We start from the raw sequence: 72,089 nt of genomic DNA, 5'->3' as shown, positions 1-72,089 counted from the left end.
ACACTATTCATAATGTTTCTATTGTGTTCTGCAAAAGTAAGCAAGTCATGCAGGTTTTTATTTTTTAAGTAACCTAGAGAGATCCCATAATATATGCTAGTAAACTGGTTTCAATTGGCTGTTGTGGACACCAAGCATCTGTCTGTGACCCTGGTCTGATTTATAGTAGCAGTTTATGGGTGGTTTTCAAATGAGTCTCTAATTAATTGTTATTTGTATTGATTGGTTTATCGATCTTCTTTCTGTCCTCAAGCAGCTGTCAGTCTCTCTCAGGATTGGTGCAGTAAAATGTTTGTGGATACTTAATGATTTCTTGTCTGGTCTGATGTGTGTCTCATTGAATGAATCTACCATGACCTTCCTCCATCAAAAGACTCAAGGTGAAGAAGATCCATTTAACCATTTTTTTTTTTTGTATGGAACAGTTTTTGTGACATGGTCGATTAAAAAAAAAAAACCTTTTATTCTTTTGTATTCAGGAGAAAGTCATACAGATTTAAAACAACTTGAGGGTAAATAATAACAGAATTTATATCCCTTTAAAGGGATAGTTGACCCAAAAATGAAAATTTGATGTGTATCTGCTTACCCCCTGGGCATTCAAGATGTAGGTGACTTTGTTTCTTCAGTAGAACACAAACAAAGATTTTTAACTCAAACCGTTGCAGTCTGTCAGTCATATAATGGCAGTCAATGGTTAGCAAATCTTTTAGAGTAAAAAAACATACAGACAAAACCAAATTAAACCCGTTAATTTAGCCATTATAACACTGACAAACTGCAACGGTTTGAGTTAAAAATCTTTGTTTGTGTTCTACTGAAGAAACAAAGTCACCTACATCTTAGATACCCTGGGGGTAAGCAGATAAACATCAAATTTTCATTTTTGGATCAACTATCCCTTTAAGGTTAAATATACTATAAATAATCATATGCAAAATTTAAAAACCAGCCTTACTGCAATGCCTTTGAATTTCATTCCAATTTTGTTTCAATTTCATCTTGCTTCCCTAAATTAAATCCAAAGTTGCTACCTAATATGCATTCTCAATTCAATTCTCAATGGCGCATGACCCTGATCTTAAAGGATTAGTTAGCTTCCAGAATAAAAATTTCCTGATAATTTACTTGCCCTTATGTCATCTAAGATGTTCACGTCTTTCTTCAGTTGCAAAGAAATTAAGGTTTTTGAGGAAAATATTCCAGGATTTTTCTCCATATAGTAGACTTCAATAGTGCCCAACGGGTTGAAGGTCAATGCAGCTTCAAAGGGCTCTACACAATCCCAGCCCAGGAATAAGGGTCTTTTCTAACGAAACGATCAGTCATTTTCTAAAAAAAAAATGGTTAGTTAGTTCTTCTTCTGTGTACTTTGATTAAAAAAAATGTAGGGCATGGAGAAAAACTCTTCCTTTTCCTATCTTATTTTCTCCTCCGACTTCAAATCATCCAACATTGTTATTTTACCCTTTTATTATGACTTACTTGCGTTTAACTTTCTTTGCATGTTTGCTTTGTTAACACTGGATCGGTCCGCCTACATCACACGTGCACGATTACATAATGCATGAGGTCAAGCTAGTGCAAGATGAGCATTTGTGGTTAGAAAGTATATACATTATTTTTTTTAGACAATGACTGATTGTTTCGTTAGTTAGTTAGTTAAGATCCATATTCCTTGGCTGGGAGGCCTTCAAAACTGTATAGAAACTGCAGTTTGGACCTTCAACCCATTGGCCATTATTGAAGTCCACTATATGGAGAAAAATCCTAAAATATTTTCCTCAAAAACCTTGATTTAGGGGTGAGTAACTTATAAGGACATTTTTATTCTGGAAGTGAACTAATCCTTTAACTGACCCACGTTTATAAGTATTAAAATGCACATCTCATACCTGGCACTCCAACACACAACAGAGTACTGTAGTAGACGACAGGGATGTAAGCCAGCACACACTCTGACCTCTCCTGAGCGCTTCTCTCATCCTCCTGCTGGCCGGACGCTGTGCCATTGCGCCAGTCAATCATGGCCTCTGAGATCCTCTTGTGAAAGGAAAGAGAACAGGAAGGAAACCTTAAAACTTCAATATCAGAATATGACCTCAAACATTTGCCCAACAACTGACATCAATGTGAAATAAACCTTATTGTGTTTATATCACATGGATGAAGAGGTAATGCATTTCAGAATGGAATTTTACTATGCTCTGGTGCCCTCTTATCAGGTCACTGGGTTAATGACAAAGGCAGCTTGCCCTCACAGGTTAAAAACAGTCAATTAGAGACAGATGGAACGAGTGCACAACACTCTCGCTCATTTACTCATCTTATCTTTCCACTTTCTACCTTTCCTTCTGTGTTTAACTTTGATTACTCCCATAACTGCTCCCTCCTGAGAGGATGAGCTGATCAGCTCTGTGCCAAACATGTTTATTTGCTTTCAGACCCAGTGCAGAGAGTGGAAATGATTGCTTTGCTCTGTATATTTCCTTTTACCTCATGACATCATTGGGTTTTACAAACAACTTCTGTGTTAATGAGCTTTTCTTATGCTCATTTCTTTTTATGTCATTGGAATTCAACTGTGGTATATTCAAAAGCCATTCATTCTTTCCTCCGGGCAAAAAGACAATATGAAAGAGGGTTTATGTTGTGGAACACGATTGCCTGCTATGATCGGGCTGATTCATCAACTGTCCTGCTTAGGTGGGCAAATTCATGCTGAGAACTGGACAAGGCAGGAATGATTGGTCTTCTGTCACCTTATAATTACTTCATCTGTCTTTGCCTTACTGGGGATTTATGTTAGTACCACAAAGTCTTTCTCACTGCTTTAGCAATTTGGACTGGAGCTGTTCTTTCCCACTTCGTGTGCACTTATATTACAGTTAGGAAAAGCAGCAAAATCTATTTTGTTTCTATGGGGAATTTGTTACTCTGCTATTGGAACACATTTTATACCCTCAAAAGTATACAAAACTGGTATAACCCATTATTGAATACATAAATTACAAATTTCAATGAATGTGATACAAGAAATGAGTGAAACAACTCTAAAAAACAAATGCTGCTATTTTCTAGTGATAACATGAAATCAATGGCTATCAAGAAAAGGGTTAGTTTGGAACCAAATCCTTGTTATTGGTAAAATATATGTGACCCTGGACCACAAAACCAGTCATAAGGTTAAATTTTGCGAAACTGAGATGTATACATCATATAAATAAGCTTTCTATTGATGTATGATTTGTTATGATAGGACAATATTTGGCCGAGATACATCTATTTGAAAATCTGGAATCTGAGGGTGCAAAAAAATCAAAATACTGAGAAAATCACCTTTAAAGTTCTCCAAAATAAGTTCTTAATGCATATTACTAATCAAAAATTACATTTTGATATATTTACAGTAGGAATTTTACAAAAAAATCTTCATGAAACATGATCTTTGCTTAATTTCCTAATGATTTTTGGCATAAAAGAAAAATCAATAATTTTGACCCATACAATGTATTTTTGGCTATTGCTACAAATATACCCCAGTGACTTAAGACTGGTTTTGTGGTCCAGGGTCACATATATAAATATTTTTGAAAAGAAAACATGGTTTAATCCTTGAGCTTGACAAATGCAGACATTATATGTGTGCAAAGATCAGGAAAAAATGCTTTCACAATGCACTTCTGAATTAATAGTGAGCCACAAATATGTTTTAAATAAGTTCATTTGTATCGTCTCAATGGAAGTACTCAAAAAGCATCTTATCAAAGACAGTGACATCATATGTTGCAATGAGATTTTATGGCTCTTTGTGGCTATAGTTGTTTTGATACAGAAGCTGATAAATGATAAATCTTTAACTACAGCTGAGCGTGTGCTAGGCTACAGAAGAGAGGGTTTTCCCTGAAAGGCTTTAAGTACTTCTCTACTGATGTTCTCCCTTCTGAAAACATCTTTACAAACAAATCATCGCTCATTTATGAGATTCACAATGAATGACGATTAGCGCGTGCAAGTGTGTTTATATGATATGCTGCTCACTCTGTGAGCTCTATTTAGTGGCAGCATCAAATACAACACTTTTTTAAGAAAGCGTGTAAGGAAAGATAAACTGAGTTAACTGGACAATAGTTGATCAATCCTAAGTGATTATGATTACAAAGCTGTTCAAATACTCATTGCCTCTCTCCCCCAATATGAAGGGGCTGATTTTGGATTCAAGAATGTATGTGTATCATATATGTGTATCACACTTCATAAATGATTCGGAAAAAATATTTTCTCACAAGGTTTAGATTTCATGGAGAGAAAACTTGTTCTTATGCATTAGACATGCCTGTTAGAGAAAGACTTTAATATACCCACATTTCCTAGGCTAAATCTTTGGATATTATACTATTTCCCCTTGCCAATTACCATTTGATTTTCTAAAGTACAATTTTATAGACTAGGCGATATAACTAAACACATATCTCAATATATTTCAGCATTGTGGCCATATACAGTTGAAGTCAAAGGCTTACATACACCTTGCAGAATCTGCAAAATGTTAATTATTTTAACAAAATATAAGGGATGATACAAAATGCATGTTATTTTTTATTTAGCACCGACCTGAATAAGATATTTCACATAAAAATATAGTCCACAAGAGAAAGTAATAGTAGAATTTATAAAAATGACCCCGTTCAAAAGTTTGCATACACTTGATTCTAAATACTGTGTTTTTGCCTGAATGATCCACAGCTGTTTTTTTTTTGTTTTTTTTTGGTTTAGTGATAGTTTATGAGTCCCTTGTATGTCCTGAACAGTTAAACTGTCCGCTGTTCTTCAGAAAAATCATTCAGGTCCCACAAATTCTATGTTTTTTCAGCATTGCAGCATTTCTGTGTATTTGAATCCTTTCCAACAATCACTGTATGAATTTGAGATCCATCTTTTCACACTGAGGACAACTGGGGACTCATATGCAACTATTACAGAAGGTTCAAACACTCACTGATGCTTCAGAAGGAAACACGATGCATTAAGAGCAGGGGGTAAAAACTTTTGACTTTGAAGAACAGGTTAAATGTAACTTTTTATTATTTTGTCTTCTAGGAAACATCTTCTGTAGCTTCTGATGGACAGTACTAAATGAAAAGAAATATGATATTTAGGCAAATCAAGAAAAATGTACACATCTTCATTCTGTTCAAAAGTTTACACCCTCTGCTCTTAATGCATCGTTTTGCCTTCTGGAGCATCAGTGAGCTTTTTAAACTTGTGTAATAGTTTAATATTTTCGTAAATAATTAATTTGCAGATTCTACAAGGTGTATGAAATTGGACTTCAACTGTATATAACGTAGGCCCTTTATCTTGATATTAATGCGTTTGCACATTTGCTCTTAAATGGTTTATAAGAGACCTTCTGTCACCATAACCATAATTTCAATCAAACATTATTTCTCTATGTGTCCTGATATAGATGTTATTGTTATTCCATCAAGCTCATAACTTTTGTCTCAGGTGAAGCCAGTAATGTAAGAAGTAAAATAAAGCATGTTTTTTTCACGGTTTGTCATTAAATGAACAAAACAAAAAATGTAAATGCATTTAAATGCAGCAATATCACAATACAAAATAAACAACCTTCAATACTTACATATATTTTTTACTAATATACAAAATAATTAAAAAACAAGTAAAAAAGGGACTGGAAATGAACATTTAAGTACATAAATTCATTTACATAAATGACTCACTTTTGCTAGTTTAAATCACAGACACTATTAAACCATCTTTGTCTAATGTTCTCATATTCAAGAGCCAGGATCAAGAAATTAGTCATACTTGTTAAGAAAACTATTTTCTCTTATGCACGAGGTCGACCAGGCATTTCCAAAGTTCCCATCCAAAGGCTTCCGTCTAGAATCAGGGTCTCAAAAGATTCATATGAAATAACTCGTACAAACTGTTTAAGCTGAAAGAATGACATTGCAGCTAATAGCACAGCCTTAGCAATATTTTCCATTACTGCACTAGTTAGTACCCATGCAAGCATCTATATCTGTTCAAACAGTAGACAATAATCAAAAAACATGTTTTCACCAAATAATGAATTGTGGCTCTATTTACACAGTCTCAAGGGTAATCACCTCATTTTGTAAAAGTATAAATGGCCACTGTTTTCTATTCTGGGATGTACAGGGAGTCAATGTGTAAGGTTTCAGATCTCTCTCCATGGACTTTTTGCTCCAATGAACACGCTCAATTATTCATATTCGGGCGGTATACCTGAGACAACAGTTATGAGCTCAAGGACGATGGTATAGCAATACCATCCATATCAGGACACACAAGGAAAAGAGTGTAAGTTTCATTGTTTTCTAAAAAGGAAGAGAGAAGATGAAAGGGACACTGAAATGGAGGTCTTGAAATTCATAGACTCTTGATTACATAAGGTGCTCACAAACAATGCCACACATTTTTAAAGCGATCTTTATGACTTCCAGAGCTGACCTCTGGATATCCTGCAGGTCTTGGAGAAAATATTAAGATGACAAAACATAGAGGACACAACATGTCAAATAACTGATTTATGTTCAGAACAAACCAGTAAAGACTTGTTTTTAAAAAGCTGTTTGGTAAGAGGATGTACAGTGGAAAGTGCACGTTTTAAGGTTTAATATAAATATTATTATTTAATATTACTGCTTTGTTGTGAGCCTTTGGATGTTTTGGAGTCCTCCTATTTTTAAATACTTTTTTTAATAATTTTTTTTATAAACATTTTTTATACATAAAAATTTAATTAATAAATAAAATATCAAGTTAAAGTTTAATATATAAAAACCTCAAATGATATATTTTGATCTATTTGTAATTTAACTTTTTATTAAAATGTTCGAAAAAAAATGTGAATAAATATACACACACGAACACAAAGTTTATATTATTTATGTTTTATAGTATTTATACACTTTTAAAAATGGCATAGTTTTAAAATATGACAACAGAAATATTATTATAACTGAAAATACCATGTATTTGTCAATATATTAGCATTGTGGCAATATATAATGTGTATTTAAATAGTTATTCATTTTCTTATATTGTTCTCCATAATTATAACCAAACAGCCATTAAAACATAATTTCTCATGTGTACTGATATGGATGATATTGTTAATAATTTTTATTTAAATGCACTAATATCACAATACATAATAAACAACCTTCAGTCTTAATTTCCTTAATATATATATTAAAATAAAATATATTATATATTAATCTATTTAACCCTTGAGACTGTGATATGTGGAAAAAAAATAATTATTTTAAGTATTTTTATTTTAAAAATGCTTTAAAATATAGGAAATTGTATACATTTTGTGTTTTATGGATTAAATATTTAGATTGTATATATTACATATTTTCATGTTTTATAGTATTTAAATACTTTTAAATACTTTTTATAAAATTGGTGTAGTTTTCAAATTTGATTGCAAATGCTTAGCTCTTGACACGTTCATACCATTTTAAATAGCTAAAAATATCTACACTACAATATAAAGACATATTCAAAAACATGCCCCACTTTACTTGTATTAACTCTATTTAAGACAACAATAACTGTAACTGAAACTGATGCTCAATTTAGTCAATTCACTTAACACTCTCTTAAATAAAAATTAAGTGACCCATCATATATAAAAACTGATAGCTCATTAACAAAGAGGTTTTCTTACCCTCACAAATCGTTGCAGTTCCCCATCCGTGGACTCTATAGCAGGAGTCCTAACTGCCGATGCCCAGCCAGGCAGCCCTTGAGGAGGACGGGGAGGGAGGATAGGGGTCTTTGAATAACAGACACATCACTGCAACCACAGAGCGAGTTCAGGAGGTGGTTATGGAAGGAGCTAGAGAGACACAGAGACAGAGAGAGAGAGAGAGAGAGAGAGAGAGAGAGAGAGAGAGAGAGAGAGAGAGAGAGAGAGAGAGAGAGAGAGAGAGAGGGAGGGGTTAAGCAGGGAGGATTTTGGTAAATGGGTGAAGCATTGAGACCAAAATCAAGTCAGATATATAGAGGTCTGTCTTTCACAGAGAGGTCAATATAGCGCAGACACATGAGGAGAAGGTGTATAGTTTCACACAGCGATGCCTCCAGACCCATGGGAGCTCTTATCTGTTGTGTGCTTGTCTTAGGACCCTTTATAGGATTCGTCTAGCTTGTGAAGAGATTTGGCTTTAAATTTGCCTTAAACCCAGGTATAGCTTGAATCAATAACTAGATGTATACAGTATTTGAAGAGTTCAGATGCAAAACCCTCTAAAAGCCACCTCGGTCAAAAATGAGATGATGATACTGAGTGAATGCTCTTGACACATATAGTAAATGTTCATCAAGCACTTTTACTTTAAACTCGGTAAATCCCAGCCTCAGCCCAATCAGAATTTCCGGCACTTAGGTAGAAACCTATACATAGGAGCCTGATAAAAATGCCCATTTTAAACAAAAACGTCAGATGGATGTTAGAGGCTTTTGCATCTGAACTCTTCATTTACTGAAGAAAATGTTAATGGTGCTTGGATGTGGAAATCTCCTCACCATAATGGGGTGATTCTGGGGTCTTCAGGTTGGTTGCCAGGGTATTGTGGTTGCTAAGTTGTTCTGAGTGGTCCTTAGCACTTTTGTATGCGGTCGCTAGGTGGTTGCTGGGATGCTGTGGTGTGCTGGATGCCTGCTTACAGGGAAAGTCAAAAGAGTCCAGTATTCTGGTTTGTAATATGCAAATATGTAAATAAATCCTTTAGTGTTTATGGGATTTTCATTACCATTCATTTAATTATGCACCAGAACAAAATTTTAAGTTTGATCACTTGGAACAGCTCAAAATACAGTATTTTTGTATTATTTTTATACTGTTATAGCATTTCAAAAAATGTTTGCAGTTTTCATTCTAATTTTGGTTTAAGTTTTAAGGTCACTGCACACTGAGTCTGAAAATTTCATATGCTTGCTACGGATGTGAAAACAGAAAATCGAACCTGATCTGAACTTTTTTAGGATGGACGAAAGTTTTGTAAGGCAGTGTGTAAACGTGATTGACAAAATGTCAGACTCGGTGTGCAATGACCTTTAGTCTTTTTTGTTTTTAATAATTGAGTAATTTTAACTAATTTTACTCAAGTTTTAGTCATAACATGCTTTTGTCATGTTATGTTTTTTTTTTTTTTTTTTTTTTTATCTCCATTTAGCTTTCATTTTTATCTATTTCAGTTTTAGGTTTAGTAATTTAGCACTTTAACTTATTTGACTCTTTCTTTTATGTTCTCTAATATTTGTATTTTATTTCCACATTTTTTCAATAACCAAAAATGTTATTTTAATAGTTTGTTTGAGTTAAAATTAACAACACTGCTCAAAATGTTGTCAAACGGGGCATTTTAAAATTTAAAATGTTACTTTTTGTTTTTTGGTACATGTACTATGGTATAACAATGGTATTCTTGAAAGTTTTTTGGCAAAGCATGTAAACACCAATCAAAGTACAATCAATATCAGAGTCTCATGGTATTACCATCTGACACTTGTCACACAGTAATTTTACAGTACATTTTGTTAATTTAAAGCTAAAAATGTGCAAGATGTACAATTTTCAGCCAAGTCAATAAAGGTATTACATAGTTTCTAGAAGAATCAACTTCTCTCAGTGGCCAGAAACATTCTGTCACATTTTACATTTACATTTATTCATTTAGCAGACGCTTTTATCCAAAGCGACTTACAAATTGGGAATGCAACAAGTGATTCATCCTAAGGAGGCAGATCAACATAGGAAGTGCTCAAAAATACCATATATTAGGCGTTGTTAGATGAGTAGAGGCTAGAAAGGGAAGATCAAGAAAGAGAGGAGAACATAGCCAGTGCAGGGATATAAAGAGAGGTGTGACATGGGCCTTTTTGGGCTCATTGAAGACCAGACGTGCTGCTGCATTCTGAATCATTTGTAGAGGTCTGATTGTACATGCTGGAAGACCGGCTAAAAGAGCATTTCAGTAGTCCAGCCTGGAAATGACCAGGGCCTGGACGAGGAGTTGTGCAGCATGCTCTGTTAGGAAGGGCCTAATCTTTCTGATGTTGTGCAATGCAAACCTGCAAGATCGAGCAGTTTTAGCTATGTGGTCTTTAAAAGTCAATTGGTTGTCAAAGATTACACCCAGATTTCTGGCTGAAGTCGATGGGGTAATTGTTGATGAACCTAACTGGATGGAGAAGTCATGCTGTAGAGTTGGAGTGGCAGGAAAGACAAGGAGCTCAGTCTTTGCTAGATTGAGCTGTAGATGGTGTTCCTTCATCCATGCAGAGATATCCGTCAGGCAGCCTGAGATCCGTGCAGCTACTGATGTATCATCTGGTTTGAATGAAAGATAGAGCTGTGTGTCATCAGCATAGCAATGGTAGGAGAAGCCATGCGCCTGTATGATGGGGCCCAGAGATGTAGTGTATATGGAGAAGAGGAGGGTTCCAAGAACTGATCCCTGAGGAACCCCAGTGACCAGTTGATGAGTTTTAGATACCTCCCCTCCCCAGGCCACTCTGAAAGACCTACCAGAGAGGTAGGATTTGAACCAGTGAAGTGAAGTCCCTGTGATGCCCAACGATGAGAGGGTAGACAGGAGGATCTGGTGATTCACAGTGTCAAAAGCTGCAGATAGGTCCCGCAAGATGAGTACTGATAATTTGGAATCAGCTTTTGTAGTCCGCAAGGCTTCAGTGACAGACTGTAGCGCAGTCTCAGTTGAATGGCCACTCCTGAAACCTGACTGGTTAGCATCCAGTAGATTGTTCTGTGAGAGGAATAAAGATAGCTGGTTGAAAACAGCTCGTTCCAGTGTTTTTGCTATGAATGGAAGGAGAGAGACAGGTCTGTAGTTGTCAATGAGTGAAGTGTTAAGTGTAGGTTTTTAGAGCAGTGGGGTTACCCGGGCCTGCTTAAATGTAGTGGGGAAAGTGCCTGTGAGAAGAGATGTGTTGATGATGCGTGTGATCGCCGGTAGGATTGTTGGAGAAATTGCTTGGAGAAGGTGTGAGGGGATAGGATCTAAAGGACATGTCGTTGGATGGCTGGAGAGGAGAAGTTTGGTTACTTCTGCCTCAGAGTAAGGACAGAAGGAGAAGAGGGGAGTTCCAGCCATGAGTGTGGTCAATTTTAGTTCTTGTATGTGTGGAGCTGAGAAGTTATTACTGATAGATGTAGTTTTGTCTGTAAAGAAAGTGGCGAAATCATCAGCTGTTATAGAAGTGGTGGGAGGTGGTGGAGGGGGACAAAGCAGTGAATTAAAAGTTTTGAAAAGGTTGCGTGCGTCCGGTGCATTGTTGATCTTGTTGTGGAAGTATGAAGATTTGGCAGTATGTACTTGGGTAGAGTAGATGGATGGAACAAAAACTACATGTACACCAAGTGACTATCAGGATGCATGGATGCTCTCTCTCTGTCTAGTGAATCATCTCTGTGTGTCTTGATGAATAGTCTGTGAACTGGCCTTGTACTGTAGCACAGGACTGGCCAGGCAGAAAATGAGCTGTGTAAACTCTGTCATTGGTTGTGGTTTCAGTGTAGGCTTTTGTGATTGTAAATATATTAATATCATGTAGGCGTGATAATAGGAAACTATGCTATAAATATCTGAATTTCTCAATTGAGATAAGGTCGATCACCACTGACTGTCTATTTGACTTACCCTGATAACATACACTTCTGCAAACAAAAAAAAACCTTTTTATATTACCAGATCATAGAAAAGTATGAAAAAAAATTATAGGATTAGTTCACTTCCAGAATAAAAAATTTCTGGATAATTTACTGGTCATTTTTTTTTTTTTAAATACAAATTTACAAACTTTTTAAACACACATGCTCAATTTGCACTAGTTTTGCGATACAGATGTGCATCTTCACGCATTACATCATCACTTTACGTGGAAAAGTCACACGCAGTTAGTTCTTCACCTGTGTACAGTCGTGGCCAAAAGTTTTGAGAATTACATAAATATTGGAAATTGGAAAAGTTGCTGCTTAAGTTTTTATAATAGCAATTTGCATATACTCCAGAATGTTATGAAGAGTGATCAGATGAATTGCATAGTCCTTCTTTGCCATGAAAATTAACTTAATCCCGAAAAACTTTCCACTGCATTGTTAAAAAGGCTTCAGGGCGTCCAAGAAAGTCCAGCAAGCGCCAGGATCGTCTCCTAAAGAGGATTCAGCTGCGGGATCGGAGTGCCAGAAGTGCAGAGCTTGCTCAGGAATGGCAGCAGGCAGGTGTGAGCGCATCTGCACGCACAGTGAGGCCAAGACTTTTGGAAGATGGCCTGGTGTCAACAAGGGCAGCAAAGAAGCCACTTCTCTCCAAAAAAAAATCAGGGACAGATTGATCTTCTGCAAAAAGTATGGTGAATGGACTGCTGAGGACTGGGGCAAAGTCATATTCTCTGATGAAGCCTCTTTCCGATTGTTTGGGGCATCTGGAAAAAGGCTTGTCCGGAGAAGAAAACCATTCATGTGTGGGGTTGCTTCTCATCCAAGGGAGTGGGCTCACTCACAATTTTGCCCAAAAACACAGCCATGAATAAAGAATGGTACCAAAACACCCTCCAACAGCAACTTCTTCCAACAATCCAACAACAGTTTGGTGAAGAACAATGCATTTTCCAGCACGATGGAGCACCGTGCCATAAGGCAAAAGTGATAACTAAGTGGCTCGGGGACCAAAACGTTGACATTTTGGGTCCATGGCCTGGAAACTCCCCAGATCTTAAAACTTGTGGTCAATCCTCAAGAGGCGGGTGGACAAACAAAAACACACTAATTCTGACAAACTCCAAGAAGTGATTATGAAAGAATGGGTTGCTATCAGTCAGGATTTGGCCCAGAAGTTGATTGAGAACATGCCCAGTCGAATTGCAGAGGTCCTGAAAAAGAAGGGCCAACACTGCAAATACTGACTCTTTGCATAAACGTCATGTAATTGTCGATAAAAGCCTTTGAAACGTATGAAGTGCTTGTAATTATATTTCAGTACATCACAGAAACAACTGAAACAAAGATCTAAAAGCAGCTGAGCAGCAAACTTTGTGAAAACTAATATTTGTGTCATTCTCAAAACTTTTGGCCACGACTGTACATTGGTCCAAAAAGGTAGAGTAGGGTATCTCATTTTCTCCTCTAACTTCAAAATCATCCAACAATGTTGTTTTACTTTTTTTTTTTTGTAAAGGGCATTTGATTGTCTTTGCACATTTGCTTTGTAAACACTGGGTTGGTACTTTTGGTGCATGATTATGCAATGCATGAGGTCGAGCTTGTGCAGGAGAAGCATTTGTGGTTAAAGAAAATGACAGATTGTTTCACTAGATGAGAACCTTATTCCTCGACTAGGATTGTGTAGAGCCCTTTGAAGCTGCATTGAAACTGCAGTTTGGACCTCTAACCCATTGGTCCCCGTTGAAATCCACTATATGGAGAAAAATCCTGGAATGTTTTTCTCAAAAATCTTAAATTCTTTTCGACTGAAGTAATGAAGACATGAACATCTTGAATGACATAGAGCTAAATTATCAGGAAATCTTTATTCTGGAAGTGAACTAATCCTCTAATCCTCTAAATTTTGTCATTGTTTATTCACCTTCAAGTTCTTTCTAAACCTTTATGAGTTTATTTTTTCTGTTGAGCACAAAAGATGATGTTTTAAAGAACGTTGGTAACAAAACATTTGGCGGTAGCCTTTAACTTCCATAATATGGCGAAAATGCAATGGAAGTCAACTGTTTGGTTATCGAAAGTTTTCAAAATGTCTTCATTTGTGCTCAACAGACAAAAGAAAAACAAAAAAGGACAGAAAATGATGACATAATGTTCATTTTTGGGTTAAGCATTGCATTAAGAAACTGTTTCTTCACCTAATATGATTTGTTAAAATACAAAATAGAAGTACAGTACAATCTATTCAAATAATATAAAATAATGCACAAAAATGCCCACAAACTAAAAATGCATTTCAGTAATTTTCCATTGACACAGTCACAACATTCCCTAATGCAAGATCAATTTATGTATTTATAAGTTATACATCAAACTGCTCAACTATCAGCCTAATGTTGTCACTCTAGCCATATATCATGACAGGTTTCGATGGCAGAGACACCAATAAAACATTTCTCTTAAAAGAAAGTCAAGCGACTTTGTTTAGTCTGAACTTGAGATCCATGTTTTCATAGTGTTGCAGTGAGGGCCAAACTCAGCAGAAGAGAAAGTTGATTTAATATGTTCTGTCATCCAGAACAGCATTCATCATCTCATATATTCCTGCTCTATGACACATCAACAGGTTTGGTCTGAACCATGGCGGCAGAGTTATAGTTTTATAAACGTATTCTAAACATGATCATCTCACATTAGTAGCCTTGCTTTTGGGTTGGTCAGAGTTAGCATTCCAGCTGTCAATCAGTTAGGCCTACTGTACTCAACATGACCACAAGTTCAGTTTATTTAATTAGATTTACAAAGCATCTTTCTATTGAACAGACGTCTGCAGTTCTTAAAAAGAAGTTTATATTTTACAAAACATCTTTGTAACTGTTTTTATCGATTGTCCAAAAACAGTAGCTCGCACAGCTGGAGGAAGTGGTCGATCTCTGTTCATCTGACCTACAGAAATCTCAACTTTCATACCATGATGTGTAGGAGTAGCCTACTGCATTATCCTACACAGGCCTATAAATCCTGTCATTGCATTTTTATATGTTGTTCCACTTTATAAAAGAGCCATTCAACACTAATGTGACGCAGAAAGCGGTTATGTCCACTTTGTCCACTCTTGTTCTCTTTGCTTTTATCTACTCTTTGTAGAGTGAAGAAGAGAAACTGCCAACACAAACTCACAGTTGAAGCACTTAAAGTGAAGGGTCCTTTTGTTTCATCTAAACACATTAATTCATAACGTGATCGCTGTGAGCGGGGTTCACGGAGGCTAACATTATTAATGTGAATTTAATTACCTGTAATTTCTGAGGCATGTGGGGGACATGAAGGGAGAGAAACAAGATAAAAGGAACAACAGATGAATAAGTGGCAAGAACTAAAGCAAATGAGTAATAAATGCGTAGAGATAAACACAGAGGCCCTTTCTTTTTCTCTATAAACTGAAAAGAAGTTGTAAGAATGCGAATTTATGTCGTGTATGTCGCTTGTGACAATACTGCCCTCTAGTGGCAATATCCATTCAGGTTTAGTAAAATGCGTAAATGTGTTTATGGAGGCATCGATCACAACATACAGTGGTGGCCAAAATGATTCAAACACTGGTGTTTTCACCAGCTTAAAATGGTTTTAAGTCAGTTATTGCTATCTTTTGCTGTAATGTGTCAGTAGGAAATATCAGTTTTCATTTCCTAAGATTAATTTTGAGATTTGTGTTTGCACAAGGAGTCTGACAACAGATAGTGCTCCACACAGAGATCTGATCTCATCATCATCCAGTCTGTCTGGAATGACATGAAGAAACAGAACAAACTGAGACAGACTAAATCCAGAAGAACTGTGGCAATGTCTTCAAGACAGATGCTTCAAGAGACCTACCTTCAAAGCTACCTGAAAAAAATATGCATCTAGGGCAAAAAACTGCTTTAAATGCAAAGGATGGTCACATTTTAGATTTAATTTAGTTAATAGAAGTTAATTGCTAAAGAAAATCTATTTATGGCATTACTTTTTGACAGCATCCTCATTTTACAGCATTTTTACACAAGTGCCTAAAACTTTTAACAGTACTGTAGCTTTGCAGGTAGGTTTCTTGAAGCATCTGAAGCACTGGCTGTTGTCAGACTCCTTGTACAAACAAAAATCTCTCTGGATTATTACAATTCATGGCAAAATGAATGTTTGGAAATGTAAACTGATATTTACTACTGACACACTACAGCAAAAGATAGAAATAACAGACTTAAAACCATTTTAGCTGGTGAAAATACTAGTGTTCTAATACTTTTGTCCACCACTGTAATGTTGAATTTCTAAGGAAATTAAAAATGAAACCAATTTATTCATGACACACAATACAACACAATATACAGCTGAAAGGCAGTAGAGCAGTAGATATGCTACTGTAAATTGAGTTGCCAAGTGGGTCAAAAATGGAGTCCTATAATGAGAGAGAGAAATCGAATTAGGCTTGCTGGGTCACTGTATCACCGATTTCGATACTCTCATCAATCAATATAACTGCAGGCTAACCAGACTGGCTTTCTTTTCACTGAGTGGTATCAGTACTGGAGTATGAAGTATTAGTACAAAAATAATAAACCAAGAACTCTATGGTCATTTTTAAATGGTGTTGTCAAGTTTCATTAAATATGTAAATCTAAAAATGTAAAGATTAAAGATATGATTTCTCCTACTTTTAAAAGTAAACACTCATAATATGCACATTGGGCCTCATTCATGAAACACAAGCAGAAAGAATTTCTGATCTTTTTGGCAAACCGATGACACAGATTTTTATGGAAGCCTGTTTCCAATGATTAATTAAAAAATAAAAATAATAACAAAAATCATTTACATCTCACAATTATAACCTTTTTTTAGAATTGCATGATACAAACTTGCATTTTTTTCTAAAGTCAGAATTGCATTATATAAACTTGCAATAGCGAGTTATGAAGTCAGAAATACTTAGTATTTACTACTTTGAAAAAATCATTGTTAGAGTGCACATTCGGCCTCATTCATGAAACTTGTGTAAATATATGAGTAAGTTTCCCTACATGCAGTGCAACAAATTCTATGGAAGCACATTTCCACCACTGAATAAAAACCTAAAAATATAAAAGGTTATTTTACTTTTTATCTCACAATTCAGACTTTTTATTCACAGAATTGCGTGATATAAACTTGCAACTCTGACTTTTTCTTAGAATTGTGTGATATAAACTCACAATTTTTGAGGTATAAAGTCAGAATTGCTTGATATAAACTCACAATTTTGACTTTTTTCTTAGAATTGTGTGATATAAACTTGCAATTGTGAGTTATAAGTTAGAATTGCAAGCTATAAACTTTATATGACACAATTCCGAGAAAAAAGTCTGTGAGATAAAAAGTTAAATAACCTTTTTATATTTTTAGGTTTTTATTCAGTGGCAGAAACAGGCTTCCATAGAATTTTGTTGCACTGCGAGTAGGAAAGTTTCCTGAATTTACTCACAATTCTGAGGTACAAACTCATATTTGCAAGAAAAATGTCAAAATTGCAACATACAAACCTTCATTTTCGAAAAATCGCAATTCTGACTTTATTTCTCGCAATTGTGAGTTTATAGTGCACAATTCTGAAAAAAAAAAAGGAATTGCGAGTTTATACCACACAACTCTGGGAAAAAATCTGAATTGTGAGTTTATATCAACCAATTCTGACTTTATAACTCAAAGATTGTGAGTTTATATCACACAATTCTAAGAAAAAAGTCAGAACTGCAAATTTATATCACGCAATTCTGTGAAAAAAAGTCAGAATTGTGAGATAAAACGTCAAAAAACCTTTTTATATTTTTAGGTTTTTATTCAGTGGCGGAAACAGGCTTCCATAGAATTTTGTTGTACTGCAAGTAGGGAAATTTACTCATATATTTACACAAGTTTCATGAATGAGGCCCAATGTGCACTCAAAAAAAGTAAATAGGCTAAAGATTACTGGCTATGTTTTACAACATACTCTTTTATTTGTGAAATTTACTAGCAATTTCTGAGTGAAAGTTGTTTGAATGTAAATCCTACACCAGATGTTTTTTTCATGTGGATTTGATAATAATAAACTGGCCTACATTCTTGTTAATGACCGGTGTTCTTTTACCTGAATATGAAAGCTTACTGCTTTATTACATTGTCTATGAATCACTGCATCACTCATAGTTACTGTTCTAAACACTCTACAATAATATTGACTGTTCTATAGGCCAGGTCACCAATGAAACAATACAAACATTAAGTACGGCATAGGGCATAATTAGCTGGTCATTATAAGCTGACTGTACATTATCCTGCATTGTGTGCCTTTGGTGTACCTATATAAATAAATGGACATGAAATATTAATTTAAAGTGAGATTATTACAGTATGTACGAAGAGATGTAGAATCCAGCATGGCTGTAAATAAACTGGTTGCAACAGAAAGTCAGTTATACACTTTAGTTGACATTTTACTGCAAAATGCCATAATAAGCCAATCAGATGTGAGATATATAATGTTTTCTTTTAAAGAAATTAATACTTTTATTTAGCAAGGATTTATTAAATCGGTCAAAAATGACATTTATATAGTTACAAAAAAATCTGTTTCAAACAAATACAGCTATTCATCAAAAAATCCTGAAAAAACAACACTGATAAGCGTTGAGCACCAAGAAACATTGATTTCTGAAAGATAATGTGACACTGAAGACTGCAGTAATGATGCTGAAAATGCAGCTTTGCAATCACAGAAATACAAATCATTTTTAGAAACAACATATGTTTTCTATTGTTTTCTGTTGTAATGAGATTTCACAATATTACTGGTTTATTGAATGCAGTCTTTTTATCAGGTCTGTTAAACTCTGAGTGTGTTTTGTCCCAATCAAAATCAATTTTCATATTCACCCTGATGTAGCCTTAAGAGGAATCCATTCATCGCTTTCAGTCTAGATCAGGGTCACAATCGGCCTGATAGTAGCTTCAGGGTTTCTCCTAAGTAAATGATCTACCCATATTTTACTCGGAAGTCCGTCTCACACACACACACACAACACACACAACACACAACACACAACACACACACACACACACACACACACACACACACACACACCCGTACACTTACACCAACACACGCGTATCTGTTCTCCCTCTGTTGCCTTGTCACACAGCCAAGGTTCAGGCTTTCTCAGCACATTTCCACTGCTCCTTTGACTGGCAGTAAACAAGTGACATAACCTCTAACTAGAGGACTCTGCAGCAGGGGTGGATGTCCTTACATACAGAGAGAGAAATAGACTGCAATCCTTCTTTTGATCCTGATTGTGGACAGCATGTAATAGGATCCACATGTTCAGTCTGGCTGAGTGACCGGCTCAATGCTAAACAGAAAAATACTATGTACAGAGCTCTCTAATACTTCTGGGTGCCATGTTTAGACGGTTCTATTACTACTTCTCATACTTCGAACAAACCCCTAACTCTAAGAATTAAACTTTTGTGATATGGTTATGAATGATATCTCAAATTGAGCAGGTTGTTGTGCTATTCCAGTTATGTAATTGTAAAGGGATAGCTCATCCAACATGACAAATTCTCTCTTTTACTCACCCTTATGTCATCTTAAACCTGTTTTGAGTTTTTTAGTTTTACAGCACGTTCAAAACAGCGATTATTTTTACCAGCAGAGGGCGCTGCTAGCAATTACTAGTCGCGCGTCCTACTGAAGCCATTAATAACATGGACGAGAGCAACATCAATCATCAATAGAGGGGTTACGTTTGGGTCACGATTTGGTCAGTTACCAATTTGCGCGACCATATTGGCGATATTCGGATGTAAACAACAGCATTGATTACACGGTTAATGTACAACTGAATATTTTGTTCTTCTAATTCATGTTGTCTAAACCATGGGGGAAAAAAACACATGTGGAAGCTTCTAAATCACAGGACTTAGTAGGCAGGAAAGGGCAAACTAAAGTTAATAGGTGGTAAAAATACATACGAGCAGTATTAATTAAGATATTAGCCTAATATTTCACCTACCTGACTGGAAATGATAAGAACAAACACAAATGTTGTCAAAATTCTTGCCCTGAAAATCCTGGTTCACTTTGGCCAACCACAAACGCCTTTTGCACTCTTCTCCTTGATTTGTCATAACTTTTGACAGTCTATAGTACTCCAAATGTTTTTCCCGGTCTGTCTGATTAGTACAGCCCAAAACATGACAATAATTAACCATTTTTACCAGAAATAATCAGCAAAAAATGCAAGTTTTGTTCGGTTCAGTGGCATTGTTTACGTTCAGTCCCGCCAATATGACCATTTGATGATGCACCGTAAAAACGCTCTATTATGTGGAGCAAAGATGAAAACAAAATGCTATCAAATCTTTTCTGAAGAGAGTCAGAATCTTCAAAGGTACATTCTTATAATTAATTCATTCATATATTCAATTCCCTTAGCACTCTTTTAAAACTTTCCGCCATGTTTTTGCACACGAAAGTAAACTACTCTGTGTGCACATATAAGACTAACTTTGCTTTATGCTAGACATTATTTATTTATCCTGAGTTGTTCAAATCGCGGTACCGAATAAGGTTTTCCTAATGGAATGTGTCCCAAAACACACTATATGAAACATTTTTTAATGGTTAAAAGTTGATGGCTTGTAATGTTTGTAAAGGTATTTGTAGTGGAAACCATTTGAATTTCTGTGATGGTTTCTATTGTTTGTTTTTTTTTCACAGGAATTTTATCATGATTTATCATCAAACCGGTAATCATTTCATCCCTATTCCAAACCTTTTGATAAGTTTCTTTCAAATGCAGAATACAATAGATAGATAAAAAAATGTGTCAGGTTTTATCAACATGATGAAAGCATGGAAGCCTGTTTCCGCCACTGAATAAAAAATTTAAAAAAGGTTATTTGTGACTTGTTATCTGACAATTCTGACTTTTTTTTTCTCAGAAATGCGATACAAACTCGCAATTCTGACTTTTTTTCTCAGAATTGATATAAACTCACAATTGCGAGTTGTAACGTCAAAATTGCAAGATATAAACTCACAATTGTTAGAAATGAAGTCAGAATTGTGTGATATAAACACTCAATTGCGAGTTATTACGTTAGAATTGTGAGATATAAACTAGCAATTCTGTGAAAATAAAAAAAAATTCTTCTCAGAACTGGACTTTATAACTCAATTCTGACTTTATAACGCATTTATATCTCACAGTTATGAGAAAAAAGTCAGAATTGTGAGATGTAAACTTGCAATTGCGAGATAAAAAGTCAGAATTGTGAGATAAAAAGTCAGAATTGTGAGATAAAAAGTCAGAATTGTGAGATAAAAAGTCACAATTACCTTTTTTACTTTTTATTCAGTGGCGGAAACGGGCTTCCATGAAAGTCTTTAATTGTACTGAAATTCCCACATTTTTCAAAATATGGTGTTTTGTGTTCTGCAAGAAGAAAGAAATTTGATTTTGGGGCAAACTATTACTTTGACTTGATTTTTTTTGTCCCTAGTGGACACACATCGATTTACATCGATGAAGGGAATTGTATGGAAGCCTGTTTCCTGTCACGTATCTGGTCTATCCTGTCATCATGAACTCTTGCACCACACTTCATGGACTTCATTCCCCACAAGCCACTGCTCTAATCACTGCATTCACCTGCTCTCACTTTACTGATTACTGCTCACAGCTGCACCTCATCACACTGTCTGCATTTAAGCCACTCACACACACAGCCACCTTGCGAAGTCTTATTGTTCCTATGGTCGTAATTCTAAGCGTTTCTTTCTGTGTTGGATTTCCCGTGTATGACTCTGGACTGTGTACCCCGTTGACGATTCCTGCTACCTGCCATTGCGACCATTGCCTGAGTATCGAACTGTTTACTGGATTTCCTACGTTGTTCCTGTCTTCCGGTGATTACTCTTGATTGTTGACGATTCTCAATAAATGCTGCAAATGGATCCGCACGTCTCAGTCTGACTCCCTGTGACATTTCCCCCACTGAATAAAAAATAAAAAAGGTAATTGTGACATTTTATATAACAATTCTGACTTTTTTTTCTCGCAATTCTGAATTTTTCTCAGAACTGTGAGATATAAACTCACAATTGCGAGAAATAAAGTCAGAATAAACTCGCAGTTCTGACATTTTTATCACAATTGCGACTTTGTATCTTGCCATTCTGATTTTTTTCTTGCAATTGCGAGTTTATATCTAGTTTGTATCACCAATTTATATATATAGAAAAGTGTTTGTACTGTGACCACCAAATTTTATTAAAAACCCATCTTGCCAGCAGTGTATTACCCCTAAAAACAGCCACATAGTAACTCTCTGATAACCTCCCACAACACCCTGGAATCACAGTGGCAAGTTTTCTACAAGCAAGTACAGTAAACATACATTTTTCCTTTGATAAAATGTAAAAATCTAGTTGCTATTCTAAGAAAAGCAAGTTTTAATTTATGCATGCAGATACATTTGCATAAACAAACCTGCAATTCTCCATTACAGTGATTAGAATTCCACGCTCGCTCTGCCTGAACAGCTGAGGCCTCCTCTGGATCTATGTCATACAACATTAAAAAAGAAAAGTCAAAATCAAAGCCGTTGCCATGGCAACTGCTGTTCCTGCCCACCAAAACGAACTCCCCACCCCCCACAGGTTCCACTGATCGATAGGATATTGTGAGGGTGGAACTAACCCAAAACAACCAGTAACCTACATACTAGTTATGCACCATAGCCTATATGCCACATTAAAGAGAAAGGGGCTGACAGACCATCCATCATACGCAGAAGAGGAGGAGGAGGAGGAAACAGAAGAAAGACAATTCAATTAAGGAAGAGTAGAGGGTTGAAAAGAAAGAAAAGAGACGAAAATATAAAACAGAGACAGAGGAAGACCAAATCTACTATCGGACAATAAAAGATGGCTTGTTTGTTGGGGAATGGGCTGCTTGCCCACGTTTACCTGCTATTCTTATTGTTGGACGCCGGGTCTCATGTGCAACCTGTCCATGGAGGTAAGATGACTGTTCTAGTGCTTTCTTCCAGATGATAGAAGCTTTGTTTGGACACTGTGTCAGAAGTAAATAGAGGTATACAAAACTCTGGGTTTCATATGTTGGATGATAGAAAATGAGTCTGAAGTGTGAAGTCTGCACTTTGCAAACTTGCATGTTAACATATCAGTTGAACTTGTTGAAAGCTTGTCAAAGACAGTTATGTCTGGTTTTAAAAAAACAATTATATTGTTTAAATTTGATGACAAAAAATGTATCATCAGCCATTAAGCCTTTTCTTTCATTTCTATTATTATGCTGTATTTTATTACAGATCTATTTTATGATTCATAACGGTTTGTACTTGTATGTGGTAACAAGTAATAGAAAACCAGGGCACTATGAGTGGTATGTTCACACGCACACCAACGCAAACAAAAGCACACACACAAGCGGCTCATGGCATTTCCCAGAACTCTGCAATGACACCTATTCCAGTGTTCAAGGAAATGTACAACAGAGGTTGGATGATCATAAGGTTGCAGATCCACTTGTCCATTATGAAAACACATTCTGGTTAAAAATACTTGTTCCCTTCTGGGCACACAGGAGGGTTAAGACAGTTCTGCCAAATGTACATAAAGTCCACAAGAGAAAATAATAATTGAATTTATTTAAAAAATGACCCTGTTCAAAAGTTTACATACACTTGATTCTTAATACTGTGTTGTTACCTGAATGATCCACAGCTGTTTTTTTGTTTGGTCACAGTTGTTAATGAGTCCCTTGTTTGTCCTGAACAGTTAAACAGCCTGCTATTCTTCAGAAAAGTCCTTTAGGTCCCACAAATTAGTTGGTTTTTCAGCATATTTGTATATGTGAACCCTTTCCAACAATAACCGTATGATTTTGAGATCCATATTTTCACACCAAGGACAACTGAGGGACTCATATGCTACTATTACAGAAGGTTCAAACACTCACTGATGCTTCAGAATGAAACCCAAAGCATTAAGAGCCAGGGGTGAAAACTTTTGAATTTGAAGATCAAGGTAAATTTATTTTGTCTTCTGGGAAACATGTAAGTATCTTCTGTAGCTTTTGAAGGGAATTACTAAATATGAAAAAATATGATATTTAGGCGAAATAAGAAAATTCACGCATCTTTATTCAGTTCGAAAATTTACACCCCTTCTGAAGCATCAGTGAACATTTAAACCTTCTGTGATAGTTGCATGAGTCCCTCAGCTGTTTTCAGTGTGAAAGAAATGGATCTCAAAATTATTCCGTCATTGTTGGAAATTGTTGGTTCTTTAGCTATTATTTTCTCCTGTGGAATATATGTAAATGTCTTTTATGTGAAATATCTTATTCAGGTCAGTACTATTAAAAAATAACATTCATTTTGTATGATCCCTCTTATTTTGTTAAAATAATAAACATTTTGCATTTTCTGCAAGGTATATGTAAGCTTCTGACCTCAACTGTATAATGAATTAAGCTACTCACCCATTGTTTGAGAAAACATCTGTTTCTCAAAGCAAGTTCCACTCACTCAACAGCACTTTCTTTTCAACAAATCAGACTCAATCCAGTCACTGGATATTAATAATTACATTTCTCCCCCTCGCTCTGCAGGTTTGAGGGCAGAGGCACTGGTTGAAGGTACCACTGAAGTGATCAGTCACTCCCAGGGGTTGGTAGCGCGGCTGGAGGGCCTTCTGGTGCTGGGGAATAACAGTGACATTTCCCTACGTGTGGAAACAGTGGATGCGGATGAGGTCAAGGTAATCCAAGCCCACATGTTGGTGCTTTCACTGCAGAGCCGAGTGTTCGAGGAGATGCTGAGAAACCGCAATAGTAGCACACTAGTGCTGCGAGAAACAGCAGAATGCACTGCAGTATTTGAGAAATTCATCAGGTGAGAATCATTGATTTTGTGAAACTCAGATTATTTATTTTTTACAAATATTTGTGATTATTTTAAAATTTTATTATTACTGTTTTTGTATATTTTATATAATTTTACTATGTTATTTATATTTGTGACTTTGTTTTTGCTGTTTAACTTTCTAAGCACTACAAAATGTACATTTTTGGAAAAAGCCCTGCAGTGCTGTTTCATCCCAACATGTTAGCCTAAAACAAGTTTGGGCATGACCAATTATGAGAACATTCCCATCCCACACGTCCAAGACTCTCTCTAATGGCCAGCGCTGGAACTGCAACCTTCCTGCTGTCAGCAGCTCTGACCCAAAAGGAGATAACATCTATAGCAATATTTAAAAATCAACTCTCTGCTCTTAAAGCAGCTTTATCATGAGAAGGGGCGAATAGGGTGACGTTACAATAGTGATGTGTGGCTAGCGTGAGAAGATGTTTTGGTTACAAGAGCACACGCCGCCTACTCATTTATTTTGAATGAGCTGAAGTTTTTTTGTTTGGGGTTTTATTTCCTTTATAGCGATCCAAAGGATAAGACGGCAAAGATACAATCAGACTTTTTTAAAAGAGGAAAATAAGGCAAACAGGAAGTGACAGCATTAAACTACAATGGTAAACAATACAAGATGAAATTTGTATTTTCATAAGAGTATAATGCATATTATTTAATTAGGTAACAATGCAATTTGGCTCACAGAGTCATTGAATGAATCATCTGAGACAGCCTGTTAAATACATACCAGCGTAGCAGACAATTTTGGCACTCGTTTAATTCACAAGCTGAAATATGAGTTGAATTAGACATAACCAACAAGATGCTGAATTGGAATTCCTGCAAAAAACTGCAACTCATCCAACACAAGTTTAGAGACAGGCATGAGTAATTATAGCATTATATTTGAATAATCATGCATATTTATTTCCTTGTATGTAGAACATCCCATATTTAGACACCATCCTATTTTTTCTCAACCAGTTATAGTTAATACAAAAATAGTTTTTAAAGCACAAATATTTATCACAATGTTGTCAGTTTACTTTATAGGGTTAATTTAAGAAATGTAAATGTATTTAATATTCTTTTGTTTTCCAAAAAGAAAAGAAAAAATCAGTCACTATTAATTGCATCCAAAATAAGGGTTTGTATTTACATAATTACTAGTGCGGTCAAATCGATTATTCACAATTAATCACATCCCAAATAAAGGTTTGTTTTTACATAAGAACTAGTGCGGTCAAATCGATTATTCACAATTAATCACATCCCAAATAAAGGTTTGTTTTTACATAAGAACTAGTGCGGTCAAATCGATTATTCACAATTAATCACATCCCAAATAAAGGTTTGTTTTTACATAAGAACTAGTGCGGTCAAATCGATTATTCACAATTAATCACATCCCAAATAAAGGTTTGTTTTTACATAAGAACTAGTGCGGTCAAATCGATTATTCACAATTAATCACATCCCAAATAAAGGTTTGTTTTTACATAATTACTAGTGTGGTCAAATAGATTAATCACATCCAAAACAAAGGTTTGTGTTTGCATAATAACTAGTGCAGTCAAATCAATTTATCACAATTAATCGAATCCAAAATACAAGTTTGCGTTTGCATAATTACTAGTGCAGTCAAATTAATTAATCGCATCCAAAATAAAGGTTTGTGGTTACATAATTACTAGCGCAGTCAAATTAATTAATCGCAGTTAATCGCATCCAAAATAAAGGTTTGTGGTTACATAATTACCAGCACAGTCAAATTGATTAATCGCAATTAATCGCATCCAAAATAAAGGTTTGTGTTTACATAACTACCAGCATTGTCAGATCAATTAACCAGGATTAATTGCATCCAAAAAAAGGGCTTGTATTTACATAATTACTAGTGCGTTCAAATGGATTAATCGCAATTAATCGCATCCAAAATAAAGGCTTGAGTTTACATAATTACTAGTGTGGCCAAATCGATTAATCGCAATTAATCACATCCAAAACAAAGGTTTGTGTTTAGATAATTACCAGCGGGGTCAAAATGATTAACCAGGACTTATGGCATTCAAAATAAAGGTTTATGTTTACATAATTACTAGTTCAGGCAAATCGATTAACTGGGATTAATCACATCCAAAACAAAGGTTTGTGTTTACATAATTACCAGTGTGGTCAAATCAATTAATCACGATTAATCACATCCAAAATAAAGGTTTTAGTTTACATAATTACAAGTGTGATCAAATAATTACTAGTGCTGTCAAATCGATTAATCACATCGAAAATATAATTTTTATGTTCACATAATTACTAGTGTGGTCAAATCGATTCATCACAATACATATAAATATACACAGTACACACACATATTATGTAAACAAATGTTTATCCTTGATGCGATTAATCGCGATTAATGTGACAGCACTACAAATTTTCAGTCGTAACAATGATATATAATAATAATAATAAAATATAATAACATTAAAAATTACAATTATGACTCCTACAGTTTGCTACCTTTAAACTCAGGCAATGAACTGCAATCTAAAATTTGTGTAAGATAAACTGAATGAACTTTGATGAGCCTATTTTCTTCTGTTTTGCAGATATCTGTATTGTGGTGAACTCACACTGCAGTTAGGTCAGGCCACACCACTACACAGACTGGCTACCAAGTACGGCATCTCCAGCCTCCAGCAAGGACTAACCCAGTACATGAGCCAGAACCTGGCCAGCGATTCTCTGGGTGGTCACGTGGTGGGCTGGTACCAGTATGCTGTGTCGGTCAGCGACACGGCACTGAAAGACAACTGCCTTCAGTTTTTATCGTGGAATCTGTCATCGGTGCTTCAGAGTGCAGAATGGCCTTCGGTTAGTATTGAATTGCTAATGACCCTCCTGCAGCGCTCCGATTTAGTATTGAAGAATGAGCTGGAATTGTTTGAGGCTCTTGAAATCTGGCTCACCCAGAACGACCCTGATACCCTGACAGCAGAGAATGCACTCCGACTGGTGCGCTATGCCATGATCCCTCCACGTGAACTCTTTCGCTTGCAGCAACAGTCGCCGATTATGATGCGCTACCACGAAGCAGTGCGTGATCTTCTCTACATGTCGTACCAGTTCCATTCAGCTTCACCACTTCAGCTAGCCAAGTTCTTTGATGTGAACTGCAGCCTCTTCGTGCCCCGCAACTATCTCTCATCCATGTGGGGATCTCAGTGGATCATAAGCAACCCGGCACGGGATGACCGCAGCACTAGTTTCCAAACCCAGTTGAGTCCAAGCGGTTTTGACTCCAGTAAGCGAGTGACATGGAACGCCCTGTTCTCACCCCGCTGGCTCCCGCTCAGCATGCGGCCCATGTATACTGAGCAGGGCGCCATGCAGCCACCACGGCTTGATGGAGGGAATGGCATCGCCCGGCCTCGTATCATTATCACACCTGCTACTTCCAGTGCAGATTTCGCAGGTGTCAGCTTCCAAAAGACCGTACTCATCTTGACAAAGCAGAAGAACAAGCTTGTGGTGCGGCATATCTTCGGTTTCCACCAAAGCACAGAGGAGGCGGGCGACTTTCTGGCTGGGGTGGACCTGCAATATCGCACATCCGAGTACCTGGTGGATGGATCGCTGTACTTGCACATCATTGTAAAGCCTATCTACCAGACTCTTATAGCAACCAAGAAATAATGTAATGAGCACATTGAAGTAGGATACATTTTAGATTTAGAAGGTCTACATTTTTTTTGATGCATGGAAGAAAGTATTTAGATCTAATGTGATTGACACTAATAAAGTGCATCTCTACTGTCCATTATGTACTGTAAGTTAGAAGTTTACTCTGGAAATAAGAGAAGTGTACAAAGGTTCACATGTACAAAATATTAGGGAAAGTTCACACAAAAATTAAAATTCTGTCCTCATTTACTCACCCTTGTGTCGTTCCAAATAGGGCTGTCACGATTCTTTGATTCAAGTACTTGATTTTTAAAAATCCTCAAACTCCATCTCTGCATATTGTTGTGAGTTTGGGTCTATTATAGTATTAATCTGGTAATGCAATGTCCCCCATTTCATTCGATTTATAAGGTAAATAATTTAAAAACCTACACGAACACATGAGAATACATCAGTTTCTTTGTAAATATGCTAACAGTTCATACAGTTCATAACAGTAGACATTTGAAATATTAGAGATCTAAAAGATTAGATCATGCAGTAAAGTATAAAAACAATCGTCAGGCTGTTGGCGCCCTCTGCAGTCATTTGTTATAATGTGTAATGTACATTAGTTCTGTTGTTTATAATACATGATGTGTTTTAACAGTTTTGTTCAATAAAACCATATGATTATTTGCATTTGACACTTTATTTGAACTAATTATTATTGCCTCATGCTATTATATGTATTTTAAGTCATTTTAAAGGCTATTGTAAACACAAAAAATTAATTATAATTAAGTGATTACTCTATTAATTGGCAGAATAATCGTCTGATTACCAAAATAATCGTTAGTGACAGCCCTAGTTCCAAACCTGTATGACTTACGTTCATTAATGGACCACAAAAGGAAATGTTTTTAAGAATGTTAACGCTGCTCTCTTAATATAGTGAAAGTGGATGAATAACAATACAGGTCAAGCTCTAAAAAGCACTGTAAATATATCTTAAAAATATTCATATGAGTAATGTATTACATTTTACGTTTTCTAAATATTATTATTGTGTGAACAGACTGAAATTCAAGAATATTTTCACCTTGATTGTTCATTGTTATCTGTGGTTACCATTTACTGGCATTGTATGGAGAAGAAAAGCTTTGAAAGTCCGCAACGAATATCTCATTTTGAGCTTTAATATAGGCCGTGACATACACTAGTGTCCAAGATATAACTCATATCATAGGTATTTTTCAACTTGATTAGGCAGAAGCCCTTTCCATGTTAGGAAAACCAATTTTTATGTAATCACCACAACATCCTTTGTCCACACTGGACTCAGAGGACAAATAAAGAGAAAGTGCACAAATCCAAACCAGAGTGTTGAGTTTAGCATAAATAATGTATATATATATATATATATATATATATATATATATATATATATATATATATATATATATATAAAAAGAAATACCATTTTGCCACATTATTTTTAATCTTAACATTTTAAAGTTTTAATATGCAACATTTAAAGTGTTTCAAGGTGCTATTACACATTTAATGAGAAATATCACATCTCTGTCATACCTGTAGTGTCTTGAAACATCACAGTTGTGCTGTTATTTCATTATTTATGCCAGTGTTATATATAATAATTCAGTTATTTTTCTGTATTATCCTATCGTTGTGCCCATGCTAAATCTTTTCTCAGATCAGTTTCCTTGCATGTTGGAATTATGTATGTTTAGCATTCACTCCGCTATGCAGACCACTCAATAAAATACATGATGTATACACAAAGTTTAAATCTATCATTGAGTATGATGGTAAAAGAAACAAGATACATGGTCATCCCTGTTGAATAAAAAAACAGCGTATGCTGGTTAGGTATGTTTTGAAGCATGGCAGCTGGTTTGAGCCGGTTTAAGCTGGTCCTTGGTCATAAGCTGGTTATGAGCTGATCATGAGCAGCTAGTTGCTTACTAGACCAGCTTAGGTTCAGCACATGACCATCTTAAACTAGTTTATGACCTAGCATATTATAATAACTAGCATATGCTGTTTTTTTTTTTTTTTTTACCTGGGGTCATGGTCTTCAGTTCTTTATCAAATGTGACCCTAGACCACAAAACCAGCATATGCAGTTTTTTTCAAAAGGGATCATTGTCTTCAGTTCTTTAACCAATATGACCATATACTATATATGTAAAACCAGTTTTAAATAACACGGGTATATTTGTAGCAATAGCCAAAAATACATTATATGGGTCAAAATTATCAATTTTAGTTTTATGCCAAAAAATCATTAGGATATTAAGTAAAGATCATGTTCCAAGAAGATATTTTGTAAATTTCTTACTGTAAATATATCAAAACTTAATTTTTGATGAGTAGCATTGCTAAGAACTTCATTCGGACAACTTTAAAGTCGATTTTCTCAATATTTAGATTTTTTTGCACCCTCAGATTCCAGATTTCGATAGTTTCAAACATCTCGGCCAAATATTGTCCTATCCTAACAAAGCATACATCAATGCTTTTAGATAATGTATAAATCTCAATTACAGTACCTGCGAACAGTGGAGTCATATTTATGAACTCTCCCCTTCGCTAAATCAATAACGATTCCTGTAGTCGATTCACGAAAGAATAACTCTAATGAGTCGGTTCTTTTAAGTGAATCAACAACATGCAGCGCGTCTAGTAGTGGAGTCGGATTCTTAATCAAATGATTCTTATAAGTCGGTTCTTTAGAGTGAGTCGCAAACACTTATGAATCAGTTGGAGCGGTTATAAATTAATCTTTTTTAAACGTCTTTTTAAACAGCTTGTGTTAAATTGTACTAATTTTATGTAGGCAGTTTGGATGTTCGTATTTTTGTTTTGGTGTAATCAGTGATATTTTAGTGAATTAATAATTAAATGTTATCACATTTATACCAAAAGTCTGTGTAAACATGCCTTTTTGTATTTAATTAAATATATTTAGAAGTTGTAACACCTGACACGCTCCAGAAAGTACTAAATGAATCGTTGGTGGAACTGAAAATCAGAACAGGAACAATAAGTGGTGATAATTTCCTTACGATTTTTAATAAGAAAACATTTCCACGATCACATATTTCGTTTCAGAATTATTGTTGACTATAAATTCAAGCAATGACACCTGCATAATGAAGTCCACTTCCTCAAGTGCTTCACACCCTGCTTATCTGTCTGAAATGCACACTGCTAGCCTAAAAGAGTCACATTAGCATTAGGCCTGCTCCTCCTTTTTCCCCGGCGCACAGCAATTACGTGCAAACTACCAGTCCCATGATCCCCGGCGTCGTCAGGCAGGAAGAACGTGTGTTAGCAGGGGCTCACACTGATCCAAGTTAGGAGCTCTCAGCTGCTGGCCTTGGCCCATCATGTAAGTGCCTGCCGAGGTTTCTTTGCAGAGCGGTTGCAGAAATCCCCCCGTTTTCGTTGCGTGCAATTGAAAGGCCAGCCTTTGCACGGAGAACAAGTTACCCGACGCCCAAAGGCTCCGAGTGCATGAAGATCGCGGCTTGTATTTTGCACCTTTGTTGCAAGCAAGCCCGCTTGAAGCCTCACTGCGAGGGATAGATGGAAGGAGGGAGCGACAAGGAAAGCAAAGTCTTTTGTGCTTCCCCTTCCCCCAACCCAAAAGAGGAGATGTCCGTGCCAAAAGGAGGTAGGTACTTTTTTTTTACTCAAGCGATCCGTGCAAAACCTCGGAAATGCAGCCAGCGTTGCATGGCTTGCAAAGTGCACGGCTGCAGCCTCATCGTGGCCAATGCATTAAAAGTTTGATGGCTCGCGAGGGGCACTTGCAATGCTTCTTTTAATGATCTGCCCTTTTGCAGACTTTCTGGTGAGGCGATGCTCTCCTTAGACACTCGCACAGGCGCTATTTGCATTCGTGTTGTGCCACGATTATTAAAAGAAACGCCTTCTTTCCGCGTTCAGGAACTGCCTAGCCAGCAATGCAAAAGTGATTGTGCAATGGCAACGCCGTCCGCACCCGACTTATTCACGCGCACGAGGCGATTTTCTCTCGAACAATGTTCGATTGTTACGTCACGACGGCCTCGGCTTCCTTCTGCACATTTACGTTAGTTCGTACAACTTCTGGCTTTCGTGCATGCGAGGTGCATTAGATAACATGAAACTTTGGCCGACGGGGGAGTCTGCAAGTGCAATGGGAAACAGGGACCTGACAGCCTGCTTGCATGCCATGTTGAGCATGCAACAATTTTTATTAGTTGCGCGTAATGGAAAATTATTCGGACGCTCTGTCATGCAAGCTTTGTTCCAAGCAGTAATGCATAGGTAGAGGCTGCAAAAATAAGGAGCTAAATATAGTTTTGTTGCTGCAAACAGTTTAAGGAACAGCCTTCAGATGGGCTACACAAGTCTCCATGCAAAAATATGCACAAACCCTCAAGCCAAAGCTGCAGATAAATACCCTTTCATATTACACAAGTGCAGGGTTACTGTAAACGTGTGTTACTTGATTAATTGTACATATTTTAAAACAGTCATGTGTTCACCAGTTCATGCACAATCATTATGCAAATTTGTTGCATGCATTTTCATTTTTTCCCACTTTATAGTGCCACACTGCATGAAGCTTTGCATGCTTCAGACTCGGCCCATAAATTGACCCAGCAAATTATGCATTTGTCGTCATATGATCAGTGGTGTGCAAAAATGCTTATTTCAATATAGGATGGAATTACAGATGTTTTTGTAAATTAGGACACGTCTTACATTATTTATTTGCCTTGCACAGCCTAGTTTGCAAAAGAATATGCATATCAAAAACCTGCCTCTTCATTACCGGTGCACGTTTCATTCTTTTTCACCATTTAAATTTTGGAATGCATGCTCCGAAAGAACTATAATAATAACAATTCCCGACAAAAACACAGGGTTCCCAGCACTGCATGCTTAGACCCCTTAATTACACTCCATGGAGCCTTTGCAACATATCTAATGTCCCTGCTCTTTCACGGAAGTACTGTATAGAGCCCGTGTGTGAGGTTTCTCACACCTTAGCCTGAATTGACGTACATGCAAAAGCCCAAATTAAAGCTATGGCCAGCAGCTGTTCTACCGGGTCCGTTCCTATCCGAGCGATGATGTCCACAGTCGAGAGGTGGATCACAGGAGTATTTAAATTTTGAGGATCATATATAAGTAGGCGTGGTTGAAGAATGTGTGATTGTGACGCCCTAATGAGGTGATTTTGCATCGTTGAAAGAGCAGTAATTGTGTTGTTGTGTAACAGTGACACACCTGAGGAACATTTGAGGAACTAAATCCTTATGAACCAAGCCTCCGTCATGCAAACAAACACAGCTTTATCTTTGCACGAGGAGAAGGTCGTGGAAAACGAAGGCCAATGTTTAAGGGCTGCTTGATAGTATGAACTTAAGTTTATCCTTCTCAAAAGGGATAGTTCACTCATTTTTTACTTTCCCTCATGTGCTTCCAAATCTGTATGCATTTCTTTCTTGTTTGGGGAAAAATAAGATATTTTGAAATTTTTTTTGCTGTTGCTTGATCTGTGCATATTTCCCTTCTGATCCAGATGATAAGATGCTCATATTTTTGCTGAAGCAATAGTTTGTGGTTGATGGAAATGGATTTGTTTATTACAAACACACAGCTTTTAACTTTACAAGTTGTGTTATAGATTTAGTTTTTTTTTTTTAATCAGCTGTTTGGACTCTCATTCTGACAGCACCCATTCACTGCAGAGGATCCATTGGTGAGCAAGTGATGCACTTACATCATTATTTGGTGATACTCGGATGCAAACAACAGCATAGATTGCATAGAGAATGTACTGCTGAATACATTGTTCTGCTATTTTATGCTGTCTAAACCACGGGAACAACATGTGGGAAATCATATAGAGAATGATTAGTAAGCAGGAAAGGTGAAATATTTTGACAAAATAAAGTTAATAGATGGTAAAGATACATACAAGCAGTATTACTTAAAATATTATCCTAATATTTCACCTACCTGACTGGAAATGATAAGAACAACACAAATGTTGTCAAAATTCTTGCTCTGGAAATTCTGGTTCAGTTTAGCCATCCACAAACACTTTTTGATCCTCAGTTTTTTGCACTCTGTTATAACTTTTGACAGTCTGTAGCACTCCAAATGTTTGTCCTGTTCTGAACGATTAGTACAGCCCAAAACATGACAATAATTGTTCATTTTCAGCAGCAGTAATCACTAAAATATGCAAGTTTTGTTCAGTTCAGTAGCATTGTTTACATTCATTGCCGCCAATATGCCTGATTGATGACGCATCGTGAAAACACTCAATCATACGTTTTTCTAAATCTCTTCTGATGGCATCTTGGTTGACCTAAGGGAGAGTAAAACTTAAATTTATGTGTGAACTATTGCTTATAGCTTTGTTATTAGGATGCATACTTGCACACCAAAACTGCAATCTGTCAACTAAAAGCTGAATAACTCGGAATGAAAACTGAAAGTCAGATTGCAAAACTGATTGAAAACAATCGCTTTTAAGAGGATGCACGTAGACTGTTAAAAGTTGGCAGCTATTTTCCTGGTTGGAAGGGTTTTCTTGGAAGAGCAGTCCTACTTATGTCAGTGGGGGTCTATATTGTGCTTGTTGGCCCCTGGTTCATTGAGTTTTTACTGGCCCCAGCGAGTTGATGTCCCCGTCATGCAACCATGCAGCCTGCTGCCGCCATGCGCAATTGTTGCGTTTGTCATGCTAATAGACCACAGAGATACTAAATCCCCTGTTTGCGACAGCTCAATTGTTGGTGACCGTCCAGCCTTGCTGTGGTGTTTTGATGCAATAGCATGAGGATTGTTTCAAGCATTGTGCAGCTGATCCCCCCCCCCCCCTAGACCTTTCACTTTTCGTTTGTGTGCGTGGAGAGCACAACCATGCCGTTCCGTCTCTCCAGCATGCTTTTATGCATGCTGCAATTCAGGGCATAGAATCTCCACTAGATGCCTGCATGCAAATCACAGTTTTGCACATCTCTATATCAACGCAAGCAATACATTGCATGCCTTTTTTTAAGCAGCTAAGCTGTTTTTAATGGGGTAATGTCAGGCCTGGGAGTGTCCTCTTGCTGAATCGCTTGGGAGTGACCAGTGTGATGACTCTATTGGCTCTCTGGGAGGCCCTGTCTGGAGGCCCCTCTCTGTCTGTCTTTTGTTTTTTTTGTTTTTTTCCTCTTTCGTTCTCTCTCGGTCTCTCTCTCTCTCTCTCTCCTGTGGGCCGAGAGCTATGCTGGGTCGCAGGAACTGCATTCTGACATTGATCCATCTTATTGCAGACTTCTGAATAATTGACCACTTTTAGGGTTTTCTCTTGAAGGCCGCCAGGGTGTCTCTTATAGCATTACTAACAGTATTGCTTTCCAAGAAAGGACTGCCTTTAGCTTATTGTAACCAGGGTGTGAAATACATGTCTAGAAAGGGTGGAGATGACCTCCTCAGATGGCTCATTTCCGGGGAATAGTAGATGTTGTTTTTTTTTTAAAGCAATAAATTTTTTTTTACCCAAATAATGCATTTCTTGATGAAACTATTTATCTAAAGTATGTAATGGCTATTATTGTCTTTTTTGATTTTTTTTTTTTTTTTCAGAAAAATGTGATTCAGTTAAAAATCAGATGCTTGTAAATTCTTATAAATATTCACATATGTGACCCTGGACCACAAAACCAGTCTTAAGTCGCTGGGGTATATTTGTAGCAATAGCCAAAAATACATTGCATGGGTCAAATTTTGATTTTTCTTTTATGCCAAAAATCATTAAGAAATTAAGTAAAGTTCATGTTCAATGAAGATTTTTTGTAAAATTCCTACTGTAAACATATCAAAATGTAATTTTTGATTAGTAATATGCATTGTTAAGAACCTAATTTGGACAACTTTAAAGGTGATTTTCTCAGTCTTTTTGATTTTTTTTGCATCCTCAGATTTCTGATTTCAAATAGATGTATCTCAGTCAAATATTGTCATATCCTAACAAACCATATATCAATAGAAAGCTTATTTATTAACCTTATGACTGGTTTTGTGGTCCAGGGTCACATATAATAATAGATTAGAATACACTACCGTTAAAAATTAATAGTTTTAATACTTTTACATATTTTGCCTGTAATTTAATTAAGGTCTACTAAAATGTGATTCCAAACTTTTTTCCTCATATCGCAATATAATACAGATAATTAAAAATTGTGAAATGAATTTTAGCTCATTTTGCCCACCCCTACTGACAATTCAGCTTTGCATCACAAGAATAAATTACATTTTGCAGTATATGGAAATAGAAACAGTTTTAAATTGTAATAATTATTCACAATTTTACTGTATGATAAAATCATTAATGACAAACATTTACAATAATTTTACCCAGCAAGGGTGCCTTAAAATTGATCAAACTTGGAAGGAAATACATTTAAAATATTACAAAAGATTTCAAATAAATGCTTTTGAACTTTTTTCATTTAAGAATACTCAATTTTATTGTTTCCAGAAAATATTGAGGAGTGCAACTGTTTTAACATTGATAATAAGAAGAAATGTTTCTTGAGCACCAGATCAGCATATTAGAATGATTTCTGAAGGATCATGTGACACTAAAGACTAAAGTAATGGCTCCTGAAAATTAGGGGTGCGCGCTATACTGGTATGAACGTAACTACCGGTATTATGTTGTGCCATGATATGGATTTTGCTGTATCGCGGATACTGTTACATATTCATGAATTTTCTTGGATGGACAGTTGAAGATTTTTTTTTTTTTTTTTAACCCCCTGGTCGGAGAGATGCACCACTTGAGCATCTATAAATCAGAACCGGATGATTTTTGCTCCAAACACATGATTGGCTTTTAATTTTATTTTGGCTGGTATCTATTAGGGTTGCAAATGGGTGGAAAGTTTCGGGTAAATTTTCGGACACTTTTCAAAAATCCATGGAAGATTCCAAAAAATCCTGGAAAGTTAAAAAAAAAAATTCTGGAATGTTTTCAAAATTTACTGGAAAATTTCCACTCTTTTGCAACCCTAATATCTATTCCAGAACTGCACACAAACTATATTGAAATCATTTTCCAAAATGTAATTTTTTTTGTGGAAATATTACTAAGTCTGTAAAAGGCTGCTAACACGTTGAAGATGGACACAAAGAGAAAAAACACTGTAGCAGGCAGCGCAAGATCACTGTTCACGATATTCAAAATATAGGCAGAAAAATTTAAATATTGAATTGTTGCTGGGGGGTTGTATGAATAAATCTCTGAAGGGATGGAAACTGATTGTCTTCAGAAAAGTTTAGATGGCATTTTAATTTTCTTTTACCTCTGTATTCATAAGTGCAGTGCAGAGCAGCTTTGTTTACAACGGTAAATATTGATTCTGTTCCATAAGCGCCATCTGCTGTCAGAGAGTGAATTTGCAATGAAAATGTTCTTTCAGGCTATTTGCTGTTTTTCTTTTACGCAGGTGTCTTATGTAGCATAATTTCACACATCTAAAGTCAGACAATTCTATTTTTGCCTTGAAATCATAAATTTTTTTAGCTATGTAAGGTTAAAATATATATTTAGCCTGTAATTTAATTAAGGTCTATTAAAATGTGATTCTCATATTGCAATATAATATCATTATCGTTTGGACAGTCGAAAATATTATGATTATAAATTTTAGCTCATATTGCCCACCCCTACTTAAAATTCAGCTTTGCATCAAATAAAATAAATTACATTTCGCAGTATATTGAAATGGAAAACAGTAAATTGTAATAATATTTCCCAACTTTGCTGTGTGATCAAATCATTAATTTTTATCAAGTAAATGCAAACTTTGGTACGCATTTGTCAAAAACATAAAATCTTTTTACATTATTAATAATGTATTTGTACAAATAAACAAAACAAAATAATGAGGAAAAATTAGGAAAATTTGTCATCACCCCTTAAATGTAATTTATAATATCTAATCTATATGTTGTAGAAAATGCATAGAGAAATTTCTTGGATTATGGAAGTTTAATTGTGCACAATACCCACAGTCCTGCACCAGAGTTAAGGTCTTGGTGATTATGCTATTGTAGAGAGTGATTATGTCATGTATCCTTATTTAAAAAAGATTTTATATTTACAGCCCCCGAGGGAGGCCCCATCTCTGCAGGGGGCAGTAAACGGCTTTCTGTTGTCATCCAATGAAGCCAAAATGTGTTTGATATTAAGGCAGCACTTACTTGGCCCCACATGCACAGTTGTGCAAAACCCTCTCAGATGCAGGAAATAATATCTACAATGTCTACAAATGACAAGACAAATTCATTCTGCAGTGTGAAATTCTCCTTATTATGCTCTTCTGTGTTCAGATTGGCTTTTATGAACATTGTAACATTTAGTATATTGTGGAAAGATTTGCAAAGGCTGCAGCTTGCGTATTAAATTTAAAATAGTGAGATGAACGACTAGTTGTCGTGCTAGTTTCCAATGCCAGCGTTTACTGTTAACACTTCTGTTTGGTTTTCAAAATGGCGTATGTCACAACCAATTATCCTAAGTGCTGAATAAAAGATTTTGCGTCACATACAAACCACTTAGTCTGACTGCAGCAGTGTTTCGTGCAAGATGTCAGGGCTGAGATTGAGTGTCAACAGGTTGAGGACTCCACCCTCTGGTAGCACTTTGCCTTGCTCTAGTTCTGCCAACCAGAACATGCATGGTGGAATTGGGACGCCTCATGGTATCCTCCCATGCTTGAAGGAGAATATAAGGAAAAAACATCATGGCTCAGTTAGTTCTAGAGTTTGCTGTCTGAATATGCATGCAAAATTAGGAGATTGCAATTAAAAGATGATTTATGTGACACTCACATCACCAAATGTAGCTGTTCCCCATTGCAATCTAAAAACAATGCATTAAGAGCGGGTGAAAACCTTTTGAATTTGAAGATCAGGGTAAATTTAACTTATTTTGTCTTCTGGGAAACATGTAAGTATCTTTTGTAGCTTCTGAAGGGCAGTATGATGAGAAACATATGATATTGAAAATGTACACATCTTTATTCTGTTCAAAAGTTTTCACCCCCTGGCTCTTAATGCATTGTGTTTCCTTCTGGAGCATCAGTGAGTGTTTGAACCTTCTGTAATAGTTGCATATGAGTCCCTCAGTTGACCTCAGTGTGAAAAGATGGATCTCAAAATCATAGTCATTGTTGGAAATGGTTCAAATACACAAAAATGCTGAAAAACCAAATTTGCTCAGTTTTTCTCAAGAACAGCTGGCAGTTTAACTGTTCAGGACAAATAAGGAACTCATGAACAACTATCACTTAACAAAAAAACAAACAGCTGTGGATTATTCAGGTAACAACACAGTATTAAGAATCAAGTGTATGTAAACTTTTGAACGGGGTTGTTTTTTTTTATCAATTCAACTATTATTTTCTCTTGTGGAGTATATGTAAACATCTTCTGTGTGAAATATTTTATTCACGTCAGTGCTAAATAAAAAAAAATAACATGCATTTTGTATCCCTCTTATTTTGGATAAAATAATTACCATTTTGCAGATTCTCCAAGGTGTATGCAAACTTTTGACCTCAACTGTATATGCATACAAAAATATACCTGCACGTATTATTAGATTGCACTTAAAGGTAAATTTGTGCTGCTAATGTCACCAGTTGCACTTGCAAAAATAACTGTTTTCAAACTGGTTGGTTTGAGTAATGTTGCCATTTTGGACAGGTCTGCTATCCCAAACTGCATCCATCTGGTTGATGCATATGTACACTTTCGATCGGACAAGTGTGCAGTAGTATACAAAAGTAATGGTGACATGCTTGCTGGTAGAACAAACTGTTTTGTTAAATTGTACCTGCTTGAATTTGACTTTATAACATCTGCAGTTACAGTAATATATCAGTGTGAAGTTATACACTGTGGAAAACATCTCTCAAACAAGCAGTCTGTCAGAACTCACACGGCCAAGCACGCAAAGCTTGTGTGATCTACCTTAAAGCTTTTAGTAAGAAGTGCTCTCAATTTAGCTTGTGCACTTTCTAATCTGGCTCATTCTGTGGTCCTTGCCATTCAAATACATTTTTAGGTAAAAATGCGATTTTGCAAAAACACATTTCTGTTTATTAGTACTATGAAATCACTTTTTGAGGTTTTCAGTACTGCAGTACACATCTAAAAATGTAACAATTATTTTTGTTCTTTTTCATCCCCCCCCCCCCCCCCCAGTTTAGTTGTTTCAGCTCTGTTTTTAAAATTGTTTTTTTTAAAGAGGTGTCATCAAGGCTTCTTTTAATTGGTCAGAATTACAGTAAAGAAATTACAAAAATATGACCGTTAAAAATAAATTTACTTATTTAATATATTTAAAATATAAATGTAAAATATATTAAATCTATTTTAATATTATCTAAAATAACCATTTTAAAATGTCAATTATTCCTGTGATTTCAAAGCTGAATTTTTAGCATCATTACTCCTTCAGAAGTCATTCTAATATTTTGATTTGCTGCTCAAAAATATTTATTATGTTGAAAACAGCTGAGTGGAATTTTTTTTTCAGGTTTCTTAGATGAAAAGAAAGTTCAGAAGAACAGCATTTATCTGAAATAGAAATCTTTTGTAACCTTATAAATGTCTTTATCGTCAAGTTTGATCAATTTTAAGCATCCTTGCTAATTAAAAGTATTAATTTCTAGAGTTTAATGACTAGCTTTTGAATAGTATACTGTATAATTTTTCAAGCTTTTCATTTCAGATAAATGCTTATATTTGGATCTTTCTATTCATCAAAGAATCTTGAAAAAATGTACTCAACTCTTTTAAATATTGATTATAATAATAATAACAATAACAAAAAATTCATAAGGATCATTTGACACTGAAGACTGGAGCAATGATGCTGAAAATTTAGTTTTGATCACAGGAATAAATTACATTTTGAAATATATTCTAATAGAAAGCGGTAATTTTTAATAGTAAAAACATTTCAATATTTCAAATTTATTTAAAATATTTCAATTTTACTGTTTTTGCTGTACTTTGGATCAAATAAATGCAGGCTTTGTGAGCAGAAGAGAATTTTTAAATAAACTCAACAGTTGAACGGCAGTCTGTGTCTAATTTTTTTATATTTATATTTCTTATTTTTTGCAATTTTAACCAAGCACATTAAGCCACTGGCTTTTATCTGTCTCTGAGGATGACATGTCATTCCTGGACTGTCTCTGTCAGTGGAAAGCAGTAGAGGAAGCACGGTGAGAAACAGTGACGACATTCGTTCTAAAGCAGTGTCCCCAGCTGCTGTAACCCAACGGGTCTGCCATCTTTGGAAGTATAGTGTGTCTTACAAACTGCCAGTGTGGTCAGAGGGGCCAAACAGCCGGCAGCCCAAGAGAAGTTATTTTCATCTCTCTCTCTCTCTTTCAAATTCACCGGCCCTCCTCCGGGTCCCTGAAATTCCATTGAAAAACTCTTGGGATTGTTGGAATTCTGTGTGCGAGTGGGCTAGAGGACTAGAACTGGTAGACTTGGGTTTTGTGGATGGTAGACACAGTCCTGGACAGAAGATTACAAATCAAGCTAGGGGGCCTCAGGGGTCAGTAAAGTTAATGTTACGCCGTACTGCGAAACACGACAGCAATTGTACCTGATTCGCATAGCTAGCGGTCACCTGGGGCCAGACGCTAAAGGACCGGCCAGACATTAGTAATGACTGTTCTGTGCCATTCTCTCTGTGTTATGTATGAAGCAATGAATTAGGCATTTGATTAATTCGAACATGCTTTGCGAGCGTGTCTGACATACCTGGACACCGTGTGCTTTTCATTACGTCAGAAGGCTGAGTTCAGCGAAAAATGAGAATTGGTCTGTGTGCTTGCCTTTTCCTTGAACATAATGTTGAGTTAACATTAGTAGTCTTATTCAAATGATATAAACTGTTGGAGAACTAGGTGTGCAAAAATTGTAGACTTGACTTACGTTCTGTACTTGTTGAACAATACCTTTGTTTCCTGCCAATACTGCATGATTATGTAATCTATTGATCTCTTGCCTCTTCTCACTGTCTTTTTCTCTCTATGCAAGCATGATATTATGCACATACAGTTGAAGTCAAAAGTTTACGTACACTTTGCAGAATCTGGAAAATGTTAATTGTTTTATCGAAATAAGAGGGATCATACAAAATGCATGTTGTTTTTTTATATAGTACTGAGCTGAGTAAGATATTTCACATAAAAGACGTTTACATATAGTCCACAAGAGAAAATAATAGTTGAATTTATAAAAATGATCCTGTTCAAAAGTTTACATACACTTGATTCTTAATACTGTGTTTTTACCTGAATGATCCACAGCTGTGTGTTTTTTTTTGTTTAGTGATAGTTCATGAATCCCTTGTTTGTCCTGAACAGTTAAACTGCCTGCTGTTCTTCAGAAAAATCTTTCAGGTCCCACAAATTCTTTGGTTTCTCAGCATTTTTGTTGATTCAAACCCTTTCCAACAATGATTGTATGATTTTGAGATCCATCTTTTCAACAAAGAGGACAACTGAGGGACTCATGCAACTATTACAGAAGGTTCAAATGCTAACTGATGCTCAGGATAAATTTTACTTACTTTGTCTTCTAGGGAACATGTAAGTATCTTTTGTAGCTGCTGAAGGGCAGTACTAAATGGAAAAATTTAGGCAAAATAAGACATGTATACATCTTCATTCTGTTCAAATGTTTTCACCCCCAGCTTTAATGCAGTGTTTTCTGTCTGAAGCGTCAGTGAGCATTTGAACCTTCTGTAATGTTCATATGAGTCCCTCGGTTGTCCTCAATGAAATGATGGATCTTAAAATCATACTGTCATAGTTTGAAAGGGTTCAAATACACAAACATGCTGAAAAACCAAAGAATTTGTGGGACTTTTCTGAAGAACAGCAGGCTGTTTAACTGTTCAGGACAAACAAGGAACTCATGAACAACTATCACTAAACAAAAAAAAATACAGTTGTGGATGTTCAGGTAACAAAAGTATTAAGAATCAAGTGTATGTAAACTTTTGAACAGGGTCAGTTTTTCACTTGTGGACTATATATGGATATATATATATCATATTTTATGTGAAATATCTTATTCAGGTCAGTACTAAATAAAAAAATAACATGCATTTTGTATGATCCCTCTTATTTTAGTAAAATAATTAACAATTTGCAATTTCTTATGACTTTAACTGTACATTTTGTTTTTAAATTTTGTGTTTGCTGCTTTAGGCCAACCTTGGGTTTGGAATAGCTTAAATGTAGTGCATTTTGTTTTGTAAACCAAATCTAAAAAATAGTTTGTTTTCATTAATGAAAATAAAGCTTTTCATTGATTTGAAACTGAAATAACTCTAACATATTTTCTAAGAATTTTTATACATTATATATTTTTGTTGTTTTGATTGTTTTGTCACTTTGGACATAAGCGTTTGCTAAATGATTAAATGTAAATGAAATATGAAATTAATGTTTTCAGCAAGATTGTGTTAAATTGAAAAGAAGTGATAGCAAAAGTTTTTTTTTTTTGCTGCACAAGCAATGACCTAAAATAATGCACAATTCTCAAAACATTGCTATTTGCAATTTAATATTGCTAGCAGATATAGTGTGTTGCCCAGCCCTAGTTTGAACTTTTAAATGGTCTTTCAGGCCTAGTTGTGCACTTTGTACAGTGGTTCTGTTGAATAAGAAACCTTATTTATCTCGGTTATGCAAGCAATAATTGCCAACCACTTCAAGAGCACAATTTATTTACAAACAGAGTTCGTTTACGTGAACGAAATAAATGCAATATGTGTTTATCTGCATGCATGTGTTTAGTTCTAGATGCAGCTGGTAATTTTCATGGTGGCTTCAGCATGGATGAAAGCGCTGCAGAACACGCCGGGACATGTTCCCACAGATAGAGCCGCCTCTGCATCTCCCTTTACGTTTTGTCTGTACATTGACACATAAAACTGCTGTAGGCTGTGGATGTGCCGTTTTCCTCGGCTCAACTTTGTCACATCGCCAACGTTCGCTCATGCTGGCTTATTAATTGCCAAGTCTTGATAAAAACAAATAACTTCCGGTCGCTTTATGACTGTAATTGCAGTAGTCGATACCAACAACGGGAACTTTTCTTGTGATTTTTAAAAGGGCACTTGTTATATTTGGAGCATCTGAACTGGCTGTTTTTAAAGCTTATGCAACAGTTTTCACAAAGTTAGCAAAGTCACACAGAGGTCCAGTAACTGAGATCAGCCTTTTGCCTACATCGCTGATGTGATCAGGCTGAAGTAAGCTATCGGGTTTCGGCCTGTAATGTGTCAGCATGTGTGATTTTTAAGGATTAGGGCTTTCATCGTGGAACATTGCTTGAGTCGGTTGCTAGGGAGTGATTTCCAGTTGGGGCATAGTTATTTTGGCAGTCGTGATCGGCGATGTGCTTTCTGCAGGAGGCGTGCGACCATTTTGTGGTTTTTGTACTCTCGCTTTAAAAGGGATTGGAGTCCTTGGTGAGTTTTTTTTGAGTGTCAGCTTTCTGTTGCTATTGTTGTGCATGTAAAGGCAGGTGGGAGAGGTTCAGAACGACTTTTTTTGCCGGTAACAATAGTGTAACGGACATACAACAGGACTGTGGGTGAAGGTTGACAATGCACAACCCCCTTCTCACGCTGCAGTGGCAAATAGCTGCTCGGATTTTCTGTAGAATTGTGACAATATGGGAAGTGTCTCTGCATTTGTTTCCTGTCTGTGGGCTCATGGTGTGGTCAGGGCTTTTTTGAAGCCACACCTTTTGCAGGGTTTTTTTCTCTGGTAGTCATCTGTGCAGGCATTGAATATTTGTTAAAAGTGATGTGGATTTTTTTTTTTTTTGTGCTGCTTATGTAATTTATCTTATTTCAGATTAATGAGACTAACTATAATTAGACCACTTATGTGTTGATTATCTTTAAAATTTTAAACACTGGCTCTGTTGTGTTTGATCAGCTTTTCTCTGTTTGTTGATCAGCCCTACATACGTTTAGGGCGGGACTATCTGTTTGGCTGACCAATGGCAGATGGGGAAGTGTTCTGGAAATATTATTATTATTATTTTTTGTGTGTGTGTTTGCATATTTTATTTTATTGCCATGTGAGAATAAAAGTGCTCCTTCCGTCTCTGTTTTTAAAACTAGGCTGAAATTAAAATTAAGTAATGAAATATACTTTCTTTTATTTCAACATTTATTCTATTTTCATTTTAATTGTATTTTATTTGTCTTTTTATTTTATTTGCATTTAGAGATTTAAAAGTGCGTTTTCATCTGTTTTTAAATCTTTTTTTATTTTATTTAATTTTTATTTAATTTTTTTTATTAAATTTATTTTTTGATTTTTATTTAATAGGCTTTAGAGGTTAAAAGTGCCTCCTTTATCTTTGTTTTAAAATCTAGGCTGAAGATTTAGATTTTATTTAATTTTATAGCCTTTAGAGATTAAAAGTGCCACCTTCAGCTTTGATTTAAAATCTAGGCTGACGATTTTTATTTTATTTTATTTTATTTCCATTAGAGATTAAGTGTTTCTTCATCTCTTTATTTCCACTAGCCATCTCTGCCTATTATTGCCTATTATTATATTGTGTGTTATATATATACACACACACACAATATAATAATAGGCAGAGAAGGCTAGTGAAAAAAAAAGAGATGAAGAAAAAATTATATATCGTTTTTTTATTTGCCATACAAGATTAAAAGAATAAAATTGACTGTTTTATTTTTAAATTATTTAATTTTATTTAATTTTATGTAATTTAAATGAATTTAGCTGTCATTAAAGATTAAAAGTGCTCCTTCCATCTTTTTTTTTTTAATTTAGGCTAAAGACTTCTTATTTTTAATTTAATTATTTAATTAAATAAATAAAAAATCCATGCAGTATTAAAATAATAAAATTTACTTTTTATTTTATTTTATTGCCATTAGAGATTAAAAGTGGTTCTTTCATCTTTTTAAAATCTAGACTAAAGACTTCTTTTTTTTTAATCTTGTCGTTTGTTTTATTTTAATGATTTATTTGCTTTATTTTAGTCAGTTGTTGTGGTGGTAGTGGCACAGAAATTGTACATTTCTACTTTAAACCTTCTACTGTGTCTTTATTATGTAATCAAACTAGGGCTGGGCCGATAAACGATATCATATCGAATCGCGATCAAATTTATGTTAATAACGATGATAGGCTCTAGACATTTTTTGCTCGATATGGATTAATCTAAGAGCCAATCACACAGCAGAAATATGCGACAACAGCCAATCAGCGTACAGTGTGCGTGTGCACGTCAAAGTACAAAGTTCATTTCCTACCGCACTTTGCAAAGCAAACTTAACACCAGGACAACAAAAAAAAGAGAGAGGAAGCAGCGACGAAAGTGAAACTAACTTCGAGTTATTATCCAAAGATGTTGAAATTGTCGACAAAAAAGGTAGCACGAATTCCGTTATATAAGTGGTTTGGCTACCTGAAAAGTGACTCTTAGCTCAGCTGAGAGTTTGGCGCGATTGTTAAAACTGAAACCGAAAGCAAAAAACGCACGCGCATTCAAAAGCAATTTTAATCCCCCCAATGCACGCAAATTAGGCTACATGACATATCTAGGCTGTTATTAGTATGTAGGCTATGATAGGTTGTGTATGTCTATAGCTCTGTATCATGCTTGAAATATCCGGACCGTCTCTATTTGCACTTTGAATATTAGAGAGTAGCCTACTTAGATTATGGCTGAATTGTCTGCACTTAATACGGTTAAGAAAGAACCGTGTCGTAATTTTTTGTTATTTATACTGTAGATTGTTTCAAAATGCAGTGGTTGCCTCTAATTTAAATAGCTCAACCTATAATAGAGAAAATAAACAATTGTGTTAATAATAATAATAAATAAATAAATAATTGTGTTACAAATTGTTTTTACAATAATTTTATGTTTACATTTTGTACATTTACTCTCATTTACCATACTCTGTCACAACTTTTATTTTTTTAATTTATTTTAGTAAGTTGTTTTAATTTTTAAGGCCAAATCTGTAATCTGTTTTTGTTAATAAACTATACTTTAAATGTAATTTAATGAACCCTTTCATTTTTGTGGCTTTAGTCATTGTTGGGATACTATTTTAAAGCTGGCAACATCAACAGCTTATATCGAAATATATATCGTTATCGTTCAATATGGGGAAAAAATTATCGAGATTACATTTTTGCCATATCGCCCAGCCCTAAATCAAACCATTGTTTGCTTGAACAGCCAGACACCGGATGCTGGGCTTAACCATATTCAATTTGATAAAATGTACATTTTATTTTTTAATTTTAAAAAAATGTAATTCAGTTTTATTACTTTATCAATTCCTTTTGGTGGTAGTAGCACAGAAAGCATGTTTTTACTTTAGTACTTTGAATTCTGTAACAAGGTTGTCACAACAACAACATGTGAAAAAAATATATTTTTTCTCAATACCAATTTTTTAAAACGACAGTAAAAACGAATATGCTGTAAAACTTTATTTAAAAAAGCTAAATATTAATCTAAAAACTATGGCATATACAATGTCTTTTATTTATTGATTCATTTAAAATAAAGTTGAATTAAAATTAACATTGTTTTAAGATTTCAGATATTTTTATGACTTTTTTTTATGAAGTTTGAACCTTTTCAGTCTATGCGCTGACACATGCATGAGCATTTAAAAGCAGATGCCTATGAGTCAGTCAACATTTAAGTACCAGATTGAGAGCTGCTGATGCTACGCAGAGACTAATGGTTTGATTTTTCTTTTTAGCACTAACTGTTTTAGAAGTACAGCATTTGACATCCTTATCCAAATCTCAACTGTTGATACTTATTGCAGTATCTCATTCAGCACACATTATACTACTTGTTTCCATTTAGCAGAGTGGAAGGAGTCAGTCAGGTGGGTGTGTGCTGTTTGTGTGCATGAGGTATGTGGATTGCCCCACTCTGGTGTCACTCACGATGACAGGTCACAACCGTGTCGATAGCGCCTTCGATCTCCTCCAGATAGAGAGAACGTACCTGACCCTGCCGTCTCGCCTCCCTCTTTCACACTTGCACTCTCTCTCCTCGCACTCTCTCGCTCTTGCGCATTTTCTCAGCCAGGATCTGGAGCCGCTTGCGCTGTCTGACCGTAAGTGCTCATCCGATAGGGAATCTCGGAATTCCATGGGGAGCAGAAATAAAGGAAAGGGCTCTATATTCCTCAGGACGCTTTCAGAATGCCTCTTTTGTTTAGACAGGCCTTTTGAGCTTTTTTATCTTGCATAAAGCTTTTGTTGAGTTGTTGAGTTTTGCTCTCTCTCTCTCTCTCTCTCTCTCTCTCTCTCTCTCTCTCTCTCTCTCTCTCTCTCTCTCTCTCTTTCTCTCTTAAAAGGATCTTACTAACAAATGCAAAAGTTCTCAACTGACTCAGGCATAATAATGATGATTTTATCCTTTTCTTCTCTCTGCAGGTAAAAAGAAGCCACCACTCAAGCTTCCAAAAGAGGTGTTTGAGAAACCCCAACCTGCTCCCACGTAAGATTTTATGCATTTTTAACGCACTGATTAAGTTTTAAATTGTTCTTGATGTTACCGAAAGCACATTTATATTCATAAACAGTGCTGAAAACATGTTTCTGTCTGAGTGTGTAAGTAAAGTAGATTTTCTAATTAATTCTGGCTTTAGTTAGTAAGTCATTTACCATGTCAGACAAGGACACTCAATGGGATTTCTCTGTTGCACAGACCCCCGAGAGACCTGGACTCCAAAGCCTGTGTTACTATTGGAGATAAGGTACGTTTCATTATCCTTTCTTTAATTAAGAAAGAGAATCTTGTGTCCTCTATGCTTTTTCACCCTGTTTGTCTCCTGTTAGTTATTAAAAATAAACCTGCATCAATCTGTTCATGGCAATAAAAAAAATCTAGCCTCTCTGGGAAATATTTCATGCTGCAGGGTTTCACTTCACCTGCATGTCTTCCTTATCTGTAATAAAAAGCAATATGAGCGGAACTGTCCTTGGGTCACCTGTATGCAAAGCGTTGTTGTGATTTGCATTCTCGTGCTAAGGTGATAAACATATCTTTTCAAATGTCATATTTTACATTGCTTTTTATGGTGATGTAACTCCTGTGCTGGGCTTGATACAAAATCTTGGCTTTGGTGAGAGACCGGCGGGTTGTAAAGAATGGCCCAGTGCACATTACAGCCCTTTTGAATACGTCTGATTGTAGGCAGCCTGGAATGTACTTTACTGCCTCTCAGGCTGTAAAAATATTTATTTTAAACTCATCAAATAAGTGGAATTTTCCATTGGCAAAGATTAAGGCTTTTTGTCTTGCAACCAAACCCGAAGAGCAAGTAACTTACTAGTTTTTTGATAAACTCAGGTTGGCACGTATAAGCTTTTGTGAAGGTTTCTGAGGAGCCGAGTTTGTTGCCTTCAGGTTTAAGGCGTTTGTTGTGATTGCTAGTGATGGCGAGCTGAAACAGGGATAGGAAAATCTCCAGTTATCTCCAGGAATAGCGTGCTTCCATTCTTTATACCTCATAGGAAACAATCAGCTTGTGTGCCTTTTTTTTTTTTTGATGTCTTTCAGACTGTTTGGAATGCAGGCTTTGTTTTGTTTCCAATTTGTCCATCCTTTTTCTTCAAGTTCATATGTGACCCTGGACCACAAAACCAGTCATAAGGTTAAATTTTACAAAACTGACATATATAAATAATAAATAAGCTTTCTATTGATGTATAGTTTGTTAAAATAGGACAATATTTGGCCGAGATACATCTATTTGAAAATCTGGAATCTAAGGGTGCAAAAAAATCAAAATACTGAGAAAATCACCTTTAAAGTTGTCCAAATTAAGTTCTTAACAATGCATATTACTAATCAAAAAATACATTTTGATAGGTTTACAGTAGGAATTTTACAAAAAATCTTAATGTAACATGATCTTTACTTAATTTCCTAATGATTTTTGACATAAAAGAAAAATCAATAATTTTGACCCATACAATGTATTTTTGGCTATTGCTACAAATATAACCCAGCGACTTGAGACTGGTTTTGTGGTCCAGGGTCACATATAATACCACAATAATTTAATGTGTGTTTTGTTGTGAACAGAACTTTGTGGTGAAGGCAGATGATTTGGAGCAGATTGGAGAGTTGGGGCGAGGGGCATATGGAGTGGTGGACAAGATGAGACATGTCCCAAGTGGCGTAATAATGGCAGTAAAGGTGAGTTCATACAGGCCTCATGTGGGAAATATTGCTGTTAAAAGGGATAGTTCACCCAAAAATGAAAACTGGATGTTTATCTGCTTACCCCCAGGGCATCTAAGATGTAGGTGATTTTGTTTCTTCAGTAGAACACAAACAAAGATTTTTAACTCAAACCGTTGCAGTCTGTCAGTCATATAATGGCAATCAATGGCCACCAAATCTTTGAGAGTGAAAAAAGCATACACAGACAAAACCAAATGAAACCCTGCGGCTCGTGACGATACATTGAGGTGTTAAGACACAAAACGATCGGTCTGTGCAAGAACCTGAACAGTATTTATTTTATTTACCTCTTATTCACCGCAAAGTTCAACTGTATTGAGCACGTTCACAACAGCCGGAGCGTAACGCGTCAACATGCTCTGGCGTAGTAGTCGGAGAAAAGTCAACACTCCCGGATGAGTTCGCACAAGGAAACGTAATCTTTTAGATTTTAATCGGTTGTCAGAATCAGGATAAGCACAAGTAATTACCATTTTGAGTAGCTGCTATGCACTGTGTAAATAATACGTGACGTATACGCTATCTACTATGGCAGATCACGTTGATATGCGTCATGTGTCACGCGCCGGCTGTTGTGAACGCGCTCAAAACAGTTGAACATTTCAGTGAATCAGAGGTAAACAGTAATATAAATACTGTTGAGGATTTTTTGCACAGACCAACTGTTTTGTCAAAGTCAACTTTATTGTCAATTCTGCTATATGTACTGGACATACAGAGAGTTGAAGTTGCGTTATTCTCAGACCCTAGGTGCATACACGTACCATTAAATACAAAAGGTTGGAATTTAAAAATACAAATAAATACAATTATACATATAAAAAAAACAATATACAAGTAAGGGCACATGGCACAGTGCAAACAGTGCAAACCAGACAGAGTAGTGCAAATTAATAAGTGTAATAAAGTGACAGTTATAGCAGACAAGTATGTTGACAAGTATTTGTATGTTAAGACCTGAATGTATCAATTCAATTCAAATCAAGTTTATTTGTATAGCGCTTTTCACAATACAAATAGTTGCAAAGCAGCTGTACAAAAATGTAGGCTACTATAATATATTTAGTAGCTTATTAGTGGTGACTACTGTATGTCAAGTTGATGTACATATGATATAAATATTAAAAATAATAATGGTGTAGTGATTGTGTTGCAATTAAACTTGTAGAAAATTTGTGTAGTGCTGTATGTTGTTTCAAGGCTGGCATCATCGGCGGTTCTCTGAGGGGTTGTCATCATCTCTTCTTGGGTTTTCTGAATCCAGACTTAATCTTGTGTAATTGGGATGGGAATCCCGTGGCAGAAACAGAGAAACAAATAGAGAAATAATTAGTGTAGCTGCTGTTCCAACCAAGCAAAAATTATGTGTTTAGCCCAAGCTGAAGAAATAGTCACAAGCCGCAGGGTTTCATTTGGTTTTGTCTGTGTACGTTTTTTTTGACTCTCAAAGATTTGGTGCCCTTTGACTGCCATTATATGATTGACAGACTGCAATGGTTTGAGTTAAAATCTTCTTTCTTTTTTTTTTTTTCTTTTTTTTTGGAGTTTTACTGAAGAAACAAACATCTTGGATGCCCTGGGGGTAAGCAGATAAACATCAAATTTTCATTATTTGGGTGAACTATCCCTTTAATATCTCAACTTGAAGTTTTTTAACTTTGGACAGGTCAACAGAGGTGGGCAAGATTTAATTGTCCTACTCGTAGCATTTTCCTTATTTTGCTTTAAAGGGCACCTATTATGCAAAATCCACTTTTACATGAATGTTTAGACATAAAAGTGTGTTGGCAGTGTGTGAACACAACCACCCAACAATGATAAAAATCCACCCACTCCTTATTTTTAATCCCTATTAAACCAAATCAGTCTCATTAAGGCTGGGACACACCAAGCTGACTTCAAAGAACTAGCGGCGACAAAAGCCGACGGTGCTGTCGACTCACGCCGGCAACGTCTGGACCAAAAAGATGCACAGCCGACTGCATTCATAAAGCAAACTAATATGTGCATTCTGCGCTTGCATGAGAGGAATTAAAGGATTACTCCACTTCCAAAATAAACATTTCCTGTAATTTACTCACCTCCGTGTCATCCGAAATGTTTGTCTGTCTTTCTTCAGTCGCAAAGAAATTATGTTGTGTTTTTTTTTTTTTTTTTTTTTAGGAAAACGTTTGACTGTTGCACTCGCGTCTCTTGCAGCGTCTCATGCATTAAACGGCATTCTAAAAACGCGGCACTCAAGTTAAAAGAAGATCACTCCCATCTTCTTGCATGTTTTTCCTATTCCACTGCCCTCGTTGCATCCTTGTCAACACAAACACAACACATTCTGTGTGAATGGCGCCTAATGAGCGGTTGAATCGTTCTTTTCTATTAACTGTTATCATTGGCATATTGTCAAAGTGTCTAATTCTAACGTTTGGTATTATTTCTATTTAAAAACCATGATTCTTTGATCTCTAAAAAATAAAATGGTTGCAAAACATTCAATTCAAATTAACTGATAAAATCGGGAAAAAAACCCCGAGCCCTACATTTAAGTTATTAATAAAGTGTCCTTAATTTTTTTTTTTTATTCTAGCGTTGTTCAGGTCAAGCTGAATTAAGTGTCCTTCTGCCAGAAAATGTGCGACCCTAGACCACAAAACCAGTCTTAAGAAGCACTGGAATATTTGTAGCAATAGCCAAAAATACGGTGTATGGGTCAAAATTATTGATTTTTCTTTTATGCTACAAATCAAAAATATTTAGTAAAGATCATGTTCCATGAGGATATTTTGTGAATTTCCTACTGTAGATATATCAAAACCTAATTTTTTATTAGTAATCTGCATTGCTAAGAATTTAATTTTGAATACTTTAAAGGCAATTTTCTCAATATTTTGAATTTTCTGCACCCTCAGATTGCATAATTTCAAATGGTTGTATCTTAGCCAAATATTGTCCTATTTTAACAAACCATGCATCAATAAAAAGCCTATTTTGACACTCATGGCTGGTTTTGTGGTCACATATACTCTGTGTTATTAGCATCTAGAACTGAAGCTCTCATTTTCATGCTTTTACAATATTATTGCTCATTTCCCTGACCCATTTTATTTTACAGCGAATCCGGGCCACAGTAAACACACAGGAGCAGAAACGGCTGCTAATGGATCTGGACATCTCAATGAGAACAGTCGACTGCTTTTATACTGTTACCTTCTATGGAGCCCTGTTCAGAGAGGTACATCCAAACATCTGAGCAGTCATCTCATTTACCTGCTAGCATTTGCAGCTGTTTTAATACCAGAGTTCAGAGTGGTAATTGTACCGGCTAAAGGCTGAGCAAGCCCAGTTATCTAAATCAGGTTCCCTATGTCTCAACTCCACTATTGTACTTTGATCTGAAAGAAAAGTTCCACAGGAAGTCCTACAATGGGAATGTGTTTAGTCATTTCCTGCTGTCTCATTTTTATGTCAGATTGTTGTTATGTCTGAGATCCCAGCTCTAATCTGATTGGCTCATTGTGTTGTCAGGGTGACGTGTGGATCTGCATGGAGCTGATGGACACCTCTCTGGATAAGTTCTATAAGCAGGTGCATGAGAAGGGTATGAACATCCCAGAGGACATCCTGGGCAAAATCACAGTTTCTGTAAGTACCACCTCATTGTCGGTATTGAGCAGAAACTTGACATGAAATGTCTTTTATACTGATTTAATGCTTAATATGTTTCTTTTTTTTATTGCATGCCCACTTCCTAAGCATTTACGATCATTTTAATGCGGTGTAAAGCCGAGCTCCTGCAGATCTGTAATAAGCCTGATATTTTATATTGCCGTTGCAGATTGTGAAAGCATTGGAGCATCTCCACAGCAACCTGTCAGTGATACACAGAGGTGAGCTGCGGCTCAAATACAGTATCATATGTTTGCTTGTTTATGATGCCAGCAACTGATTTTTCTGTTTTCTTTCTTTCTCCAGATGTGAAACCCTCTAATGTCCTGATAAACATGCAGGGTCAGGTGAAAATGTGTGATTTTGGCATCAGCGGGTACCTCGTGGATTCAGTGGCAAAGACAATGGACGCCGGCTGCAAGCCATACATGGCGGTAAGCAAGAAGAAAAAAAAAAAGTTAGATTTAATTATGCAGGTTTTTTTTTTTTTTTTTTTTTTCCCCCCAATGTTCATCTTCATAGTCCGTTAACAACAATATACAGAAGCACATTTAAAGCAGTATTTCTAAATTAATCTGAATATTTAGGGTTTGAATAATAATTCCTATTTTGTGTGTTGTTTTTCTGTGTGTTTTCCCTATGGTTTTTGTGATATTGAAAACGTGGACAGTCATAAAAATAATATTTCCTGTATATCGTGTAATTTTACAGAATTTGCTAAATTTTGGATAAATCAAACGTAGGTCAGTACACTAAATCAACTCTATGGACTAGTGTCTGAATGTTAAGCCAGCGCAAACACATGGTTTTGTTTACTATACACATACTGAAGCGTGCGACACAAGGTGTTTTTAGCCTCTTCCACCTCAATAGATGAGTATATGAACACATAAACAAACTCTAGAAGTGTTCTGAGAGTCACTTCATGAGTATTTTACTGTTTCTTTTGAGAAAAACTATCATTATATATACAAACAGAAACTTAAAGGTCAAAATAAAAATCTTTTTAACTTGAAGAAACTGTGACAGAAATATGTTGCTTAATGTAATGATAGTTGTAAAACTAGTAATTATGATTAAAACATGAATTTAAGGAATATTTACCAAAAAAAAATATTTACCAGAAAAATGTAAATACACGACACAGTATTTCTGAAAGAATAAAAGAAAGAAAGAAAGAAAATAATTTTTTGATTTGAGTATTTAAAATTTCATGAAACTATTTAAATGCAATCCAGAAAATTAATGGAACACTCGTGTTTGGTAAAAAATAAAACTGAATTTGACAAAAAAATAAAACATATTTCATAGGGCCTTAAAATGTAACTTTTTTTTTAACGTTTAATAAATTGCTGCTAAATTGTATAAGGTTGTTGATTTCAATTAATTAGACATGCTTTTTGATTAATTAAATTTTTAAACTAAAAAAAAAAATAATTTAGGAAAAAATAAGATTGATTTTATAGGGCACTAGTTAATATTTTCATTAAGTATTTGTTAAATAATATAGTTAAATTGTCTTTTTTTTTTTTGATGTCTTTTAAATATTATGAACATTTTAGATTTTTTTATAGTGAATACACTTTCCATTGATGTGTGAATAGGTTAGGATAGGACAATATTTGGCCGAGAAATCCCTATTTGAAAATCTGGAATCTGAGGGTACAAAAAAATCTAAATATTTAGAAAATTGCCTTTAAAGTTCTCCAAATGAATTTCTTAGCAATGCATATTACTAATCAAAAAATTAAGTTTGATATATTTACAGTAGGAAATTTACAACATGATCTTTACTTATTATCCTAATGATTTTTGTCATAAAAGATTAGATTATAATTTTTTTTTTTTTTTTTGGTAGTCCAGGGTCACAAATATCTAAACTACATACTGTAGTTACGAATTAGACATGAGCTGTTTACAATTACAGCAATATATTTCCAAATAAATATAAAAATCAGGGTTAGAGTTGCAGGGTTGCATTTTCTTATTTTGCATATGTTGTCAATGTGTGCATTTATAATACAGGCTAATAAAATAGAAAATGTAAGATTTAAGTTTTATATTTAAATATATTAATTTATTTTAGGTATTTGTCAATTTTAAGATGGTTAAAATGTTGGTTTTTAAGCATTTAGGGGCAGTGAAACTGCTGAATTTAGTTTTGCTATTTCAAGTGTTTTGACTATTTTTGACACAAATAATAAAACTGTCTACTGTATTCTGTAATGAGTTAGATATGAGCTGTTTAAAAACACATATTGAGACATTGATAAAGTGTGCATGCTCTGTAGAGTTCTCCACACCTTACACTTTAGCTCACTGAGCCAGTGTTCATGTAGCTCTGTATATAGCTTTGAATGTTCACATCTAAATGAGACTTGTATCTTCTGTCATAAAGAAGAGAATATAGTAAGAGCAATAATAAGAGCAAAAGTGACATATTTTATGGCACTTTCTCAGGCCTGCTTATCTCGCTAGCCTACTTATCAAACCGCACTTCCTCTTTTGCCCACAATCATTTTAATCAGTCATATTTCTCTCTCATTCACAGCCTGAGAGAATCAACCCAGAGACCAATCAGAAAGGCTACAACGTCAAGTCTGATATCTGGAGTTTAGGAATCACAATGGTACGTCTGAGCAACCTTGGGTACTTGGTTACATAGATTATTTGTTTTAAATCTATGACGTTATGCAGTGTTGTTTTTATTAATACAAGATACTTGGTGTGCACTCAAACTGACTTTATGTATAAATATCAGGATTGTCATTTGATTAAAACATTTATTCAGTGTTAATGACTTTAATTTTGTTACAGCTACACTGCTGCTCAAAAGTTAATTTTTTAATGCTTTTTAAAAGAGACTGTTCTGCTCATCAAGGCTACGTTTATTTGATTTAAAAATATAGAAAATTAGTAAAATTGAAAAATGTTAATGCAATTTAAAAAAAGTGGTTTTGTATTTTTTTTATACTTTAAAATATAATTTATTCCTGTGATGCAAAGCTGAATTTTCAGCATCATTACTCCAGGATTCAGTGTCACATGATCGTTCAGAAATCATTCTAATATGCTTTTTTTTTTTTTTTTTTTGCAACCTGTGATACTTTTTTAGGATTTTTTGATAAATAAAACATTAAAAAGAACAACATTTATTTAAAATAGAAACACCTTGTTCAAAGTTTGGGGTCAGTAAATTTTTTCTTTCTCTCTCTCTTTGAAATAAATGAATACTTTTATTCAGCAAGGATGTGTTAAAATTGATAAAAAATGAGAGTAAAGACTTCGTTAGAAAAGATTTCTATTTTGAATGAATGCTGTTTAACTTTTTATTCATCAAAGAAAAAAAGTATCACAGGTTCCAAAAAAAAAAATTTGTTTCCAACACTGATAATAAAACTAATAAATCAGTATATTAGAATGATTTCTGAAGGATCATGACAGTGAAGACTGGAGTATTGGCTGATAAAAATCACAGAAAGTAATTATATTTGAAAGTGCATTCAAAAATTGCAGTACTGCAGTGCATTACTTGTCTTTTCTGTTCAAATAAATAAATAGAACTTTGAGCATTAGAGACTTTTTTTAAAAACATTAAAAATCTTACTGATCCCAAAGAGGATCAGTAAGATTTGAGAGGCAGTGTAAATATGTTAAGACTTTTTAAGAAATTTGATGTAAATATAAAGGCAATATAAAACATTTACATGTATATGAATTTATAAATTATCTATAAAAAGGCTCTTTCTCTGTTATTTACTGATTGTTACCTAAAAAAAAAAAATCAGTGCTTCCTGTGTTGCATGGCACATTATGGTTGTGTTGTGACGTGTGTTTGTTTTTCATCTTGTCAGATCGAGCTGGCCATTCTGCGGTTTCCCTATGACTCATGGGGAACGCCATTTCAGCAGCTCAAGCAGGTGGTCGAAGAGCCGTCGCCTCAGCTGCCTGCAGACCGCTTCTCACCCGAGTTTGTGGACTTCACGTCACAATGGTGGGCGAGCTGTTACACAAAATTGCACACTTATCAGATCAAAGATTTTTAACTTTGACTGGCTGCACCACAAATACAAAAAGTACATTAAACAAGAAGAAGAAAAAAAAGATTGCTGCTGAAAATTCAGCTTTGCATTACAGGAATGCATTCAAATTTTAAAATGTATTGAAATGGAAGTTAAATTTCATAAAATATTTTTACAATATTACTATTTTTCCTCATTTAAAAACATTTTAAAAAATCCTATTGTCACCAAACATTTGAACCATAGAGTAAATCATCATCCTGACATTCTTAAAGGACTAAACTGTCCTGAACCGTAATGCACACTTGTGATTTCATCATACAAGGTCGATATTAATATGCAAATGAAGCCTATAAGTAGACAGGATGTTTTACTTGTGAATCGTGTTTGTGGGATGATCATGACTCCAGATTCAGTAGAATTGCATTGCATTTCTCCGAAACAATGCTGACACCACATAGTTTCGTGAAAGTGAAAACACACACATTTAAATGCAGCTTAGAGCCACACACACACTCTATATGTACCTTGACTCTGCATTGTGTAGTAGGAAAGTGAACAGGATGTAGAAACCCTGATTGCATCCTCTCTTTCACATCGTGAGGGGAAGTACTCGTGGCCACAGTTTGCTGCATTGAGGTTTTTGCGTGTTCCTGCTGCAGTTCTTCTAATTCATATTGCGTTTCTAACATGTATGTGTTTTGCTTTCTCTGGTTGTGTTGCAGCTTAAGGAAGAATTCCAAAGAGCGGCCAACTTACACAGAACTAATGGTGAGTTTGATGCTGAAACAGCTTTCTTTTTTAACAAACACTTCCCTGAATTGTCCTTTAGGTGTCAGACTTGTGCTTTCGATGCAAACTTGTGCCTTCTCTGTATTAATACCATGAAGTAGTCATCTGATGCTGAACAACAATTTGACTTGCTATATTTTATCTAAAACTATTGTGAATTAATATATATATATGTATATGTGTGTTTATATACATGCATACATACAGTTGAGGTCAGAAGTTTACATACACCTTGCAGAATCTGCAAAATGTTAATTATTTTACCAAATTAAGAGGGGTCATACAAATGCATGTTTTTTTTTTAAGTATTGACCTGAATAAGATATTTAGCATAAGACATTTACATATAGTCCACAAGAGAAAATAATAGTTGAATTTATAAAAATGACCCAATTCAAAAGTTTACACACACTTGATTCTTAATACTGTGTTGTTGCCTGAATGATCCACAGCTGTTTTTTTTTTTTTTTCTTGTTGTTTGTTTTGTTTAGTGATAATTGTTCATGAGTCCCTTGTTTGTCCTGAACAGTTAAACTGCCTGCTGTTCTTCAGAATTCTTTCAGGTCTCACAAATTCTTTGGTTTTTCAGCATTTTTGTGTATTTGAACCCTTTCCCACAATGACTGTATGATTTTGAGATCCATCTTTTCACACTGAGGACAACTGCTTGACTCATATGCAACTATTACAGAAGGTTCAAACGCTCACTGATGCTCCAAAAGGAATAGAAATCACAATCCATTAAGAGCCAGAGGATGAAAACTTTTGAATCTGTAGATCAGGGTAAATTTGACTTTTGTCTTCTGGAAAACATGTAACTATCTTCTGTAGCTTCTGAAGGGCAGTACTACAAAAAAAAAAAAAGATATTGAGACAAAATAAGAAAAAGGTACACATCTCCATTCTGTTCAAAAGTTTTCACCCCCAGCTCTTAATGCATCTTGTTTCCTTCTGGAGCATTAGTGAACCTTCTGTAATAGTTGCATATGAGTCTTCTCAGTTGTCCTCAGTGTAAAAAGATGGATCTTAAAATCATAGTCATTGTTGGAAAGGGTTCAAATTCACAAAAGAACAGCAGGCAGTTTAACTATTCAGTAATAATATAATTTATAATATGCATTTTTACATTCATGTCCATTATTTGTGTACAAAAAAAGAAAATTAGCATTGAGCACATGATTTGCCACGATATTGATGTTTAAAATCTTTTCCACACCCAGCAACATCCCTTTTTCACCCTCCATGACTCCAAAGACACCGACGTCGCTAGCTTTGTGAAGAGCATCCTTGGGGACTGAGAGCGTCCCTCTCGGCAAAACTGACGTGTTGCCGCGGGGGGGAGATGGGACTATTTCAGAAAAAGCACCAATAGCAAGACTAACACCTGTAAGACACGCCCACCTCAGCAGCCAACAGTGCACAGGCACTCAGGAGGGTCTGGGAGAAAGAACACCGAAAACTGAGGGTGGGCGGGGCGTTTCTTAGAAACACACGGAGTAGGGCATGGGACGGGAATCTCAGCGCGTGTGTGCACGTATGTGTGGGTGCGTGTGCGAGAGCGAGCGAGTGTGTGCATGTGTGAATTCTTCGCCTGCCTGTATGTGCATACATGTGCATTAAAAAGGTTTTACAGTCCCAAGTCAAACTTCATCTATTGTTCAATCCCAGTCCTCCTCCAGCTTTACCTCTCAATCCAAAAAGCAGTTTTAGCATCAGGTGAGTCTGTTATAGATGTCTGTTGAGTTTCCCCAGTGGCACTTCAATGTAATTCTTAAAGTATTCAAGAAATGTTACCCACCCCCTACAACGTCCGGTTCTTCAAAAAATATAAAAAAAAAAAAAATAAAAAAAGAGAAAAAAAGAGAGAGAGTGGTATAGATATATTTATCTATTATCTAGATATGTATATATACTCAAAAAATATTTCTTGAATTTGTTGAATGAGTACATGAGGACAATATTCTGTGTTGGCTGTAAGGAGTGATGGTTATTAAAGTGGATGAATGGAGCATCTTTCTTTTTTTTCTGAATTTGCAAAGACTGATTGGTGCGTTTGTGTCACTAAAGGCTAATCTCGGATCAGTTTATAAATGCTGTCGTAGTAGTGAGGGTTTAGGCCTGCAGAGCTGGTCCTTGTATCAGACGTTAACGGCCAGAAGTGAAAAGAGCGCTTTTCACATACCCTCCATGAACTGTGTGTGTGAGTAAATGGGTGTAAACGCTTGTGTGCTTTATATGCTATTCGTCTAAACCAAGGTAATTTGGGGCAAAAGGTATCTGTTGGCTACATCTAGACCTCTCTGTTCTGAGCCAATCATAAAATTCTCACTCTTTTCAATTGTAATCCAACTGGAAATTCTATTATAATTATCATTATTATTATTTTATTATTATTATTATACACAGTGCATATGTATTAACAGTAATGAGGTGTTCTGCAGTTTCTGTATGTGTTGTAACTGCTGTTTTTCTCATTGGAAACTTGACAATTTCTTTTTAATTTTAAGGTGGTGTGCAGGTATGAGCGTGTGGTCATTTGCGAGAGCGTGTGTGTGTGTGTACGTGTCTGCATGTGAGCGTTATATAAAAGTCTGAACACACGTAGCTGACACTTCTTTCAAAGCCTCACTGTGACTCGGAAGCCTGATTTTGTGCCTCTCTATAGAAAAAAGAAAAGGAAAAAAAATACCTACTTTAAAAACAAACTACAAAACCCACGCTGCTTTGTCATAAGACATGCTTTGCTTTCCACAGGCTTCAGATAGTGGCGGGGGTCTGTTGCTTTGCTTTCTGGGCTTCTGGTTTTATTCTCGTATCATTTTTGTAAGGTGGAGATGATGATGAATGTGTATGAGTGTGTGTGTGTGGGTTGTGTTTTTTTTTTTTTTTTTTTTTGGTTGTTTTGTCTTGTGACCACTGTATACAGAATGGATAACACTGCTGATTTGCCTGTAATCGTTATATTGTTTGATTCAAACATAAAAGTTCTCTTATATCTTCGCTGTTTCTTTTTGATATGCTACATTAAAATGGTCAGGATTTCATTTTTTTTTTTTTTTTTTTTTTGACCAGTCAGTCTGAAATCAGAAATTACCATTTTCCTTTCACCTTGGTTTAGTTCAGTTAATCTATATAAATACTTTGTAGATTGTAGAATTAAATTGTCAAAACCTAAAAAAAAAAAAAAAAACAATGTTAAGGCTGTGCCTGATCACATTTTCCTACTCCTGTCAGTGTGAATGAAATGTCACTTAAATAGTAAAAAAAAAATAGTATAAATTTGTAAATCTTTTTTTTTTTTTTTTTTTTTTTTTTTTTTGTGTAAAACTGCAAAAAATAGTTATGGACACCTATGATTATGATGATGATGATGATAATAATAAGGGATTGTTAAATTGCAAAAATATAATTTGAAATGTTTGAAATACGTTATTCTTTTGACGCAAAATGTGACCCGGACATGTTTCCTTAAACTTCCAACAACAAAAATGCAAAAAACAAGCATGTTAATGAACTTCTGAAACATTTGAGAACTGACTTTTTTTTTAGTTCTGTCCTCAAGTGTACTCCTTCAAAAAGATGACTGCTGGATGCCACCCAAATTTCTCCACTTCGCCTGCTTCATTCATCCAAATGAATGTTCCCAGCCATCGTATGTTATAACGGTAGATATCAGAGAGTGGACATGACCATGAGATGAAAGTACAAGTAAAAACTTTTGAAAATACCATTTTTCATGGCCGGCGGAGATATTTTTCATCTGCACTATTCTCTTTATGTCTCATTTGTCCTAAATTCTTATACTTTCAAATGCTATTTTATCAGTTTCTTTTCAATTTATGATCATCTTTATTTAACTGAGGAGGGCAATTCTATGAAACAGATACAATTAGAGTCCTTAATATACTCTTTTATTATTATTGTTATTATTATTAATGCATCAACAAAAAAATACATTTCAAGGTTTAGTGACACTAAAAAAATATATATATATAAGAAGCGTCTTATGCTCAAGATGGCCTTTTATTTGATCAAAAATAAAAGTAAAATGGTAATATTGGTAAGTATTATTGCAAATAATAACTTTCTTATATTTTAAAATGTGATTTATTCTTGTGCTGGTATCAGACTTTTCTCTTGAGTGTTAGATTAATATTTTAATATTTTATCATAAATCATTCTAATATGCTGATTTAGTGCCTAATGTACAATCTTATTGTTAAAACAGTTGTGCTGCTTAATATTTTTGTGGAAACCCTGACACTTTATTAAGGATTCTTTGATAAATAAAAAGGTTAAAGAGAACTTGAAATCTTTTGTAATGTATACAGATTTTTTTTTTTTCAGGTTTCCTTGATGCATAGAAAGTTCAGAAGAATAGCATTTATTTGAAATAGAAATCTTTTGTAACATAAATTTAAAACATCCTTGCTAAATAAAAGTATTCATTTATATTAAATTTTCTAAAAAAGAGATTAATACAATTATATTGATTCAAAGTTTAGTGTAACATGTTACAAAAAATGTTTTTATTTCAGATAAATGCTGATCAAAGAATCCTGAAAAAGATGTACTCAAATGTTTTAAATATTGATGATATTAATATAAAAAAATATTTCTTGAACAGCAAATCAGCATATTAGAATGTTTTCTGAAGGATCATGTGACTGGAGTAATAATGCTGAAAATGTAGCTTTGATCACAGGTAGGGCTGGGCGATTTGGCCTAAAATCAAAATCTCGATTAATTGAACATTTTAACCCGATTACGATTAATGAACGATTATTTTATTCATTAATAATAAAATTATATTTAATTATATTTAAATAATATTTATTTTTTTGCCCTCATAGTTCACTGACAAGTTTTGTACAGTAAATATGCTCACATATTACAAGTGAGAGATTTTTGAATGAAGGGTGCACACACTATCTACTATCTATGATTATTTATTGAACATCAGTGTTGAACAACTGAAATTAAAGCACACATTGCTTAAAATGAAGTCACATTTTTCTTAAATTAGTGAAAATAAATAACTTGCACTTTTGGAAACAAAATAAATTATTTATAAATTAATAATAAATATTAAAAGTAGAAAATAAACAGTATCTCTTCTAAATAAAATTACTCTTGTATATCCTGTAAATACTTTTTACTGTATAAATACTGTTTAAGCTCTCCATCGACGACATAGAGGAATAACGCAACGTAACGGAGCGGGGTCACGTGACTCCACACGCAGTAGTGTTTTTAAATGGAAAGTAATTGAAATAATTGACCTGGAAAAATTTGATCGATTATAGGTTATATTTATATAAATTACATTTATATAAATTACATTTTAAAATATATTAAAATATAAAACAGTTATTTAAAATAGTAAAAATATTTCCAAATATTACTGTTTTTCAAATATCAAATAAATGGCTTGGTGAACATAAAATACTTTTTTTAAAACACTTGACTGGAAGTGTATATATCAGTAGCACAATGCATTTTATTAACAAACTCATTTACTATAAAATGCATAAGATTATACAATATTAAGACCTTTTGTAACATAAAAGGCACCAGTTTCATATAATAATGAGAGAAAAAATTTTTCTCTCTTTCCATCTTTATTCCACACAGGGAAAAAAAAAAATGCTGAGCTTTGTGGTCATATGACTTGTCATTCTAGAATGCCCTCTGTGGTCACACTGATAAGTTTTCCATTAATTTTGCCAATGTGACAAGAAGCTGGATTGAGAAGCCAACTCATGATCAGTTCAACGTCCCACACTCTCAGGCAATTTTCATCCTCACAGGTTGTCCAAAAGTCAGCCAAGTATTTTTAGAGGCGGGGCATGCAAAATAAATGCAGTTTGAGATTTGTTTCAGCTGTCAACACACCCTCCAAACCCATGTCTGCAAACCAGAACAAGCAGAATGATTGACAGACTGAACTATTCAGATGGGCTGGTTTTATCTGAAATAGATGGATGTTTTACATTGAAAAAAAAAAAAAAAATGCTGTCTGCACTTTTAATGCAAACTTCATACAGACAGCAATGTGACACAATAGATTTAAGACTAAAGAGTGAGTTTAACGAGTGCATTGAAATTATTGCAAATTTGTGCCATAATTTCTGAAGTTAGCAGTTTTGGCTTTGCTTATTGCAGTACATGCTTCTTTCTACACTCTTAAAAATAAAGGTACTTCAGAAGGTTCTTCAAGCAATGCCATAGAAGAACCATTTTTGGTTCCACAAAGAACCATTCAGTCAAAGGTTCTTTAAAGAACCATTTCCTGCTTACCTTTTTATAATCTGAAGAACCTTATTTGCCACAAAGAACCTTTTGTGAAACAGAAAGGTTCTTCAGATGTTAAAGATTCTTTATGGAACCATTTAGACAAAAAGGTTCTTCTATGGCATCGTGAAGCACCTTTATTTTAAGAGTGTAGCTGTTTGTTATGCTTATTTGCAAAAGCCAGATGTATATCTTTTATTAATCAGTGCAACATCAAAAGAGAAACAGAGAAGAGTTCTTTGATCAGAAATCCACAGGTCATCATACAATTATTATGCTTTGTGTTTGCTGTGGTTTGTCTATTCTTTCTCTCCTCTGGTCTTTGACAGAAAAATGGCGAGCCACCCTGTAGGCGTCAAAAATTGTGTTTCAAGGAGGTATGTATTCGTCTGATTGTTAATTAAAGGGTTTCAGCCTACCATGTGAGTATGTCTCTGTGTGGCAGCTCTGTGGTACCCACATGCTGACTAAACTCAGGTTTTCTGAATATGTCACCTGTACAATACAATGAAAAACGTGCTTTGAGAATCATTGGTGACGTTTTGTTCTGCTAGTGATCTCAGAAAGAATGAATCAGATGAGTTCATCTCCTCTTACTAGAATATGAGAATATGGCTTTAATTAATCACAAAGCTCCCTCTGCACGTTGATGTGACTGATCCAATGAATCTCCACAGATAAAGAATTCAAGGAAATGTGAGGACATGTCTGTTCCTGTTCCGATGCCGTAAAAACCTGATGAGGAAAATCGCAACTTGCTAGAGGGGGGTGGGGGGGTGCAAAGCGTCATGTAGGTTTTTGTTTTAGTCAAATATAAAAAGCCTTCAGGCATTTAAAGTTCAAAAGTATAAGTCAAATCTGTCTTAACTGTCAGAATGCTGGGAAGCCACTTTTACAGAGCTTCCCAAGGTACAAGCTGCTCTTGAGTTAAAATAGTTAAATTACAGTAAAGCAATCGTAGATACAGCAACTACATTGAAGTTTAAGTTTTTAAAATATTAGATGATATCATTTAAATATACACTACCAGTCAGAGTTTTAATCTCTTCTTAATTCTCTTCTTTTCACCAAGCCTAAATTAATTTGAATAATATTACAAAAGCATAATATTATGAAATATTTTTACTATTTAAAATAACTGCTTTGTATTTGAATATATTTTAAAATGGAATTTATTACTGTGATCAAAGTTACATTTTCAGTATCTTACTCCAGTCTTTAGAGTCACATGATGCTTCAGAAATCATTCTAGTATGCTGATATTTAAAACAGTTGAGTACATTTTTTTCAGGATACTTTGATGAACAGAAAGATTCAAAGATCAGCATTTATCTGAAATAAAAAGCTTTTGAAACATTATACACTATACCATTCAAAAGCTTGAAATCAGTATATTATAATTATTGAAATTATTACTTTTATTTAGCAAGGATGCTTCAAATTGATTAAAAGTGATCATAAAGACAATGTTACAAAAGATATCTGTTTCAGACAAATGCTGATCTTCTGAACTTTCTATTCATCAAAGAAACCTGAAAAAATTATACTCAGCTGTTTTCAACATAATAATAATAATAAATGTTTTTTGAGCAGCATTTTTTTTATATTTAAGTAGAAAACAGTTATTTTAAAAAGTAAAAATATTTTAAAATGTTTTTTTTTGCTATACTTTGGATCAAATAAATGCAGGCTTAAAAATGTATGTTAAAAATTAATTATTCTTAGAGAACATGGTCAAATCTATAATGAATGAAATGTCAGTGCTATTTCAGTATTATTTATATATTATAATTATTTTAAAAAAATGGTTACTGTCAGTTTTAGAAATTGTGCTTTTTAAAAAATATATATATTTATTTCTAAATTCATCTAATATTTCTTTCAATTTCAGCTTTACTTCGATTAACACCATTTCAGTTATAGTTTTACTTAACAACAACACTCTTCTACATAGGAAATTTGTATGTTTGAATGATTTACATGAACCAAATAAACCAGTTGCCTAAAATAAATTGGACTTCTCAAAAAAAATATTTTCTTTTGTGTTCTGCAAAACGTAAGTCATACAGGAACATTGGAACAAGTTGAGGATAAAGGCAGAATTTTTATTTTTGGGTGAGCATCCTTTTAACTTGAAGTATTGTTCCTGCTCTTAGTTTACAACACATTGCTTTTCATATCGACTTGTGTGTAGAAAATGTTTGTACATTGTGTGTTTTGAACTTGGCAGTAAATGCACAGCAAGTTTTTAACTGCCTTTGCTTCATAAAAAGAGTAAAGTGAGTTTTTTGCTTGAGGACTTTGGGGCCTTTTGCCTTTTTGTCAGCCCTTATTTTATTTCTTTTGCAATGCTCCTGTGCAGCTGAGGACAGTTACCATTCATTCAGCAGGTTTAGAGGATGAAATGGAAGCTTTGACTTAATTTTACCCATGAATAAAACTGCAGCTAGAAATAAGGCAGATAGCATAACCTTTGAAGGTTTTTTTTAAGTGTATTTTCCTCTCTGCAAAACTAGTGTTGAGAGAACGGATGTACAGACATGTATTTTTGCACAGCTGAACAGATTTTTGTGCATATTTTAGATAACAGTTGACTGATTTTGTGACCCTAATGAAAGGGGCTCAATAAAAACGGATTTTATAGTTTAGAAATGCCTTTTCTTGGTCTCATCCTGTAATGAAAAAGACTTTGAGAGACATGGGCTTCAATAGAGGACATTTGACACATGGCTGGGCTCCAGTGTTTAATCAAAAGCTTGGGCTTTGACAGACTTTTTTTTTTTTTTAGCAGAATGGGGTTTAGGCTGCAAACACGTAGCATTGTGAGCTAGTGTATACGGTAAGGCGGCCACATGAACTCATTAAACTTGTTGGGCGTATTACACAGAATATAGACAGCCAAAAACAGCAGAGACGACAGACAAAACATGCCAAAATTAAAGCCTGTCTTTCCAAAAAACCCGATGGGAAGAGAAGGGAGTGAGAGAAGATGAACTCCTGTGGCCCCTGTGTGTGCGGCATGATATAACGGGCCCCTATTTACGGACACCTGCTTTGATGCGTTGTGTGTTTTTGACGCACATCCCTCCCCCCATGATCTTGAGCTAAATAATGTCCCGTTTGGATAGAGGAGGTATTAATAGCATACTTCAAGGCCACCCATTCAAGATCTCAACAAATTTCTTCACACACTCTCACAACTAAATCAAGCTAAAGGGCAAGAGGATCCGTTCACTACTGGAGACCTTCAACTGTTGAAGTATAAACAAAAATGAAGTATTTTTGTGTTTGTGTTTAAAAATATCATTTCTTATCTTACATATGAAAACCTCCTTATTTGCAGGTATGACCTGAAATTTCGATAAAAAAGGATATTTCCTATAGGATTTTCCTGATTCTTCTGATTCCGGCTTCCATGTTGTCTGTACCCTACAATGCTATTGAATTCTGTCAAATTTGCTTTGGAAGTAAGAAATTAATAAAGCTCAGAGGTCCCCGCAAACATTCTACATCAAAGAAACCAATTAAAGGCCTTTAAGTTTTAAAATCATGACAAACCATTTCAGTCGAGTGTGTTTAAACCAGTGTTTTTGTTTTGTTTACACACTTGGCACTGGAACTTCAACTTGTTTCCTCTTACTTATGAGAATTCACGGGTTGAAGGGTAAAAAACACAAGACGTAGAGGAAGTGTTAAAATATGCTCTGCATGCCAGCTCTTTTGTCGAAAGGAGACATTTGCGCATACAAATATCTCATCTGTGAACAGCTTTCTTTTTCTCTACTTGTCTTGATTAGAATGCAACAGTTAGTTCTGAAAGTAAAAATCCCATTACCCTGCTGAAAAACAAAACAAAAAACTGTTAAAACCAGCCTAAGCTGGTTGGCTGGTTTTAGAGTGGTTTTGGCCACTTCCTTAAGCTGTGAGCTACAAGGTTGTTAATGGATGATATATACTTTTGTTGAAGCCATCAGCCCTGCATTAAAAAAAAAACTTTAAAAAAATCACATATACTTAATTTTTTACTTGAAATTTACGGTTCATTAGCTGCTGAACGCTTGACTGGAACGATGCTTTACATTTCTGGATTCTGGTGATTCTAGTCAAATTAACATATTTTTTGCGCACATTTGTATATTTAGTTATACTGAAGCAGTTTCAATTCAGTCGATCTTTTTACCCCGTTTTAACATGGATTTTTCTGGAGACCCGAACACAAAAGCACCCAAATCGAAGTTAGAATCCATCATGGTGCTGCTCATCCATTACTCAGGAAAAAGGGAAATAACGAGAAGAATAACAACATGCAGTAAACAGTAAAACTCTTTGCATTCCAAACCAGTGTGTTCATAATTAAGATGATACATTACAATAATAGCCTATGTTAAAACACACTAATTTGCAATATCAAGCAGCAAAATGAGCTGCTTTGTACAGCTCAAAAATAATATGCATCAGCAATAATCTTACACCTTTGTATCTTTCTGCGACTTTCAAACACCTTTTTGCTTCAAATCAAAGAATTGTCATGTGGTGATTCACCTCATGGTTGGTTTGCTTCACAGCGCAATACTCTTTAATGAAGACTTTTTTATAATCCTCCTAATGAGAAAAGTAGGCTACTTCCGGAATCAAGGCTGAAAAGGTAGGCTGTTGCACTCTATTACTTGTTTATCATATGTCGATTAAAAAGTACAGGTAAAAAACGAACGTTTTGGCACAGTGTAAAGTATGTGACTGATGGTATGATATACAACGTAAGTCTATATGGAAGCGGTATATTTTTGACAGAAATTTTAGGTGTCTGTTGTTCCCCTATTCAATAATGCTGAAAATGCAATGTGTAATTTGCAGTATTGCAGTCTGACGCATTTCGGAAAGCACCAACGCGACGCGTTGCGTAAGTGTCTTTTTTTTTTTATTGTAATGCGACGCGTACATGCTACACGTAGGCCTATCCTATTTATCGTATTAAATATACCGCAAATATTGCGCGTACATGCTATTTCATAGCGTATCTGGTCATATTTATATTGCTTTATTGTTTTGTGCTGCATAATGTAAATTAGTTCTTCACTAATACAGACTTTCATTCATTTGTTTTGATGAATAGGCCTACCTTTTGGTTTCTGTCTATAAAGTTCTAACGATATACAACGTAAGTCTGTATGGAAGCGGTATATTTTTGACAGAAATTTTACATGTCTGTAGTTCCCCTATTCAATAATGCTGAGAATCCAATGTGTAATTTGCAGTATTACTTGCAGTCTGACGCATTTCGGACAGCACCAACGCGACGCGTAATTGTCCCACGTTTTTTTTATTTTAATGGGACGCCTCATGCTACACGTAGGCTTATCATATTTATCGTATTAAATATACCGCAAATCTTGCGCGTACATACTATTTCATAGCGCATCTGGTCATATTTATATTGCATATTGTTTTGTGCTGCATAATGTATATTAGGTCTACACTAATACAGACTTCCATTAATTTGTTTTGATGAATATTAGGCCTACCTTTTGGTTTTTGTCTAGCAAGTTCTAAATTTGGGAAGATGAAAAGATAAAGTCACCTTTTTTTAGTCACCAAAGTATGGGAATACAGATGGTACACTACGTGGTTATGTAACATACAGTATAACATTTTGTTGTATAACTACCTGTAAAAATAGCTCTATTGTTCGATATATTATTATTATGACAGGAGATTTTGGTCATACTGCCTCTATAAGTTTCTTAGCCATTCATGCCAATGTATGTGGAGACCTGTGAGTGACCTTGTTTGAATTTAACTATTAATGTTATTCCTTGGGTTTGTGCACACACTCACACCTTTGCACGCATGTGTAACATTCATCATTGTGAGTGTGTTTCTCAGTGGGACTTCTCGTTGCGTGAGGGGGCCGGTTTCCTCTCTGTGCCCTGGTTTGGGTTTCACAATATAAAGGACCGGCTTCCCATACTGACAGCTGATGATGTCATGGAAACTGTTATGATTGCACTTAAAAACGGGAGAATGATTTGTAATGAAGTGCAGCTCTCTCACTCGCCTTTTTCTCCCCTCATTTTCTGGAGGAAATGGGGGGGATGTGGTTGTCTTTAAGCTTTTGCGTCCATTAAAGCCATCTACCTGAGCTGAACTCTTACTTTTTCGGATATTTATGCGTTTACGTAATCCAGAGCAGGGTGCTTTGTGAGACCCTGTTCATGTTGAATTTTAAATGAGATTTTTTTTAAAAGAAGGGCCTCCAGTAAGAGACGGTTTTAATGCACATTTTACATCCGTTGCTGCTTTTCGGGCAAGACACTGTAAATCGATTGCAGTACAAAAGACCCGCCGACCCGAGACACAAGGTCTCTGCAGACCTTTATATCAAACTGTCCGGTTCTCATGCCAGACCGCTCAAACAGAAAAGCATGTTGAGAGAGACCAGGGGGCTTATGAGACTTTGCTTATGGGACATTGTAAAAAAAAAAAAAAAACGCAGT

General features: G+C 35.2%; 3 protein-coding genes across 4 annotated transcripts in view; 2 read left to right on the top strand and 1 right to left on the bottom strand.

Moving 5' to 3' along the window:
- Window positions 1-2,032, bottom strand: part of gpr142 (G protein-coupled receptor 142) — a 3,848-nt gene extending 1,816 nt beyond the window's left edge. The window contains exon 1 of the mRNA XM_073827819.1: window positions 1,896-2,032. Coding sequence (XP_073683920.1) covers window positions 1,896-2,028 — 133 coding nt within the window. The 5' untranslated portion in view covers window positions 2,029-2,032. The remainder of the gene's footprint in view (window positions 1-1,895) is intronic.
- A 20,528-nt stretch (window positions 2,033-22,560) lies between these two features.
- btbd17a (BTB (POZ) domain containing 17a) lies at window positions 22,561-29,751 on the top strand. The gene is made up of 3 exons (XM_073827814.1): window positions 22,561-22,833; window positions 24,451-24,733; window positions 27,358-29,751. Exons 1-3 carry the CDS (start codon window positions 22,740-22,742, stop codon window positions 28,442-28,444), a joined length of 1,464 nt encoding a protein of 487 aa, XP_073683915.1. The 5' UTR covers window positions 22,561-22,739; the 3' UTR covers window positions 28,445-29,751.
- A 1,792-nt stretch (window positions 29,752-31,543) lies between these two features.
- Window positions 31,544-62,296, top strand: map2k6 (mitogen-activated protein kinase kinase 6). 2 transcript variants are annotated; one of them, XM_073827768.1, is made up of 12 exons: window positions 31,544-32,114; window positions 49,009-49,072; window positions 49,283-49,331; window positions 50,666-50,779; window positions 53,934-54,053; window positions 54,347-54,463; window positions 54,657-54,708; window positions 54,794-54,921; window positions 57,039-57,116; window positions 58,342-58,481; window positions 59,235-59,280; window positions 60,522-62,296. In XM_073827768.1, exons 1-12 carry the CDS (start codon window positions 32,027-32,029, stop codon window positions 60,597-60,599), a joined length of 1,074 nt encoding a protein of 357 aa, XP_073683869.1. In that variant the 5' UTR covers window positions 31,544-32,026; the 3' UTR covers window positions 60,600-62,296. The 2 variants fall into 2 exon arrangements, with proteins under 2 accessions (XP_073683869.1, XP_073683870.1); XM_073827769.1 differs by lacking the exon at window positions 31,544-32,114 and adding an exon at window positions 44,982-45,014.
- The last annotated feature ends 9,793 nt before the right edge of the window (window positions 62,297-72,089 follow it).

The sequence above is a fragment of the Garra rufa genome, chromosome 22 (assembly GCF_049309525.1).
Source record: "Garra rufa chromosome 22, GarRuf1.0, whole genome shotgun sequence".
Taxonomy (NCBI): Eukaryota; Metazoa; Chordata; class Actinopteri; order Cypriniformes; family Cyprinidae; genus Garra; species Garra rufa.
Note: the sequence above shows the minus strand (reverse complement) of the source record. Positions and strands in the feature narration are given on the sequence as shown.

Bases quoted from the DNA above. Each gene is read 5' to 3' on its own strand.
- btbd17a (XM_073827814.1), top strand. From the start codon at position 22,740: ATGGCTTGTTTGTTGGGGAATGGGCTGCTTGCCCACGTTTACCTGCTA. The intron at 22,834-24,450 runs GTAAGATGACTG...CTCGCTCTGCAG, and splicing joins TGTGCAACCTGTCCATGGAG to GTTTGAGGGCAGAGGCACTG. The intron at 24,734-27,357 runs GTGAGAATCATT...TCTGTTTTGCAG, and splicing joins GTATTTGAGAAATTCATCAG to ATATCTGTATTGTGGTGAAC.
- map2k6 (XM_073827768.1), top strand. From the start codon at position 32,027: ATGGAAGGAGGGAGCGACAAGGAAAGCAAAGTCTTTTGTGCTTCCCCT. The intron at 49,073-49,282 runs GTAAGATTTTAT...TCTGTTGCACAG, and splicing joins AAACCCCAACCTGCTCCCAC to ACCCCCGAGAGACCTGGACT. The intron at 49,332-50,665 runs GTACGTTTCATT...TGTTGTGAACAG, and splicing joins GTGTTACTATTGGAGATAAG to AACTTTGTGGTGAAGGCAGA.